General features: G+C 44.5%; 5 protein-coding genes across 8 annotated transcripts; 3 read left to right on the top strand and 2 right to left on the bottom strand.

The window, feature by feature from the left end:
- Positions 1-1,011: 1,011 nt before the first annotated feature.
- Positions 1,012-3,291, bottom strand: LOC308376063 (uncharacterized protein). Of its 2 annotated transcripts, none has more exons than XM_080852316.1 (5): positions 3,175-3,291; positions 2,642-2,763; positions 2,475-2,553; positions 2,007-2,068; positions 1,012-1,789 (listed from the first exon to the last, which is right to left on the bottom strand). In XM_080852316.1, the coding sequence occupies exons 1-5, from the start codon at positions 3,278-3,280 to the stop codon at positions 1,163-1,165; spliced, it is 996 nt and encodes a 331-aa protein (XP_080708442.1). In that variant the 5' UTR covers positions 3,281-3,291; the 3' UTR covers positions 1,012-1,162. The 2 variants fall into 2 exon arrangements, with proteins under 2 accessions (XP_080708442.1, XP_080708443.1); XM_080852317.1 differs by having other exon boundaries at positions 2,475-2,550.
- Positions 3,292-13,053: 9,762 nt separating this feature from the next.
- Positions 13,054-20,973, top strand: yju2 (YJU2 splicing factor homolog). Of its 2 annotated transcripts, none has more exons than XM_080852711.1 (8): positions 13,054-13,172; positions 13,624-13,724; positions 14,433-14,577; positions 14,921-15,055; positions 15,549-15,730; positions 16,703-16,853; positions 17,790-17,882; positions 20,199-20,973. In XM_080852711.1, exons 1-8 carry the CDS (start codon positions 13,149-13,151, stop codon positions 20,265-20,267), a joined length of 900 nt encoding a protein of 299 aa, XP_080708837.1. In that variant the 5' UTR covers positions 13,054-13,148; the 3' UTR covers positions 20,268-20,973. The 2 variants fall into 2 exon arrangements, with proteins under 2 accessions (XP_080708837.1, XP_080708836.1); XM_080852710.1 differs by having other exon boundaries at positions 17,790-17,934.
- Positions 20,974-21,526: 553 nt separating this feature from the next.
- LOC308376027 (SH2 domain-containing adapter protein F-like) lies at positions 21,527-37,317 on the top strand. 2 transcript variants are annotated; one of them, XM_080852273.1, is made up of 8 exons: positions 21,527-21,605; positions 22,402-22,470; positions 23,027-23,396; positions 26,061-26,211; positions 27,863-28,045; positions 28,538-28,700; positions 28,958-29,077; positions 32,747-37,317. In XM_080852273.1, exons 3-8 carry the CDS (start codon positions 23,031-23,033, stop codon positions 32,931-32,933), a joined length of 1,170 nt encoding a protein of 389 aa, XP_080708399.1. In that variant the 5' UTR covers positions 21,527-21,605; positions 22,402-22,470; positions 23,027-23,030; the 3' UTR covers positions 32,934-37,317. The 2 variants fall into 2 exon arrangements, with proteins under 2 accessions (XP_080708399.1, XP_080708400.1); XM_080852274.1 differs by lacking the exon at positions 22,402-22,470 and having other exon boundaries at positions 21,536-21,605.
- A 3,281-nt stretch (positions 37,318-40,598) lies between these two features.
- Positions 40,599-46,430, top strand: LOC308376707 (interferon-induced protein 44-like). The gene is made up of 10 exons (XM_080853150.1): positions 40,599-40,614; positions 40,961-40,993; positions 41,772-42,041; positions 42,455-42,488; positions 42,905-43,100; positions 44,236-44,385; positions 44,608-44,734; positions 44,994-45,059; positions 45,202-45,302; positions 46,154-46,430. Exons 2-10 carry the CDS (start codon positions 40,969-40,971, stop codon positions 46,328-46,330), a joined length of 1,146 nt encoding a protein of 381 aa, XP_080709276.1. The 5' UTR covers positions 40,599-40,614; positions 40,961-40,968; the 3' UTR covers positions 46,331-46,430.
- A 2,927-nt stretch (positions 46,431-49,357) lies between these two features.
- On the bottom strand, positions 49,358-64,568 carry LOC308375724 (uncharacterized protein). Its single transcript, XM_080851903.1, has 7 exons — positions 64,434-64,568; positions 58,388-58,471; positions 57,867-58,142; positions 56,798-56,860; positions 55,037-55,177; positions 50,413-52,058; positions 49,358-49,930 (listed from the first exon to the last, which is right to left on the bottom strand). Exons 5-7 carry the CDS (start codon positions 55,040-55,042, stop codon positions 49,540-49,542), a joined length of 2,043 nt encoding a protein of 680 aa, XP_080708029.1. The 5' UTR covers positions 55,043-55,177; positions 56,798-56,860; positions 57,867-58,142; positions 58,388-58,471; positions 64,434-64,568; the 3' UTR covers positions 49,358-49,539.
- Positions 64,569-70,160: the final 5,592 nt, after the last annotated feature.

The raw sequence follows: 70,160 nt of genomic DNA, 5'->3' as shown, positions 1-70,160 counted from the left end.
CATTCACTTGTAGTTATGACAGCTTTATAAATGTATTGTTCCTATTGAGTAGGACGCTTGAATTAGTTCTTGGCATTTAAAAAAATAAATAGGATATTACGCGTCCTGTCTGTTGTCCTGTTGGTTTACTCACTGCCTGAGAAGACACTTTAATCAAGTTGGGTGACTAAGAGAAATACATGTTTTATTTCAGTATTAAAAAATACAAACAGATTTCACTGAGAAGACCTGAGTCAGTGGTGCACCTTCCCAAAACAGCAGTTACACTCCTATGGCACTCATGATGACACAAGTGTGTGTGTGTGTGTGTGTGTATGAGGAGACGTATAGCCGTGTGTGTGTGTGAGGAGACGTGTAGGTGTGTGTGTGTGTGTGTGTATGAGGAGACGTGTAGCTGTGTGTGTGTGTGTGAGGAGACGTGTAGGTGTGTGTGTGTGTGTGTATGAGGAGACGTGTAGCTGTGTGTGTGTGTGTGAGGAGACGTGTAGGTGTGTGTGTGTGTTTGGTTGTGTAGATATAATCCTTTGGCAATCATGAGGACACAATCTGTGTGTGATTGTGTGTGTGGAGACGTGTAGGTGTGTGTGTGTGTGTGTGTGTGTGTGTGTACAGTAATATTCCTATGGCATTCATGAGGACACAAGTGTGTGTGTGTGTGTGAACATGTGTAGGTGTGTGTGTGTGTGGATGTGTGTGTGTAGATGTGTAGGGGTGTGTGTGTGTGTGTGCAGTAATATTCCTATGGCATTCATGAGGGCACAGTGTGTGTGTGTGTGTGTGTGTGTGTGTGTGTGTGGACATGTGTAGGGGTGTGTGTGTGTGTGTGCAGTAATATTTCTATGGCATTCATGGGGACACAATTATCAGCAGATTAAGACTATACATGCAGGGAATAAATAACAACGAACAGCTGCTGCTAAAAACTGTTTCAACAAAACTTTTACATTCAGAATGTTTATTCATTTCATTCCTTTATCCAAATATGACTTATGACAAAAGACCAAACACTACAAAGGCACTAAAAAACACACCCTCATCAATGAGTACAACATTTCAAAACCTTTGATAAGAAGAACCCCTTTTAGTTCCGTTTTTGACACTCTGACATTGATTTTTAAAACTCCTTGGTTCGTTGAGGTCCGTGCGTGTCCTGTGGCAGCTGCTACTGTGGATGATGCTGCTGCTGCTGCTGCTGGGCCTGGAGCCTGGCACCCTGCTCCCTGAAGTGAGAGTGCATGTGTCTCTTCAGGTGGTGCATGAGGGTGTAGTCCTTGCCGCACTCTGAGCAGCTGTACGGCCGCAGGCCGCTGTGGAGCCTCTCGTGCGTCTTCAGGCTGCTCTTCAGCGTGAAGTGCATGCCACAGATCCCGCATGCGTACGGTCGCTCGCCTGTATGCGTCCGCATGTGCTTGACGAGTTCCGAGGGCGCCTGCAGCTGCTTGTTGCACACTTGGCATATGATGGGCTTCTTCCCTGTGCGCCTCCCCTGAGGCGGTGCAACGTATATATTGGTCCCCAGGAAAGCGCTGTCTGCCTCTGCACTGGTTCCAGGCAGCGGGGGTGGGGTGTGGGACGTGTCCCGAGGAGCATGGAGCTCGGGGCTGATGGGGTTGGAGTGGAAGTAGTCGATGGCCAGCTCGAACCTGGGCAGGAGTGGTGGGAAGCTGTCGTCCATGTCGCCTTCCTCTTCAGGGATGAGGTTCCAGTGTTGGTCCCCTGCACAACTCTGGGTCAGCTCCTCCTCCTGCTGCTCCACCTTCAGCCTGAGCGGACCAAACTCCACAGGCTCCTGCGGGTGGAGGGGGAAACTGTGAGGCCTCTGGTGGTGGATTGGGTCTGAGGTTGTGTGTGTGTTTCTTTGGTGTCTTTGAATTGTGTGTGTGTGTGTGAAAGTTGTATTTTTGAAATTAGTGTTTATGCAAGGTCTGTGTCTATATGACGTGTGTGTGTGTGTGTGTGTGTGTGTGTGTGTGTGTGTGTGTGTCTGTGCAAAGACCTTTCCTCACCTGAGAGAGCTGCTGGCTGACTCTGGAGTTCCCAGCAACAGTGATGTCATACCTCACAGACTCTGCAACAGCATTTCAACAGCTTCAACACTTTAGATCAAAAACAAGATCCTCCAAAGGGATCATCAGTTTGACATTTAAAGATTTCGATCATACGATCTTATGTTTTACTTCAATTCAACGTTAATTTTTTTATGTAAAGATTCATTTATGGGCTTTTTAGCCTTTATTTGGATAGGACAGTTAAGTATTTTGGACAGGAAGTGAGGAGGAGTGAAGAGGTGGGGAGAGGATCGAGAATCGACAGGAGGCCGGAATCAAACCTGTGTCTGCACGGACGAACCTGTAGCCCGTAAAATGCTTATTGGCTCACGCCACAGTGCCCACCAAATATGGATACGTTTAATCAATGAATGTGTGTTCATTGTTTCTAGATGTGTGTGTGTTTGTATGTGTGTGTGTATCTACCTGGTTCTTGGTTCCAAAGATCATCTTCTTGTCTCTCTTCTTTGATGCGCACGAGGCATGGTTCCTCTCTGAAAGACTGCTGGAAGAGAGCAGGGATCTATAATTAACACTATTGCCTCCACAGCCATCACTGGACTAAACCATGGACCTTACACACTTTTACAGACCTGGTGCTCACTGGTGAGCTGCTGTTCGGTGCAGATTCCCTCTGTCACTGCCTCTCCGCCTCTGAATGAACTTGTCCAGTCCTCGTGATTTGTGTGGGGAGGGCAGTGGGAAGGGGGTAGGCCTAAAAGACACATAATGTGAATTCTTACAAGGCTACTACTAATAAATCTGGATTGCCAGACCCAGGCTTCTTTCTTAATAGTAACTCCGACTCCAGCTAACTCTTGTGCCTCAACTTTACACACGCCCACAAACTTGAAGACACGGAAGTCATGAAGTCACAACAAATAAACAATTCGCCTAGGCTGCGGGCTCCTCTGAACTGTCTTGACGTTCCGCTAATTATTTCCCTAACATAATAACATTGATGACTGTTCCTGAGGTTTTGTTTGGGAATCATTAACTTTACAGGAGCCTACAATGGTTTGCTATTGTAACCAAAGGTTTTGTCGTCAAATGACAAGCCAACATGTAACTGTGTTTGCACATCGGTGTGTTTAGTACGTTAAAGGTAGCTTAGCAAAAGGTGTACCTGTTTCAAGTCGCATTCGAACACATGTGAGCTGCTCTTGTACTTCCTGTAATTTCTTTTTCAGTGCCTCTTTTTCGTTTTGATTTTGGGAAATCTCAAGGCGCATTACCGTGTAACTGTCGTCAAAAACTTTGATTATTTCTGAAATAGCTGCCTTTGTCAAGAGCTCCATTATAGAAGCCAACTGCGTCTGTAAATTGCTAACGGTAACGTAAGTCATTTTAGATGCTGGGTACTTTCCAAAACAACCACAAAGTCAAACTACAAAACCCAAGGATTTTTAACGAATAATTCCCCCCAAAAAGAAAAGAAATCGTGCCAGTGATCATGAACAGTAAAACATCCTTTTAACATCACATTGACCGGAATCCGTAAGATACCCTGCTGACGCATGACTCTCGACTGCCATCTACAGGATGGGCGGAGAACTAATGAATCAAAGGAAGATGAAAGTCACGATGAATTACAATTTAAGTCCTTGATACATTTATTTTCAGAAAACATAATTTTGTGGCAGAACAGAGGAGGATTTGCTGCTCACTATTGTTTTGTGAAGAGGATGTATTTCCTCTTGTATTTGTCACATTATTTTGTGACTTGTTTTAGTTTCTCCTCCAACTCCTGGAGTTTTATTCATCTCTCTTGGCCATTGTTCCTATCTGAACATCAAAATCTATTCACATGTGTCAGGTCTACTTGGGTGATCTGTCTGGTGAAGATTGGGGGATCAAGACTGTCCGTCCTCCTAGCTGTCTGTGTCTTGCTTGGTTACCACTCTGTGTCTTGCTTGGTTACCACTCTGTGTCTTGCTTGGTTACCACTCTGTGTCTTGCTTGGTTACCACTCTGTGTCTTGCTTGGTTACCACTCTGTGTCATTCTCTGACCTCTTCTTTCCATTTCTCTTAGACATATATACATTTGTACATACATATACAAATATATGTATACAGGGCTCTCAAGTTTTGAAGATGGGAAAGAGTGACATATCCCTCCCCCCCGCCTGTCCCACCCCCATGCCGCCCGGCCTGCCCCTGCCACAGACTGCCGCCCGGCCTGCCCCTGCCACAGACTACCCCCCCCCCCCCCCCCCCGTAACAATAAAAATACATCACTGAGCAGTATTCTGTCCATGTCATGGATGAATGTCTTTTATATGCCATAGTCATACAATTGGAACATCGTGGTCAACCTTATGCATTTAAATGTTCCTCGACCTCTTGCACACTCATCTCTGCAGTCACTGGAGAGTTAAAGTTTTCCACTGTGCTGGTTGACTTCAGTGCTCGCTGTTTGTCCTGATGCCGCTTACTGCCTATGTGCCTTGTCACATCCCGCACACCTTGATGGGTACAGGAGTTCTCTTGGCGGCAGATAGAGCACCAGTAATATGAGCTGGTGGTTCCTAAAGTAATAAATGGCCATTTAGAGGTCCATTCACCATTAAAAGAGGTCTTGTAGGTGGCTGCTCCTGGGACTCTTCTCCCTTTTGTTCGAGCCGTCTCTTCCTCTTCCACCTGCACTGTCTCTTCCTCTTCCACCATCTCCTCCTCTGATGTGTTGACCACCTTCTCTGGGCCTAATCTGGCCTTTTTGGAGGGCTTTCCTCTTCGGGGGAAGGACGGGATGCTGTGGAGTCTCTCGTGCGTGTTCAGGCGGCTCTTCTGCGTGAAGTGCATGCCACAGATCCCGCAGGTGTACGGCCCCTCGCCCGTGTGCGTCCGCATGTGCTTGACGAGTTCCGAGGGCGCCTGCAGCTGCTTGTTGCACACCGGGCAGATGATGGGCTTCTTCCGTGTGCGCCTCCCCTGAGGCGGCGCAACGCATATATCGGTCCCCAGGAAAGCGTTGCCTGCCTCTGCACTGGTTCCAGGCAGTAGAGGTGGGGTGTGGGACGTGGCCGCAGGGGCATGGTGCTCGGGGCTGATGGGGTTGGAGTGGAAGTAGTCGATGGCCAGCTCGATCCTGGGGAGGAGTGGTGGGAAGCTGTCGTCCGCGTCGCCTTCCTCTCCGGGGATGAGGTTCCATTCCTGGTCCCCTGCACAGCTCTGGCTCTGCTCCTCCTCCTGCTGCTCCACCTTCAGCCTGAGCTGATCGAACTCCACAGGCTCCTGGGGGTCGAGGGGGTAACTGTGAGGACTCTGGTGGTGGATTGGGTCTGAGGTTGTGTGTGTGTTTCTTTGGTGTGTTTCTTTGGTATGTTTGAATTGTGTGTGTGTGTGTGTGTGTGTGTGAAAGTTGTATTTTTGAAATAAGTGTTTATGCAAGGTCTGTGTCTATATGACGTGTGTGTGTGTGTGTGTGTGTGTGTGTGTGTGTGTGTGTGTGTGTGTGTGTGTGTGTGAAGACATGTGCTCACCTGAGAGAGCTGCTGTCTGACTCTGGAGTTCCCAGCTACAGTGATGTCATACCTCACAGACTCTGCAACAGCATTTCAACAGCTTCAGCACTTTAGATCAAAAACCAGATCCTCCAAAGGGATCATCAGTTTGACATTTAAAGATTTCGATAATACGATCTTATGTTTAACTTCAATTTGGATACGTTTTTGTTTTGTTTTTTTATTTAAAGATTCATTTATGGGCTTTTTAGCCTTTATTTGAATAGGACAGTGAAGTATTTTGGACAGGAAGTGAGGAGGAGTGAAGAGGTGGGGAGAGGATCGAGAATCGACAGCAGGCCGGAATCGAACCTGTGTCTCCACGGACGAACCTGTAGCCCGTAAAATGCTTATTGGCTCACGCCACAGTGCCCACCGAATTTGGATACGTTTAATCGATCATTGTGTGTTCATTGTTTCTACATGTGTGTGTGTGTGTGTTTGTATGTGTGTGTGTAATCTACCTGTTTCTTGGTTCCAAAGATCATCTTCAGGTCTTTCTTCTTTGATATGCACAAGGCATGGTTCCTCTCTGAAAGACTGCTGGAAGAGAGCAGGGATCTATAATTATCACTTAATTCCCTCCACAGCCTGAACCATGGACTAAACCATGGACTACTATAGACCTTACACACTTTTACAGACCTGGTGCTCACTGGTGAGCTGCTGTTCGGTGCAGATTCCCTCTGTCACTGCCTCTCCGCCTCTGAATGAACTTGTCCAGTCCTCTTGATTTGTGTGGGGAGGGCAGTTGTTAGGGGGTAGGCCTAAGAGACAAATAATGTGAATTCTTCAGGCCTACTAGGCTACTACTAATAAAAGCAGCACACCTGTATTGCCAGACCCAGACTTCTTTCTTAATAGTAACTCCGACTCCAGTGCCTCAACTTTACACACGCTCCCAAACTTGAAGACACGGAAGTCATGAAGTCACAACAACAAATAAATCATGCGCCTAAAGCTGTGGGCTCCTCTGAACCGTCTTGACGTTGCACTAGGTATAAATAAAATGACCTCACATAATAACATTGTTGACTTTTCCTGAGGTTTTAATTAGGAATCGTTAACTTTACAGGAGTCTACAATGGTTTGCTATTGTAACTAAGGTTTTGTCGTCAAATGACAATCTAACGTAACTATGTTTGCATATCGGTGTTTGGTAACGTTCAAGGTAGGTTAGCCAAAGGTGTACCTGTTTCAAGTCGCATTCGAACACATGTAAGCTGCTCTTGTACTTCCTGTAATTTCCTCTTCAGTGCCTCTTTTTCGTTTTGATTTTGGGAAATCTCAAGGCGCAATACCGTGTAACTGTCGTCAAAAACTTTGATTATTTCTGAAATAGCTGCCTTTGTCAAGAGCTCCATTATAGAAGCCAACTGCGTCTGTAAATTGCTAACGTTAGTCATTTTAGATGCTGGGTACTTCCCAAAACAGCCACAAAGTCACACTACAAAACACCAGGAATTTAACCAAGAATTCGAACAAAAAGAAAATAAATTGTGCCAGTGATCATGGACAGTAAAACATCCTTCACATCCCATTGACCGGAATCCGCAAGATAGTATACCCTGCTGACGCATGACTCTCGACTGCCATCTACAGGATGGGAGGAGAACTATATTTCATTTCTCTTTGATCTCCTTTTTTGTCCTCTTATGTGAACCCTGGCACTGTTTCACCAAGGACTCTGCCCCATAGACATATATAGATGTGTACATACATATACAAATGTATATATGTATACATGTCTATGCTCTGCCCTACATGTTAGGGGTCTACATTCTTCCGCCGCCTGTACAATATTTGCTTTTGAACAACAATCAATTTTGGCCATACATGACAAAAGGAAAGGTGTAGCGGTATGACGTATTGCAGTAGACAATAATTTAATCTTACAAACTTTTTTTCTCTTTATCTGTTTTTGCAACTTTTAAATGTTAACTTTTATACTGGAATGTCACTGTTGTTAGGCACACCTGCATTCTCACTAAACTGTTCCATTGGTTGTTCTCCAAATGCTAGGAAGGAGTCTTGCCAAGCCTCTTAAGGCCTCTACAGGTAAGAACTCGGAAGTGCCTGTCCTACCAAGGAAGCATCCTTGACTTTGAGAAACACCTGATATTTATGACTAATATTTATTTCAAATTATTAAAAACAATTAGCTATTTGTACCATTTCAGTGTTCTACTTAACCTATGTATTATGAATGTAAATGTGGATGAGACTTAAATAAACTGTTCTTAAATGTATGTATGTATTTATCCATGTATGTACAGTATTTAAGTGACAAGACAATTCCTTGAACTTGGCATTTTAAATAAATCTCTAAAATTAAACCTTGAACATTAGATAAATGCAAGGACATTTATTGAACATATAAAATTCATGTGATTTAAGTGTCTGCAAAAGTAAGTGATAGCACATCCTCCGTTGTTGTAGAATGTCTCCAAGTGTCTCATATTTTATATTTACATTTAGCAGACACTTTTGTCCAAAGCGACGTACAAGGGAGAGGCAGTCTAGCTAAGAGTAATACAAAACCTGGTGTAACAATAAATACTATTTTACATAAGAAATAGAAAACCACATAGAAAGAAAAAGAAGTGCGGGACTGTAACTGCTGAAGTGCAAGTTAAGCATTCGTCCAAGTGCTAGTTAGGAAGGGAGGTGCTCTATGAAGAGTTGGGTCTTCAAGAGCTTCTTGAAGGTAGAGAAGGTCGCCCCTGCTCTGGTACATACACACACACACCTCAATGTCTTATATTTTATATATATATATACCTATATCTCAAGACACTTACAGTACAGCGTAGATTTACATTTTGATTTGTATGTCCCTGCCCTGGGTATCCGACCAGGCGTAGGCAATGTCAATAGTTAAAATGTGTTAAAAACTCAGTCCGGTCCAAGAATAATTTCAGAAATGTTGTGGTGTATAAACTGGTATTTCCAGTCTAGTAACGATTCATGTGATCCATCTGCCTGATTGAAATGCAGTTATTGATGTGCAATTCATTCTGACAAAAGGAGTAAAATAATTAAAAGTAAAATGATTACTGAAGCAACAAAGTAAACAGTGATGGCATATAGTCCTTACAAAGGAAACACTCCCTGAACAGAGTGTGAGTGTGAGTGTGTGTGTGAGTATGTGTGTGTGTGTGTGTGTGTGTGTGTGTGTGTGTGTGTGTGTGTGTATGTGTGAGTGTGTTTGTGTGCGTGTCTGTGTGTGTGTGTGTGTGTGTGTGTGTGTGTGTGTGTGTGTGTGTGTGTGTGTGTGTGTGTGTGTGTGTGTGTGTGTGTATGTGTGAGTGTGTTTGTGTGCGTGTCTGTGTATGTGTGTGTGTGTGTGTGTGTGTGTGTGTGTGTGTGTGTGTGTGTGTGTGTGTGTGTGTGTGTGTGTGTGTGTGTGTGTGTGTGTGTGTGTGTGTGTGTGTGTGTGTGTGTGTGTGTGTGCGTGTCTGTGTATGTGTGTGTGTGTGTGTGTGTGTGTGTGTGTGTGTGTGTGTGTGTGTGTGTGCGTGTCTGTGTATGTGTGTGTGTGTGTGTGTGTGTGTGTGTGTGTGCGTGTCTGTGTATGTGTGTGTGTGTGTGTGTGTATGTGTGAGTGTGAGTGTGTTTGTGTGCGTGTCTGTGTATGTGTGTGTGTGTATGTGTGTGTGTGTGTGTGTGTGTGTGTGTGTGTGTATGTGTGTGAGTGTGTGTGTGTGTGTGTGTGTATGCATGTCAGTGTAGTCTTCAGCACTTCTCGTGTGTGCCCATGTGTCTCTTGAGGTGGTGCATGAGGGTGTAGTTCTTGCCGCAGTAGGAGCAGCTGTACGGCCGCAGGCCGCTGTGGACGCTCTGGTGCGTCTTCAGGCTGCTCTGCTGGGTGAACCTCTTCCCGCAGGTGCTGCAGGCGTACGGCCTCTCTCCTGTGTGAGTGCGCAGGTGGATGGTCAGGTGCGAGGAACACAGGAAGTGCTTGTAGCAGATGGAACAGGTGAAGGGCCTCTCCCCCGAGTGGCTGCGCAGGTGTTTGCGCAGGTAAGACAAGCTGGTGAAGTCTCTCTTGCAGATGCTGCAGATGTGGGGGGGAAGCTCGTGCGAGGGCAGGTGTGGGTGGAACCCCGAGCCAGCAGGGGGCGCCATGCGTCTCGCCTGCATGAGTCCCTGATGAGCCGTCCTCTCCAGCGACGGCTGCAGGAGCTGAGACTGCGTCCCGGCCGCGTCGGCCCCCCCGTACCCCTCCACGCCGGGGTCGTGCATGGAAGGAGGCGTCTGCGACGTGTCGAGATGCAGCTCGTCACCATGGACGTGGGAGTACTGCTCCATCCCATAGAGCAGCTCTTCGAAGCTGTGGTTCGTATCGCTGTTGTCTTCCTCTTCCTCCTCCTCCTCCTCTTCTGTGAGGGGACCCCACAGCCGAGTGTCCTCCTGGTCCGCTGGCCGCCCGTCGGTCTGTTTCTCCCGTCCACGCTCGCCTCGCGCCTCCTGGTGGCCTAGAGCTGCCTGCTCCTCCTCTCGCCGCTCAGCCTTCAGCTGCAGCTCGCCGAACGCCACCGCCTCCGGAACGTGTGTGACGGGCGTGTGACAGTCCTGTGCATGCGTTAGGGCCCTGCTGGTGGTCTGTGCATGCGTTAGTGCTCTGCTGGTGGTCTGTGCATGTTTGAGGTCTCCCTGTGGCCCATGCATGCCTGTGAAGTGCGCGGGTGGGTCCGGTGGATACGTGTTTGAACTCTGTGGGTATGCAAGTTGTGTATTTGAGATGCTGGTTTGAGTGAGATGTGAGTTAATGTCGGGTATGCATGAAATGTGTGTAGAGGGGTCCTGGGTGAATGTGAAGGATGGATGCTTTTGTCCAGGGGTTGATTCTGGACTGTGTCGCGATCTTGAGCGGTCTGTGTAGATCCGTCGGTTGAAATGCGAGTTGCCGGGAATAGTAGTCTCATATTTCATGGGCTCTGCAACAACAGGTTAGCAGAGAGCAGGACTAGTTGTTCAGTACACTCAACATATGACAACACAAACATTTTGAGCAGGACGTCAGTGACATGATATGACATGTTTTTCTCATCAATTTGAGCCTGTTTAACTCACAAACATTAGTTCTGTGTGCTTCCAATGTACGTCGCTTTGGACAAAAGTGTCTGCTAAATGACTAAATCTAAATGTAAATGTGTGTGGGTGTGTGTGTGTGTGTGTGTGTGTGTGTGTGTGTGTGTGTGTGAGTGCGTGCGTGCGTGATCACCTTGGTTCCACAGGTCCTCCTCAAGCCTTTCCTCTTTGATCTGCATTAAGTCTGACTCCTCCCCCTGGGTGCTCAAACACTGTTACAAATAAACAAAACATGAACATCATGAGCTCCTGCAACGTTAAGTATGTAATGCACCACTGTTTAAGTATGTAATACACCACTGTTTAAGTATGTAATGGACCTCATTTAAGTATGTAATGCACCACTGTTAAAGTATGTAACGCACCTCTACTTAAGTATGTAATGCACCTCATTTAAGTATGTAATGCACCACTGTTTACGTATGTAATGCAGCACTACTTTAAGTATGTAATGCACCACTGTTTAAGTATGTAAAGCACCACTGCTTAAGTATGTTATGCCCCACTGTTTAAGTATGTAATGCAGCATGATTTAAGTATGTAATGCACCTCGTCATTAGTATGTAATGCAGCAGTGTTTAAGTATGTAATGCACCACTATTTAAGTATGTAATGCAGCACTACTTTAAGTATGCAATGCAGCATGATATCAGTATGTAACCCACCACTACTTAAGTATGTAAAGCAGCACTACTTAAAGAAAAAGCACTGTGAGACCTGCACCCTGTGCAGGAGAATGACCTTGTCTAACAAAACACCCAATATATTTTGTTATCTTGTGTATTTATATTAATTTCACACACACGTGGAATTTAGTTCAGAATCTCTGGATTCGCAATAAAAAGATGAACCATTTTATATTTGGTCTGGCAGTCTGAATCATTGTAGAGATTTTAGTCAACTTGTTATTACCGCCTGAGAGCTAAAATCGTAAGAAATGTTTCTTCAAGAACAGTTTTATACCACTAAGATGCCTCACTCTATGACCTCACTCTATGACCTCACTCTATGCTGTCCACTATAAAGTGTTTCTCTGACTACTACAGACATTATCTAGATGAAACTAAACTCCATCTACACTTCCAGCCCTCTCTGCACCCACCTTGTCCTCAGTCCTCTCTGCACCCACCTTGTCCTCAGTCGTCTCTCCACCCACCTTGTCCTCAGTCTTCTCTCCACCCACCTTGTCCTCAGTCCTCTCTCCACCCACACCCACCTTGTCCTCAGACCTCTCTCTACCCACCTTGTCCTCAGTCCTCTCTCCACCCACACCCACCTTGCCCTCAGTCGTCTCTCCACCCACCTTGTCCTCAGCGCTCTGTGGCTGTTCAGGGCTGCTGCATCTGGCTGCCACCCCCACCCCACCTCTCAGTGGGCTCCAGTCCTGTCCTGCCATGTCTTCTGCAGGCGAAGCAAACACAGAATTGAAGAGAAAATAAAGCATGAACGGCAGAAGAATAACGGTGCACTGCATTCCATACCAGAAAGGTGCCTTGAAATAGTGTCTATTGAACTGTATAAAGCAAATACTAACATCTAACAGTTACTCGGAACAGGGAACAGGATGGCAAACACTGATGTATGGGTACGCACGCCTAGTCCGTGGTCACAGATATTTGAGAATTCAATTCGCCTTTGAACAGGCTATTTATTTTCAAGGAGGTGGGCTATAGTTGTCCAATTCCACTCACCTGCTTCAATTCGTATTTGTACAGTCCTTAGTTCTTCTTTCGCCTCCTGCAATTTCCTTTGAAGCTCCACATTATTGTTCTGGTGTCGGGAAATCTCAAGGCGCAACACTGCATAGCTGTCGTCAAAAAGTTGTATTATTTCTGTAATAGCAGCCTTTGCTAAGACTTCCATTATAGCACCCAACTGGGTCTGTAAAGACCCACAATTAACGTCAGTCATTTTGGTCGCTGGTTAATGTACCAAAAAGTAAATATCACCCTCGTCCAAAAAACACATAAAATTATCCTTGTAATATATATTAAGATTGTTTATTACGCGTAAACCCTACGATGCCATGGCAAAAATCAACAATAAACACGGCTCCTCTCCCTCTGCGGTTGTGAGGCCTGGTGGAAAAGCCGGATGTCTATGGTTCGACTGCCCCCTATCGGATCAGCGCATCGACAGTATAGAATATTATGTCTTTCATGACTTCTATGTACAGTCAATGGATCATAGCAATTTGAAATGTCTAAGCAGTCACAAGCACAACATATCAGAGTCAACACTTTAATACAGAAACAGATACAGTTTCCCTGGTCTGACGAGTTTGCTGTGGTTACATTGATTCGGTTAATGGCAAACATTGTTTCAGAGTGGTTGCATATTCTAACCCAGTTGGTGGCGGTAGTGAGTCAAATTATATAGGTTTTCTGGTCGCCAAATCACTAAAGAAGAAGAACAGTAGCGAACATCATCAGATCATTTTTGTGTTCAGCTTCAGGTCTAAGAATATAGGCACCTAGCCACATTATTTAACACGGGTTAAAAATGTCTGAACGAAAGGTTTTGAACGTAAGTGTACTTCATTTTATATGCTTTATCACAAAAGTGTCCAACCAGTCACCAACGATAGCACTTCATGTTCTGTTCAAATGTTTTTGCTATTAGCTAACCTAGCTAACGTTAGCTGGCTAGCTTAAACAATATCGACCAAGCTGGTCCACAAACGGCATAGTTCAGTATTTCAAACTTTGTTTTATTTAGCGATATGTGACACACTTAAAGGTGCACATCCTTATCAGCTTATGTAGTTGTAGTGTTATGTCAGACTTGCGCCATTAACAACCTTAAATGTTAACGTTACCCACGTTGTTGAGTCTGAATTTTGTTGGCCAAGTTAGCTGGTAATACGATTCGAGACTGTCAATATCAAGTGGACGTTATCAGACGAGCCGATGGCAAATATAAAAACCTGCTTATCTGTCAACCTTAATCGATCGAATTTGACTGTCTCTCCTTGCAGAAATACTATCCCCCCGATTTCGACCCCTCGAAAATCCCCAAGCTAAAACTCCCTAAAGACCGTCAGTATGTTGTGCGGCTGATGGCCCCGTTCAACATGAGGTGAGTGGCACGACCACGACATACTCAACCAGACCACGAGTACCCCATACTTAGCCAGACCACGACTGCCACATACTTAACCAGACCACGACTGTCTGCCACATACTTAACCACACCACGACTGTCTTCCACATACTTAACTAGACCACGACCACCACATACTTAACCAGACCACCACATACTTAACCAGACTACGACTGCCACATACTTAACCAGACCACCACATACTTAACCAGACCACGACTGCCACAGTTTTAACCAGACCACAAACACCACCACATACTTAACCAGAACACAAACACCTCATACTTAACCAGACCACGACTACCACATACTTAACTAGACCACGACTACCACATACTTAACTAGACCACGACCACCACATACTTAACCAGACCACAACTGCCACATACTTAACGAGACCACGAGTACTTAACCAGACCACGACTGCCACAGTTTTAACCAGAACACAAACACCACATACTTAACCAGACCACCACATACTTAACCAGACCACGAGTACCACAAACTTAACCAGACCACGACTGCGACCACGACTGTCACATACTTCACCAGACCACGACCACCACATACTTAACGTTACCAGAATTCCCTGATCCGCTGCACTTTCCAGAGTAATGCGGCTGTAATTCAGGCAACGAATGTAATGATGGAATTGTAAGAAATGCTTTGTGACCATCAACACAGATGCAGGACCTGCGGGGAGTACATCTACAAGGGGAAGAAGTTCAACGCCCGTAAGGAAACGGTGATGAACGAGGACTACATGGGACTGCCCATCTTCCGATTTTACATTAAGTGCACGAGATGCCTGGCCGAGATCACCTTCAAGGTATGGCGCCATCACCTTAAAAAGTGTGTGTGTGTGTGTGTGTGTGTGTGTCTGTGTCTGTCTGTGTCTGTCTGTGTCTGTGTCTGTGTCTGTGTGTGTCTGTGTCTGTGTCTGTGTCTGTGTCTGTGTCTGTGTCTGTGTCTGTGTCTGTGTCTGTGTCTGTGTGTGTGTCTGTGTGTGTGTGTGTGTGTCTGTGTGTGTGTGTGTGTGTGTGCACATGCGCTTCATTTCCTGGGAACAGTGCATGGTCGGTTGAAATATTTGTGCTCTGATTATATCGAATGTGAATAGGAGTAAACCAGGAGTGACTGTTGCTTTAACTGTGTGTCCATTCCCTCTCCAGACCGACCCAGAGAACACAGACTATGCGATGGAGCACGGTGCAACGCGGAACTTCCAAGCAGAGAAACTGCTGGAGGAGGAGGAGAAGAAGATCGTGAGGGATCGAGAGGAAGAGGAGCTGAACAATCCCATGAAGGTGACTGGGAAAGCCATCTATTACCCAACCCACACATGCATGCACTCTAACACTCTACCCTGCAACACACACATGCATGCACTCTACCCTGCAACCCACAAATGCATGCACTCTAACTCCAACACTCTACCCTGCAACCCACACATGCATGCACTCTAACACTTATTGATGCACCTCAATGTTTATATAGTTTTATTTTTTTTATATTTACTCAGGGATATTTATTTATCTATTTATTAACTGTTATTTATTATTATTTAGCAGTGGCAGTTAATGTTTACACTGCACAGCAACTTAATACTTTACTAAATACTTTATTGTCATTGTCACAAAAACAACAAGACAGACGAGTCCGCATCAGACAGCTGACCTTTGAACCCACACATGCATTGGAAATGTGCCATGTCTAAGACTCAGTATAAGATACACATTATCACTGGTGCTAAAACGGAATGGTGACGAGGACATTGGTGCTTTGTTTTGGCTCTGTCAGGTTCTGGAGAACCGGACCCGGGACTCGAAGATGGAGATGGAGGTTCTGGAGAACCTGCAGGAGCTGAAGGAGCTGAACCAGCGCCAGGCCACGGTGGACTTTGAGTCCATGCTGGGTCAGTACCGCGACCTGGAGCAGCTGCAGCGCCAGAGAGAGGTCGACGAGGACGAGCGAGAGACCAAGTGAGTCAGGGTCGTCAGGGGTCATCAGGGGTCACGGAGGGTCATCAGGGGTCACAGAGAGAGAGTGTTGTTGTGTTAATCCCCTGATGATAAAAACTATGTATTATTGTTCCCAGTTCTCCCTTTCCCCTTCTGATGTACCCTATGTATAGATATATGTACTGTTTATGTAATAGTTTGTATATATCCAAACCAAATGCTTTGGTAAAACTTAACAACGCTATGGTCATGCCAATAAAGCTTCTTTTGAATTTGAATTTGAGAGAGAGAGAGAGAGAGAGAGAGAGAGAGAGAGTTTACGGAGGGAGGTGGATAAAAAGATAGAGAGGGAGGGAGGGAGGGAGGGGGAGAGAGAGAGAGAGCATAAGGAGGGAGATGGAGGAGAACGAGAGAAACCAGGCAACAGTTGTGTGTATGAGAAAGGAAGTTGTGTATGTGTGGAGAGAGGCAAATCAAAGACAAGTGGTTAAGTCCTCCTTGGTTGCTGTACTTCTCCCCCTGGTTAAGTCCTCCTTGGTTGCTGTACTTCTCCCCCTGGTTAAGTCCTCCTTGGTTGCTGTACTTCTCCCCCTGGTTAAGTCCTCCTTGGTTGCTGTACTTCTCCCCCTGGTTAAGTCCTCCTTGGTTGCTGTTCTCCCCCTGGTTAAGTCCTCCTTGGTTGCTGTACTTTTCCCCCTGGTTAAGTCCTCCTTGGTTGCTGTACTTTTCCCCCTGGTTAAGTCCTCCTTGGTTGCTGTACTTTTCCCCCTGGTTAAGTCCTCCTTGGTTGCTGTACTTTTCCCCCTGGTTAAGTCCTCCTTGGTTGCTGTACTTTTCCCCCTGGTTAAGTCCTCCTTGGTTGCTGTTCTCCCCCTGGTTAAGTCCTCCTTGGTTGCTGTACTTTTCCCCCTGGTTAAGTCAATCCTTGGTTGCTGTACTTTTCCCCCTGGTTAAGTCATCCTTTAACTCTCCCCCCTCGCCCTCTTCCCTCAGGGAGATGCTAGACAAGGCCCTTGTGAAGAGACTGAGGGACTCAGACTCCGACTCTGACAAGGACGAGGAGATGGCACGGTCAGCAGTGAAGAGGCTTGCACCAGAGAAGGCCACTGACATCCTCACAGTTGAAAAGAGCACAGACGTCCAGGTACAGTACTTTATTAGGAAGACCATAGACGTCCAAATACAGTACTTCATTAGGAAGACCATAGACGCCCAGGTACAGTGCTTCATTAGGAAGACCATAGACGCCCAGGTACAGTGCTTCATTAGGAAGACCATAGACGCCCAGATAGGCGCCTAGGTACAGTACTTCATTAGGAAGACCTTAGACGCCCAGATACAGTACTTCATTAGAAAGACCATAGATGCCCAGGTAGACGCCCAGGTACAGTACTTAATTAGGAAGACCATAGATGCCCAGGTAGACGCCCAGGTACAGTTCTTCATTAGGAAGACCATAGACGCCCAGGTAGACGTCCAGGTACGGTACTTCATTAGAAAGACCATCATACTCCTTCAGCTCTTGCTGTATTAGGTTTATTTTGGCATTTGTGACCACCTTAACTAAAGCATGGATAAAACCATGCAAAAATACTTCGGAGTTGGAGTCTTAATGAGTCGGTGCAGGGTGCTACAGAAGAGTTTGAGGAAGTGTCTGAGGGAGAAGATGGCTGTGTGTTTTACAGTGTCAGTGTGAAACTAGAGCTTCATCTCAACATGAATGCATTCAGTCATGTTCCTCACTCATGTGATTGTGTTTCTCAGGTGATGTTCCTTGGGCTTTCAGTAGTTATGACTCGGGGCAGGAGGAGTGCAGGGTGAATACAACTTGTGCTTAACTCATGTACTTAATCACCCTCTCTCTCTCTCTCTCTCTCTCTCTCTCTCTCTCTCTCTCTCTCTCTCTCTCTCTCTCTTTCTCTTTCCTCCTTTTCCATTCCATCTTAATTTCTCCTATGCTCCCCTGTCTCTCCCTACTCCCTCTCCCCCCCTCCTCTTTATCCTTCCATCTACTTTATCTCTCTCTCTCTCTCTCTCACCCTCTCTCCTTCCTCTCTCTCTCTCCCTCCCTCCCTCCCAGGGGCCTGCTGGGACAGTGAAGCGGGCGCAGCCGGAGAGCTGGGAGAGGAGTGTTGGAGGCCTGGGGACCAAAGCTGCCCTGGGCTCCCTGGTGGTGAGGAAGAAGACCCCTGCCCCTGTCTCCAAGCCCAGCACACAGCAGACAGGTACGCCGTCTGCCCCAGCAGACATAAGACAGGTGGGCAGTATGGCCCCAGCAGACAGCAGACAGGTGGGCAGTCTGGGCCCAGCAGACAGGTGGGCAGTATGGCCCCAGCAGACAGCAGACAGGTGGGCAGTATGGCCCCAGCAGACAGCAGACAGGTGGGCAGTATGGCCCCAGCAGACAGCAGACAGGTGGGCAGTATGGCCCCAGCAGACAGCAGACAGGTGGGCAGTATGGCCCCAGCAGACAGCAGACAGGTGGGCAGTATGGGCCAAGCAGACAGCAGACAGGTGGGCAGTATGGGCCAAGCAGACAGCAGACAGGTGGGCAGTATGGCCCCAGCAGACAGCAGACAGGTGGGCAGTATGGCCCCAGCAGACAGCAGACAGGTGGGCAGTATGGCCCCAGCAGACAGGTGGGCAGTATGGCCCCAGCAGACAGGTGGGCAGTATGGCCCCAGCAGACAGGTGGGCAGTATGGCCCCAGCAGACAGCAGACAGGTGGGCAGTATGGCCCCAGCAGACAGCAGACAGGTGGGCAGTATGGCCCCAGCAGACAGCAGACAGGTGGGCAGTATGGCCCCAGCAGACAGGTGGGCAGTATGGGCCAAGCACACAGCAGACAGGTGGGCAGTATGGGCCAAGCACACAGCAGACAGGTGGGCAGTATGGGCCAAGCAGACAGCAGACAGGCGGCTGCTCTCAGCTCACTACAGAGACCATTTTGATTTCTACAATTACTTTTATTTACATTCATAATTATTTACAATAGGCAGCACTTATACTTATCTATAACTAGGGTTTATTATTATAATTGTTGTTATTATTACATTATAAATGTATTTTACTCCTCACAAAATGTGGTAACATCACTGCAGTGCCGGTAATAGATGCAGCTCGTCACGCCAGCTGCCCACTGCAAGAAGCACAAAGCGCAATTTCACAGTTTGAGTCTGCCTGCCGCTTGCTCTAAAGCACCGTGTCCTTAGCGCTGTGTGCTAACCTTAATCCCACATCTCATTTGTGACGCTCTGATTGGCCACTGATGTGAATGCTAGCGTTATGATGGGCCACTGATGTGAATTCTAGTATGACGATTGGCCACTGATGTGAATGCTAGCGTTACGATTGGCCACTGATGTGAATGCTAGCGTTATGATTGGCCGTCTGTGATGCTCTGGTTCTGGTTTAAAATTCTTTCAACGGCATCCATTCACCCTAGGCCTGCCTTTCAATGTTACACTTCCTGCAGTTCATCTCAAACTGCCCATGTCCAGCCTGAAGGGCTACAAATGCCACTTAACCCCTTCTGTCATAACGTGTTAGATTAAATTCACAACTTGTATTAAAAAAAAAAAGTACTGCTGTACAATCCATAACAAAACATACAATACATAACAAAACATACAATATTTAATAAAACATACAATATATAATAAAATATATTTACAGCTTTCATGTTCTCCTGCACTCAAATCAGTTGATCCCTTCAGTTTTGCAAAGTAAAGTAAAGATGTCTGACATGAGAGGAGCTACGGCGTGCACGTTTGACACCAGAGCAGCTAGGGAAAGCAGTGAACACAACCCTTAAAGGTGCATTAAGGATTAATAGCTATTCGCTAAAGGTATGCTAGCAGCTAAAACTAACGAAATCTCTTGAAATGTGCTGACTTTGACATTATGACAAACTAATTACTCAACGACTGTCCTTACACAGTCAAACACCAATCCTGTGCAACACAAGACTAAGCAAGACGGCAAATAAGCTACTTACTAGATCGGCAGAAGGTAATCAAAGTCAGGTCGGCGGGCATCGGCAGGCAAAACTACAGAAGGCAGTTATGTGCCTATCGACCCTGCTATGCCATTGGCACGGACGCAATTCTCCATATTAAAAGTAATTGTAGCGCCCCAATTTTTTTTAAGCTGTTATTTTAAGGTTAAACTGCTTATCCTAACCCTAATCCTGAAGCATAATTGTTGCATATTGTGCCTTTAAGTTGTTCATATTCATGTTGAGTTAAACCCTAGTTAGACTTTAAACGCTGTTAGCATTGAACATAACCCTTAAGTTGTTCATATTCATGTTGAGTGAAACCCTAATTGGACTTTAAACACTGTTGGCATTGAACATAACTCTTAGTCATCCATATTCATGGCAGGTTAAGCCATGATTAGACTTTAAACGCTGTTAGCATTGCTGGACTCCTGCTGCGGCAGCGTTATCACTCCTGTCAGTCTCATCTTCCTCTGTTTCGCCCCACAGGAACCAAGACTCCAGCCCCTTCTAGCAGCAACGCACAACCTGCCCTCCTGCAGAACGGATCTTCAGTGAGCCAGCCATTGGTTCCACAGAGCAGTTCCTCTCTCAGCCTGTTGGGGGCGTACACGGACAGTGACGACAGCGATTGAGAAGGCCATGTCCTGTGCACTGATCATTTTTTAAACCAGTATTTTGGTTTCAAATGAATACCTTACAGCAGTTCTGCAGAATATCTACTGGAGAATACAAGCAGGTGTTAGGGTTGTACTTTGTTTCCATTTAATTGTAAAACTCTTGTTTGAGTCTCCTGAGACTAGCTTTTATTCCTTTACTCAGAACTGATTTTTAAAACCTGTCAGAAAACATCATGCTCCATCTTTTCCCTACTCGTCTAGAGTCTGCAGGTCCATTACCCAAGACCTGTTACCTCTTTGAGGAGAAGCAGATGCAGAACTCAGGGTTACTTGTGTATTTAGTCCTCAGCTCTCTACCCGTCATGTCATATATCTCTACAGATGTCTAAATAAAATTATCATTGATGCAGATTTCAAGATGTGTGCTTCTAATGTAAAGCCTGTGGGGGAAACTCTATCTTTTTCTATATTTCGTAGAGAATGGATAAGTCATTTCAACATAGCCAGCATCAATGCTGTACAGGTGTTTCATTTCACACTGGCTGAAGTGAAGAGCATTGCTCTATTCAAGGGTAAGAGTTGGAGAAGCTTGTTTAAAACATTTAAAGATTTTCATGTAAATATATTAAACGATGGTTTCTGAATTTTTGGCTGTGTGATTCTGTCATTCTTTGCTGAGGTATTGCAGAAATGCACAATCCTGACTCGAACCGTATAGGGCCTGTCATTGTTAGGCGGAGAATCGTTCTGCACAACGACAATCAAACTGTCATTCCGGATAACGAGTGTGACAGAAGTGACCTATTTACAATCAGGGACACGACTCGCTCAGTCCGCCAGGGAGACAGTTTTCACGTATTTATATTAAGTTATTGATGACCGTTTAAATGAAATACGTCCCGGACACAAACGACTGCTTTCATTATGTGACTGCAAGAAGCGAATTTATATTCTACTTCTTTGTTGGTTCAGGCGACAGTACAGACAATTTAGTTTGAAATGTAACAATGTTTCATCTTAAATTGCATATTTACATGCGTGCGGAGTAGTGCTAAATAAAAGTATGGAACACAACATTGCCACATGCTGATTGTAACATTTCTAAATTAACGGTACTTGAAACAGGTTCAGATCTGCTCAGATCTGAGGTTTTAACCTGTTCAATGCTGGCTCGGATTAGTTGAACACAGCTTGTGTGGGAGTGCAGTCGGTGACATTCTCACTCGAGCGCGCCGGGAATCGGGAATCACGAGAGTGTCCACTGGAGCTGGTTATCGTAAGTAATTGACTGCTAATAAGCCGTGAGTTTATTATTTATACTAAATGGACACCTCAAAAGATACGGTTGAAGATAGCTTTTATTGGTCGTGGGGCTGCTGTCATTTCAAATTCTCAGTCGAACTTAGTGTCAGCTAGCACATTCGTTATTAGCAATCTGGTGCTATAGTTCCATGGCTAGCTGGGTAGATTTGCATACCAGATACAGTTTTGCTTTATTTCCCAAAAGAGGTTGGGTTTCGTATATTATTAACAGCATATTATGCGCTTTACTTTCGTTGGGATTGGCATGTAATATTGACCAGCTACCCTTTCCTGAAAAAAGCTTACGGTCTAGCTAGCCCAGACGAGTAACATTAACGTTACTCCCAGCTTGCACAGTAGTTTGTCAGCCTTTCATAATCGAATGGCACTGAAAGTAACTTTAAATACTCGTTGCGTTTTTTCGAGTAAGCAGCCTGGGCCCTCTCAGAATCGTTACTAATTACTAATTTATTTACTACTAAGAATAGTCAAATGGAAAGGTAGATAGCTGTATAAGTTAGCAAAGCGGCCAGCTACGTGAGCTAACTAAACAGTCTGTATCGACTTGTCGGTGTTGAATACCAATATGTGCCCAATATGCAATCTTGCACGGTGGAAAGCTTTTAAATCGTAGGTCATTCACTGTATTTATTTAATCTATCCGTGTAACTTGATTGGTTTCTAGCCAGCTAGCTTTGTTATGGGGGGCTAGTCTTTCGGAGGCGTTGCCTGTTTCTGGAAAGTAAGTGAAAGTTTATTGTTCACTCTAGGTTCCTCTGTGGTTCAGCCTCTATTGTTCTTGCGAGGCGTCAATGCGTGAATCACACAGAGGGAGAGAGGTATGTTCGGCCAGATTATGTATTTTGACTGGGTTTCTTACTCATGATGTCATCTCGACTAAAGAGGAAAAGTTAAATGTCTTAGTGAGTGTGTGTGTGTGAATTATTTAAATCATACTGCTTTTAACCATCATACGTAAAAAATGATTTGTATAGTTTCTGTTACTTACACAAGTTGGTGTCTAAGCTAGATGACGATGATTATGTACTCTAAATTTCTAATTGGCCTGCTTAGACGTTAATACAATCATGCGCTGAAACAAATGCCAATACTTTGGACTGGAATTAGGATGATTTTTGCCTTTCAATAAACCTGGCTTGGTGATTGAGTGTGTTGTACAGCCCAACGGTCTTTGATGTTCTGTCCGTTTCTGTTGTGGTAGATCTGAAACGAGTTTGCAACTGGCATGCATAAGGGTCAATGACGTGACGCCTTCATTTTCTGTCCGACTGCATGTTTTTCAGTTAAAAAAAGGTTTAAATGCATAAAGAGATACCATATATGTAGTACCTCTCCCATATATGTACTCACTTTAATTTAATTCCCCACCCCCAGACCCATGGCAAAGTGGCTGAGGGACTACCTACACTTTGGCAGCCGGCGCGGTCCCCCCCAGCCCCCCACGCCAGACTACACCGAGAGCGAGATTCTGCGTGCGTACCGGGCACAGAAGGCACTGGACTTCGAGGACCCCTACGAGTGTTCCGAGCGGCGGGATTCGCCCAACAACGACGAGGACACTGACGACGACGGCGGCGGCTTCGAGGCGTTCGGAGCGGTGCTGCCCAACGGGCTTCAGGTGAAGGTGGTGTCGCCCAAACACCGCCTGATCAAGGTGGACTCGCAGGAGTTCGCCCGCTGCGCCCCCATCCTCTCGCCCAGCCTCAACAGCACCCTATCCTTCCAGGATCCCCCGTCTCCCCCGGTGAGCACACACACACACACACACACACACACACACACACACACCCATCCTCACGCCCAGCCTCAACAGCACCCTATCCTTCCAGGATCCCCCGTCTCCCCCGGTTGAGCACACACACACACACACACACACACACACACACCCATCCTCACGCCCAGCCTCAGCAGCACCAACAGTGCTATGGTATGACCGATCATGCAGTGATATTTAACCGGTGCAATAGAATGAGAGATCATGTAGGGGGTGGGATATTTAACCCAGAACAGAACCCTGTAGCCACCCAGAACAGAACCCTGTAGCCACCCAGAACCCTGTAGCAAACCCAGAACAGAACCATGTAGCCACCCAGAACAGAACCCTGTAGCCACCCAGAACAGAACCCTGGAGCCACCCAGAACAGAAGAACAGAACCCTGTAGCAACCAAGAATAGAACCCTGTAGCCACCCAGAACCCTGTAGCCACCCAGAACAGAACCCTATAGCCACCCAGAACAGAACCCTGTAGCCACCCAGAACAGAAGAATAGAACCCTCCCTGATTCCTTGCATGGTTTGCATGTCAGTCATTTCCTGTGGAAAAACATTGCCTATTGTGGCCGTGGTACCACGTGGTCTGGGTGTGTGTGTATGTGTGTTAGTGTGTGTGTGTGTGTGTGAGTGGGTGTGTGTGGTGTGTGGTGTGTGGGTGGGGTACCCCTGAGGACTCCGCTTACCTTAAGTGCCCTTTAGAGAACAGCATGTTGTTCAGATGGCTGTCAGGGTTTTTTATTTTTAGGTCCGTTTATATGCTCAAGCTGTGTGTGTGTGTGTGTGTGTGTGTGTGTGTGTGTGTGTGTGTGTGTGTGTGTGTGTGTGTGTGTGTGTGTGTGTGTGTGTGTGTGTGTGTGTGTGTGTTTGTGTGTGTCTATGCTCAGGCTGTGTGTGTGTGTGTGTGTGTGTGTGTGTGTGTGTGTGTGTGTGTGTGTGTGTGTGTGTCTATGCTCAGGCTGTGTGTTTCACACGGATGAGTGCATTTGAGTGCCTTGCTTTAGCTACCCCTAAAACATCTGTGTTGAAACGGAGCATCATGTGGATCATTCCCCTGCAGTGGTACACACACAACACACACACACACACACACACACACACAAGTGTGTGTGGCGTGCTGAAGCTGGGCTGGTGTGGAGCCCCAGAGCAGTGCGTGTGCAGACGTGGTGCATCACTGAACCGCCAGCCTGTCAGAGACACACACACACACACACGCACACACACACACACACTGCAAGCCTGTCAAAGATGATGAAATATTCAGTTAGGAAGACAGATTGTGCTCTGACTCATTACGCCAAATTAGAATGCATAATCCACAGGAGAGACCCACCCACACTCACACACACACATACACACACACGCACACTGACAGATGTGAGCATATACACATGAACACACACACTGACAGATGTTAGCACACACAGAATACAGAATCACACACAGGTACACACACACACAGGCACACGCACACAGACACTTGCTCACAAACTGTTTTTACATACTCTGCAGTGAGCGTAATAATAATTTCTCAATCTCTTTTAAATACAGTGGACTCAAAAGGCTGTGAACACTCGGCTTTGCACTGTTTGTTTTTCATGCCATGTTCTTTGATGTGTGTGAGTGTGAGTGTGTGTGTGTGTGTGTGTGTTTGTCTGTGTGTGTGTTTGTGTCTCTACCTGAGCCACTGGTGCACAGCTGATTGAGGCTCAGTGATGGTCCAGCGACCCTCTGGCTAAACAGAAAAACTTTCGCCAACATCTGAGGCTCATGACTGTCAGGAGGGGTCGTATTAGGACTCCGCTGAAGTGTGTGTGTGTGTGTGTGGTGTGTGTGTGTGTGTGTGTGTGTGTGTCAGGAGGGGTCGTATTAGGACTCCGCTCAAGTGTGTGTGTGTGTGTGGTGTGTGTGTGTGTGTGTGTGTGTGTGTGTGTGTGTGTGTGTGTGTGTGTGTGTGTGTGTGTGTGTGTGTCAGGAGGGGTCGTATTAGGACTCCGCTGAAGTGTGTGTGTGTGTGTGTGTGTGTGTGTCAGGAGGGGACGTATGAAGCTCTTCTCTCTGCCACGTGCACCTTTGGGGATGTCCAAAACACACCTGTGTGTGTGTTTTACATGTTCCATATTCTCCATTCTATGGCTGTTGATTGTGATAACTGTGTATATCTGTGAGTACAGAACATTTTCCTGCCAGCTAGATCACTGCATGTGCGTATGAAACTGTCCTGTTGGTGTGAAGTGGTCTGGAACACGACCGTATGAAACTGTCGTCCCCCCCCCCCCCCCCAAGATAATTCCATCGGTAAGGAGTGTAACCCCCCTCTGGGGTGATCCCATCTCCCCCTGTGGTCAGTAAAAAAGTGTCCTCTGCAGCGCCGTGCCTGTGGAACAGCCTCCAGACACAGACACTAGACTGTTATAAGACTGGCCTAAAAACCTTTTTATTCAGAAAGGCGTTTCCTACTTTTTAAAAACGTATCATTTTTTTAAGCTATGCTTTTTTAAATGTTTTTTTTTTTTTTTTTTAAACTATGCTTTTGTTATGGGCTGTTTTTAACTATGTAGCACTCTTGAGATTCTGCTTGAATGTAGAGTGCACTACAAATTAAATTAATTAATTATTATTATTATTTATTGATTAGGTGATCCCATCCGCCCCTGTGGTGGGGGACACGGACTACTCGGACCCGTTTGACGCCCGACCCGACCCCCGGTCCAGACCCGTCCAGGAGGTGCCGGCAGTGGAGAGTGGAAGCTACATGGACCCCTTTGAGGCCCAGAGAGTCATCACAGGTCAGCGCCACACACACACATACACACTCACACACTCACACTCACACACACAGGTCAGCGCCATACACACACACACACATTAGGTAAGGGTAGGTGTTATATAGGCTATCTTCATGTAAAATGATTTGTTTTAGGACATAATAAATGAAGATACAACACTGTATGCATGGCGGTGCATGTAAACACACACACAGACACACTAACACACACACACACACACACACACACACAGACACATGCATTGCAACACTTAGGCTGTGGCCATGACTGAGAATGATGGATTATGGGGGATTATCGCTACTGCTAGGCGAGTCCGTCTTCTGAGGAGATTACGGTGTCTATCCCCTTAACACGATTGGTCAAATGGCTTCTGAGAGATTACCGCATCTATCCCCTTAACATGATGGGGCAAATGGCGAGCGAACTGTGAGTGTTCCAGTGCCAGCGTGTTTGTGGGGCTCTCTTCTCATGTGCCTTTCACAGTTCATACCTTCTCTGTCTGTCTGTCTGTCTGTCTGTCTGTCTCTGTCTGTCTGTCTGTCTGTCTGTCTGTCTGTCTGTCTGTCTGTCTGTCTGTCTGTCTGTCTGTCTGTCTGTCTGTCTGTGTGTTTGTCTGTGTGTGTGTGTGTGTGTGTGTGTGTGTGTGTGTGTGTGTGTGTGTAGGTGGGTTTCTGTGTGTGTGCTCTAGTTTAAAGGGGAACTTTATTGATAGTATAACTTCCCTGTATTATTGAACAAGGTCTCTCCTGGGAGACCCCCAGTCAGTGTGGTTGGGCTTATATACATATACCAGTCAAAAGTTTGGACACACCTTTAATTTTTTTGGAAAAGTGTTTTATTAACTTTAATTTATTTCTACATTGTAGATTAATACTGAAGACATTTAGATTACAAAAGAACACGAATGGAATGATGTACTAAACAAAAAAAGTGTTATTTACCATGAAGAAAATAATAAAAGTAAAGAAAAAACTTCTCAAAAAATGAGAAGGTGTGTCCAAACTTTTGACTGGTACTGTATATTAAGTAATGTATGTGTTACGTACAGTGTGTGTGTGTGTGTGTGTTGATTTGGATGATCTTTCAAAAACCATTGTGATTCTGGAAGTGGGTTGTTGCTTTGACATGTATATGGACCTGTGTTTCTCTGATTTTTTTTTTTAAATACCAGCCATTAATTCATGCTCTGACAGTAGGTGGTAATCAATCATACAAAAGTAGTTGTACTCATTTATGTTAGCCTTGGACATGTACATCGACTCTGTGTTAGAGGATTGCAAATTGCTGGACTTAATAATAAGAACACTAAGCAAACAGCCAAATACTGCTCTGTGCCAGCAATCATAGGCAGTCTGCATATATGGAGAAGGCGCTGCCATCTCTCCCCCTGATATGAAAATGTATTCATCTACTGATTCACTTGGCTGTAAATACTTGCACAGTGTTTGTGTTGTTTTGTGAGACATAATAGGCTCTTTACTTATATTTGGATGCTGTGGTGTTTAATCAGTATTGGTCATTCCAAATAAATGAATCAAGTGTGTGTGTGTGTGTGTGTGTGTGTGTGTGTGTGTGTGTGTCTGTGTGTGTGTGTCTGTGTGTCTGTGTGTGTGTCTGTGTGTGTGTGTGTGTGTGTGTGTGTGATTGACAGAGCTGCAGCAGGGCCAGATGCTGTATGACAGCCCGTATGAGGAGCGGAGTGGGTGTCACCTGGGGGCGGAGTCAGAGGAGGAGGAACGAGAGAGCCGCCTCCCACAGGATGACGAGCGGCCTGCGGACGAGTATGACCAGCCCTGGGAGTGGAAGAAGGACAACATCTCAAAAGCACTGGCAGGTGTGTGTGTGAGACGTGTGTGTGTGTGTGTGTGTGTGTGTGTGTGTGTGTGTGTGTGAGAAAGACGAGTGCGTGCGTGAGAGACGTGTGTGTGTGTGTGTGTGTGAGAGACGTGTGTGTGCACGTGTGTGTAAGTGAGTGAGAGACGTGTGTGTGTGCGTGTGTGTAAGTGAGTGAGAGACGTGTGTGTGTGTGTGGGTGTGTGTGTGTGAGAGAGAGAGACGTGTGAGTTGAGTGAGTGAGAGAGAGACGTGTGTGTGCGTGTGTGTGTGTGGGAGTGAGAGACGTGTGTGTGTGTGTGTGAGAGAGATGTGTGTGTGAGTGTGTGTGTGAGAGAGACGTGTGAGAGACGTGTGCGTGCGTGTGTGTGTGTGTGTGCCTCTGTCTAACCTCTCCTCCTGTCTGCAGCGGTGCATGATGGGAGAGAGGTGAGGGAGTGTGTGTGTGTGTGTGTGTGTGTGTGCCTATGTCTAACCTCTCCTCCTCCTGCAGCGGTGCATGATGGGAGAGAGGTGAGGGAGTGGGAGGATCAGGGGCGCCCCCCCCCGCGGTGCAGCCCCCCCTCCAGTGGCAGTGCCAGCCTGCTGCGCCCCGCCGACCCACACGGCCTGCTGGGGGAGAGGGTCGACCCCCATCTGCCTCTGGAGAAGCAAGTGTAGGTGTCTGTTTGTTTGTGTGTCTGTGTGTCTGTGTGTGTGTGTGGGTCCTAGTGTGTGTGTGTGTGTGTGGGTCCTAGTGTGTGTGTGTGTAGGTCCCCAGTGCCTGTGTGTTTGAGAGAGAGAGAGCCAGAAACGTCTGTGTGTTATTAAATGGCTGGTGTGAATTGAATACATTTTTTATGAATATATCTCTACATCTTGTGTGTGTGTGTGTGTGTGTGTGTGTGTGTGTGTGTGTGTGTGTGTGTGTTAGCTGGTACCATGGTGCTTTGGCGCGTTCTGAGGCGGAGTCTCTACTGACGCTGTGTAAGGAGTGCAGTTACCTCGTGAGGAACAGCCAGACCAGCCGAGCGGACTACTCCCTCTCAATCAGGTACACTTCTTTACCGCTTCATCAGATACTCTCCTTTACATCTCCATGGTGACGAGGTGTGAGGGCTAGTGGTCTCCATGGTGACGAGGTGTGAGGGTTAGTCGTCTCCATGGTGACGAGGTGTGAGGGTTAGTCGTCTCCATGGTTACGAGGTGTGAGGGTTAGTCGTCTCCATGGTGACGAGGTGTGAGGGCTAGTCGTCTCCATGGTGACGAGGTGTGAGGGCTAGTCGTCTCCATGGTGACGGGGTGTGAGGGTTAGTCGTCTCCATGGTGACGAGGTGTGAGGGCTAGTCGTCTCCATGGTGACGGGGTGTGAGGGCTAGTCGTCTCCATGGGGACGGGGTGTGAGGGCTAGTCTTCTCCATGGGGACGAGGTGTGAGGGCTAGTCGTCTCCATGGGGACGAGGTGTGAGGGCCCGCTGGCTTGAAGGGAATCTTTACGATTTTTCCACCTGGGCCAGCTGTTGGGTCCAGCTTTTTACTAGGGACAAAACCAGTGCGAAATCGGTCCAGTATAGGTTCAGAACGCGATATCTGGTATTGAGTCAGAGCGCTATATCGGGCAACGGCAGAACGGCTTTACAATGGAATCCTAAGGAGCAAGCATGCACACATATGAGAGTAAAGCTCTTGCTCTTGCTTCAGCCACTGCCAGGCTCCAGCACCTCATGGTAGGCCCATCACTGCAGGCACTGAATGGGGTGCTGCTACGTCAGAGACCTCTCTTAAACATCAGGCACTGAATGGGGTGCTGCTACGTCAGAGACCTCTCTTAAACATCAGGCACTGAATGGGGTGCTGCTACGTCAGAGACCTCTCTTAAACATCAGGCACTGAATGGGGTGCTGCTACGTCAGAGACCTCTCTTAAACATCAGGCACTGAATGGGGTGCTGCTACGTCAGAGACCTCTCTTAAACATCAGGCACTGAATGGGGTGCTGCTACGTCAGAGACCTCTCTTAAACATCAGGCACTGAATGGGGTGCTGCTACGTCAGAGACCTCTCTTAAACATCAAGTGGACCTCTTTTGCCTCTGCACTATGCACACGGACACCATCAGCACTATGCACACAGAAACTCTAAAACCATGATGAAGAAAAGGAATAATGCCTGATTTGATCCCTAATTAAATTTAAGTTAGACCAAACTAAATCTGGACCTTACAAAAAAAATATTTCTTTCTTTAATTGGACAAAGTAAAAGCTCTGTGTCTCTGGACCAGTTTTTCTCCCACCTTATTATCCTTCATCATCTTTCTCCTTCCTCTCCTTCATTCCTCCTCCCTTCATTCCTCTCCTTCATTCCTCCTCTCCTTCATTCCTCCTCCCTTCATTCCTCCTCTCCTTCATTCCTCTTCCCTTCATTCCTCCTCCCTTCATTCCTCTCCTTCATTCCTCTCCTTCATTCCTCCTCCCTTCATTCCTCTCCTTCATTCCTCCTCCCTTCATTCCTCCTCCCTTCATTCCTCTCCTTCATTCCTCCTCCCTTCATTCCTCTCCTTCATTCCTCTCCTTCATTCCTCCTCCCTTCATTCCTCCTCCCTTCATTCCTCTCCTTCATTCCTCCTCCCTTCATTCCTCTCCTTCATTCCTCTCCTTCATTCCTCCTCCCTTCATTCCTCTCCTTCATTCCTCCTCCCTTCATTCCTCTCCTTCATTCCTCCTCCCTTCATTCCTCTCCTTCATTCCTCTCCTTCATTCCTCCTCTCCTTCATTCCTCCTCCCTTCATTCCTCCTCTCCTTCATTCCTCCTCCCTTCATTCCTCCTCTCCTTCATTCCTCCTCCCTTCATTCCTCCTCCCTTCATTCCTCCTCTCCTTCATTCCTCCTCCCTTTATTCCTCCTCTCCTTTATTCCTCCTCTCCTTTATTCCTCCTCCCTTCATTCCTCCTCTCCTTCATTCCTCCTCCCTTCATTCCTCCTCTCCTTCATTCCTCCTCCCTTCATTCCTCCTCCCTTTATTCCTCCTCTCCTTCATTCCTCTCCTTCATTCCTCTCCTTCATTCCTCCTCCCTTCATTCCTCTCCTTCATTCCTCTCCTTCATTCCTCTCCTTCATTCCTCCTCCCTTCATTCCTCCTCTCCTTCATTCCTCCTCCCTTTATTCCTCCTCTCCTTCATTCCTCCTCCCTTCATTCCTCTCCTTCATTCCTCCTCCCTTCATTCCTCCTCTCCTTTATTCCTCTCCTTTATTCCTCCTCTCCTTCATTCCTCCTCTCTTTATTCCTCCTCTCCTCCCTCTCTTCTTTCATCCTTATTTCCCTCCACCCTGTGTCTCTGTCCTACCCCCCCCCCCCCCTCCCCCCCTCGCTCGCTCAGATGGCTCTTCCAGATCGCTGCACCCCTGCATAATCCCACAGAAGGCACGTCCCAGTGAGGGGCTGTTCCAGAACATTCCTTCTCTTCTCTTCTCCTCTTGTTGTCAGTCTTTCTTTCTCTGTCTGTCTTTTGTGTTCTGAATGGTCTCTCGTTCACACACAGAGGCCGCTCTAACGCCCATGCACAGAACAGCATCTCAGAGAGGGTGTGTGTGTGTGTGTGTGTCTGTGTGTGTGTGTGTTTGTTTGGGGGTCGCTCCAGATTTGTCTCTTCGGTGCCTCAGTTTTTAAAACTGAATAGGTAGCTGTGTGTGTGTGTGTGTGTGTGTGTGTGTGTGTGTGTGTGTAACTGTGTGTGTGTGTTTTTTTTTTTTTATTTAAATATTCCTTGGCTCAGTGGGTGATTTTTCATTTTGACATGAACTCTGCAGCGCTCCCCTAGAAACATCACATGGTGTGTGTGTGTGTGTGTGTGTGTGTGTGTGTGTGTGTGTGTGTGTGTTTGACATGAACTCTGCGGTGCTGCCATAGAAACATCACATGGTGTGTTAAATCTTCGGTCAGCAGCTCTAACAGCTCCTGCATTCTTCAGCCAGGCCTGGCTCCTGTGTCAAAGACCTCGACACACACACACACACACTAACACACACACACACACACACACACACACACACACACATACACACACACACACACTAACTGGCAGGGGAGCAGGCCCAGCTCTCAGTTTCCTGATTGCTTAATGCAGCTGCAATAAGTTGTACTTTCTAGCTGGTGATTACTGAGTTCAAAGTACTGCTCCAGACTTTAGGTGTTCTAACAAAGTATTTTAGTAAGTATTCTAGCAAAGTGTTATAATAAGTATTCTAACAAAGTTTGATACAAAGTATTCTACCAAAGTATTATACAAAGTATTCTACCAAAAGTATTTTACGAAGTATTCTAACAAAGTATTCTAGCAAAGTGTTTTACTAAGTATTATACCAAAGTATTATACGAAGTATTATACAAAGTATTATACCAAAGTGTTATACTAAGTATTCTACCAAAGTATTATACGAAGTATTATACAAAGTATTATACCAAAGTGTTATACTAAGTATTCTACCAAAGTATTGCTTAGGGTGGCCTGATACCCTTTCTCCGCTACAAATAGCACTGCTACTGCTGTCTGTTTTATTTGACCTCTGACCCTACGACCCCCATCTCTCTCATGTGTCCACAGGAGCTGCCACGGCTTCATGCACATGAAGTTCAGCCTATCACACACACACACACACACACACACACCTGCCCATCTGCGGCGCTGTTTATTTGACCTCTGACCCCTCTCTGTCATGTGTCCACAGGAGCTGCCATGGCTTCATGCACATGAAGTTCAGCCTATCCAGAGAGGGAAAGTACATCCTGGGGGAGAACAGTCCTCCGTTCGACACCCTCCCCGAGGTCATCCACCACTACACCACCCACAAGCTGCCCATCCGCGGCGCCGAGCACCTCTCCCTGCTCTTCCCCGTGGTGGTGCAGACGCTCTGAGACACACACGCACACACGCACACACGCACACACGCACACACACACACACACACACACACACACACACCCGCGCCGCCGAGCACCTCTCCCTGCTCTTCCCCGTGGTGGTGCAGACGCTCTGAGGCCCGACTAGCACCCCCCACACCCACCCCCGGTGGAGTCTCGCCATGGCAACAACTATCCCCCCCCCCACCCCCACCCCCCCCCCCCCCCGAGCTTTTCTCCACGGCAACTACCCCCACACAAACCAGAGCATTTCAGTCACCAAACAAGCATCACAGTCTTCAGCCTCCATGAACAAACACCTCGATGAACAAACACCTCCACTCCTCTGTGTCTCAGTACAAGCAAGCTCAAGCTTTGCAACCAGCATACGGGATAACTTTGAGTTTCGTTACAAAGTATAACAGGGTCCCTCAAAGCTTGACTTAAAAACAAAGTGGTTTTTTTCTCGGGATCTTCACTATAGATTTTTTTTGGAGCCTCTTTGATGAAAAACCTGAGTATTGACCTTTCGTCCTACACCCATCAGTCACATGGCGTCTGCCAAACTGTTGGAGCTCAAACTGACCGATGTGTCAGGCAAACACCCACTCCCCCTGAGGGGCGGCAACTCAGTATTATTGTTCAGACTGGGGATCAGAAGGGACTCTTGTTCTCACTTTCAACTCCTTTTCAGGGGGAATCATTAAGAACCTCTGGTCTCAAGGCATCAAGACTAGTTCTGAGGAGTAAGGGGCTGTCTTTGTCCTGTGAGACGTGTGAGCCTCTGGTCACAGAACCCTGTCTCGTCTGAGACTCCCTGCTCTGTCTCGTCTGAGACTCCCTGCTCTGGTCACAGAACCCTGTGTCGTCTGAGACTCCCTGCTCTTGCACAGAACCCTGTCTCGTCTGAGACTCCCTGCTCTGGTCACAGAACCCTGTGTCGTCTGAGACTCCCTGCTCTTGCACAGAACCCTGTGTCGTCTGAGACTCCCTGCTCTGGTCACAGAACCCTGTGTCGTCTGAGACTCCCTGCTCTTGCACAGAACCCTGTGTCGTCTGAGACTCCCTGCTCTTGCACAGAACCCTGTGTCGTCTGAGACTCCCTGCTCTTGCACAGAACCCTGTGTCGTCTGAGACTCCCCGCTCTGACACGTCACTACCCTGCCCTGCACTGCACTGGCCTCCTACCCTGCCCTGCCCTGCTGATGGTCAGACCTGTCTGTCTGTCTGTCTGTCTGTCTGTCTGTCTGTCTGCTCCCCTGCCACCAGAGAGCTGCCAACCTCGGTGCCACTAGTCACACACTGGTCCTCGCTAAGCAATACTGTTTTCACTCTGCCCTGGCTCACGTGAACACAGATCCCCCCCCGAAGCAAAGGCATTTCCCCATCATCCTCTTCCACATGAACTTGTGATTAGACTAGAAGATCTAGCCAGCCAATGAGGAGCCCAAGGGTTGGAAGAGATGGGATGCTATTGGTGGGATGTCTATCCAACCCTAGCAGTAGCCTTCCAGCATTACATTTACATTTAGTAATTTAGCAGTAGCCGAGCGCAGTGTCCTGGGTGTAACATTTGCCCTTACAAGAGCATTAAGGTAGGTGGGAGCAGAACCAGCAAGCACTCTGTAGGCAAGCATAAGTGACTTGAACTTAATGCGATCAGCTACCTGCCACCAGCAACTACGCCTATACCCGACCACACCATCTCATGGTGTTACCATACTCACCATGGTACCATAGTAACTCTTCTCCTCTCTCTGTGTGGGGTTGCACCTTCACAGCATTACTCTCTTCCAGTCCCCTTACTCTGGGGATTCAAGGAGGAGAGGACATGACCACCTATTGCCACATTAGATAATGGTGACGCTAACACACCTGGTCATGACGGGTCTGGATTAAGCTAAATTTATGCTACTCCGAGCCCTCTCTCAGAACCCTCTCCTAGCACCTTTGAGAGGCTCTCGTACAGGAAGTCAGAAAGATGAGTAGGTGCATGACAGCCTCTCGAGGTGCTCGGAAAGGGTTCGGAGAGAGCGGTTAAAAATCGGAGAGGCGTTCGCTGTGTCCGACTCCGTGAATCAGAGTAGCATAAATTTCGCTTTAGGCTGATTTTATAATGGTGATGTTCACACACAGGTTCTGGATTTGGCTGATTTAATCTTCGCAAGTAATTAAGAACAAACACTACAGGGTTGCGTACTTTCAGCCCCAAACCAAAGAAGAAGAAATAACTCTCACAATCAGGGTCGCACTGTGAAGAAGCCCACCGGAGGCATTTAAATGATGATGATGACTACAGTCTTGTTCCATTTAAATTATGATGATGATGACTACAGTCTTTCACCATTTAAATGATGATGATGATGATGATGATTAGGGGTGGGAATATCTTGGCACCTCACGATTCTATTCAATTCCGATTCAGAGGTCAATGAATCGATTCTTAACCGATTATCGATTCTTAACAGATTTTCGATTATCAATTCCAAACCGATAAAACGATTATTCGATGCATCTCGATTTTTAAAACATTTGAGTGTGCTAAAAAATCGATAACGAACTTTTCTGAATCGAGACAGAATCGTTCTAGAGAGAATCGAGAGAAATCGAAGAGTACATTTGAGTACATTTTTGTTCCCATCCCTAATGATGATGTGAGAACACTACAGTCTTGTACCATTTAAATGAAGATGATGATGATGTGAGAACACTACAGTCTTGTACCATTTAAATGATGATGATGATGTGAGAACACTACAGTCTTCACACAACCATTTTCCACTCTGTAGTTCTAACCCCATCAGCACAGGATGGAACACTGGAATGAAGCGGAATAGAACACTTTCTGGGTGTTGCCATGGCATTTATTACCAGGTCACTGCATAGCAACACTGTATGAGTAACTCCTAAAACATGCTTGGGATCTCACCTCTGTCACAGACCATCAGTTCATCTGGCCGGCCACTACTGGCCTTAATTTCTGTGAGGATTTTTATCACAGACCTTTTTCTGAGGACCACTCCGGCCCTGGTCGAGCCACAGTGCCCCCCAAAGCTGTCTTGTCCATCATTCCTGGACTTGTTTGCAGCCAGGAAGGACGTGCTGCGGTCACGGAGCAGTCACAGTGACACGTCGGAGTCAAAACAGGAAGTTCGGGGCAACATTCCAGCACGGATAACTTGCCTCAGCCAGGGAGTGAAAAGCCAGCATGGTTGCCTAGCTACGGTGTAACCAGGGCCAACAGAATCACACTGATGTAGCAAATTCCCACTGTGCTTGCAAGAGATGTCCTGAAAATCTCAGAGTGAGTTTAAATACGACAAACAGGATGTGGTAGAGCACACGTCTGAAGGACTTTCATACAGGGGTGTGTGTGTGTGTGTGTGTGTGTGTGTGTGTGTGTGTGTCTACATCTGTGATGTCGAGGACAGGGAAGGGAGAGCTGGAGCAACCAGTCCTGCCTCTCTACTCTAGGCGCGAATCGAAGACTGGATTTGTATTCATCAGTAGAGACCGTATGTTTATTTTCCTTGCCAAATATTCCATTTATTCACCTTTTAGAACTGCTATCTTAATGCCTCTATGACATTAGACATTTCAATATCCCAGTGCAGGTTTACAGCTGTAGTTATTTAGTGTAGTGTAATCTGTAAGAGGCCGGCAAGATCTTAATATTGGAGTGGTCTTGGCTAGTTAGGTGACACTTGTGTCATTGACATGTACATCTTTTAGAAAAGAGTCACAGTTGCTATGTTTTGTAAAAACTAAATATAGGAAGTTGCAATGGTTGCCCTCTTGGATTTAAAGCATACAATAATTACACATCGCCATAAAGGTCTGAAGTGATATAACTGATCGAATATGAAATGGTGTTTACATTTTTAAATGAAGTGTCCATCTGTGTGCTTGAGAGGGCCATTAGCGCTAGGCTAGCTCTGCTAGTCAGCATTCTCTGCTTTCTTTGAAGTCTGGAAACATTCCAGAGGATTACAGTTAAGCTGGCAGTCCAGTAAATGACTAGTAATCCAAACGGGACTAAATCGGCTTCTCGAATGGATCCAAATGTGCCATCTTCTCTAACCTCCTTGGCAGCATCCATGTTACCATGGCGTTATCCATGTTGCCATTGGAGTTGAGATGAGAGATCTTCCTTCTTCCCTAAGGCCAATGACCTGTCCAAAAACTGCTCTAAAACGTCCCGTCTGGAGCATCTCCAGACTGTAATCCCATTAACTGATCTGATCAGTCTGGCAGCCGCAGGCGACAGAAGAGACACTGTTTCCTCATCTTACCTTAGCTACATGCATCCGTCATCAGGCACATATGTTACCTGAAAGTTTAAGTTTGTGCTAAAAACTTTATCTTCATTTTGTTTTTCTGTATTCGAATTAATGATGTTTCTCCGGCCACAATTTCTTCTTTAATGTCGAAAAAAAATAATAAATTGTGAATTTTTCTATAAAAAAAAAAAAGAATTCTATATTGGTTTGGTTGTTTGACACGATGCACATTCACTCACGGAACAGGACACTGATGTCTTTCATCTCACAAGGAAAGGGTAAATCATTGTAAATATTTAACAGCCATTACTACAGGGTTGCATGATCTCATGCCAATCTTAATATTGGAGTGGTCTTGGCTAGTTAGGTGACACTTGAATCATTGACATGTTCATCTTTTAGAGAAGATGAAAAGTTTTATTTTGTTTTAAACACTTAACAGCACTCTCAGTAGCAGCTCTGTTGTGCTAAAAATATCTCACATCTACAGTATGTTTGTTTTTGCAGATATCTCGAGAATCTCTTAAACATTCAAATTACACTACATCCATCTGTAAGACTGATTCATACCTAAAAATGGTTGCCGTGTGGATTCCTAACATCTTCAGGTGATGACTTAATTTGCTACACACAAACCACACACTGCTAAACAGCATGCCTTTCCAGTCCAGTGTTTGGAATACACTATTCACCACATGGAACACGTGCCTGCAGAATGCACAGCAAGCACTTTCAATATATGGGTTCTTCTGCCCCCTTCAGTTTCTTTTGTGTATGACACGGCAGTGCTGATGTGACTACTAGGGTATTTATCAACACATTTGCCTGGAGTTTTAATTATAAACTTTAATAGTGAATTCATTTCTATAATAATACACTCTTTACAAATGGTTAGAATATGCACTTAGTACGGGATACATCTGAATTAGAACATAGAATATATACTTTGGGTTCATAGTTTGTAATAATATGTAAATACTCTAAATACATGTAAGTATGGAGGTACACTGTAACAATGACAGTTAATGCAATAGGAGACCAAGAATTACACAATCTTGCAGACTTTCTCACAAAGCAGCTGTGAAAGAAATGTATCAAACAGCACATTTCTGATAGAATCTTGTAAATGTCCTGGGATATTATTTCTATATATATATATTTTATTTTACCAACTCATTTGCGTAGAGCCAGTAACAATTTTCAACTTTTCCCAAAGCCCGTCCATCAGTTGAGTGAAGACTTAAGTGAGTATATCTGTGAAATGGCAGGTAAGGTCCACTGCCCCATTCTATTTATACTGGTCATGAGGGACTGTGTTTGTGACTGTTCCTCCCTCTGCCCCTGCCTCTCTTCCCTGACTTTGTGGCATACTGATCAGTTACACTGTAGGTATTTTCTAGTATTGCACCGAAACAGCATTCACAGTAAGAAGATGCCTACAGGCGATTCTAGAAAATTTGACATGGGGTGGCAGCAGGGTGGCAAGTTGAAATTCAAGGGTGGCATATCACAAACACATTTTTTTGTAGGGATAGGCGTGCTCTACATCCAAAATAAAGGCGTTTTTGGGTGCGAGTAAAAGATTGTTTACTTACAGTAGAAAAAAACCGCACTCGCAAGCTTTTCTCATTGCTATTTCATTTAGACCAGTTTATTCACAGACACGTTTTGTCACACTGACGATGTATTAGGCCAAAACACGTCTTTGAATAGATGGTCTAAATAGAATAGCTATGAGAAAAGCTTAAGAGTGCGGGTTTTTTCTACTCTAATATCACACACACATGCCTGGTGTCTATATGTATTTATTCATACAATTCCAGATAGTGAAAACAGACAACAGTAATGTCTTGCCAAGAATCTAGATATTGTTACAAAAAGCCAGAACAAATATTTGTCTTTTTTAATAAGACTTAAAACACTGTCAGATATTACATATATTAACATATTCAGCAGCAAAACGTTCATGACATATTTCCCTTCATAATGATAAATGTGTTTCTAAATGGCCAATTTCATTTCTAATGGCTTGTTCTGTATGTATTGGGTTATCACATACAAAATCATTTATAAGTGACAAAACGGTTAGTGGTATCTAAAATCTGATTTCTTAATGATACGTAATGAAAATAAAAACGGCAATAACATTTTCTGTTAGTCCACTTTACTGTAGCCTACTAAAGATATTAGTAAGACGTTGGTTAGCTAAGCTAGCTAACAGTGGTAACTTCAAGGTTAGCTAGCGCTACTGTATGCTACCGATTTTTGCAAGCTAGCAATAAATAAACGATTGAAATTACAACGGAACTGTCTACTACATATGACCACCCATCACATTTTCTTGGTTTCACGATTCAGCTGTGCTGTAGATTCGTTTATCACTGCAAGACTACAGAAGGCTTGTCTCAAGTTTGTTTTTAGCTTCTCAAATGCTTTCAAACTGGTTCTTTCCTTCACTTGAATGTAGCAGGCAAGTTGGGGCAACCACGCACGGAGCAAAGCGAACTCATGGACTCAACCATTTTACAGGGGAGGGGGAACTTAAAGATTTTAGAACAAGTTGCCAAAGAGATCAACAGCTTAAGTAGCAAAAATATAATACCATTCAATAAATTAATAGTATATTATAGGAAACACTTCTGACAACCTGGGTGGCAAGTGGGGTGGCAAGCAAAATGTTTAGGGTGGCAGCTGCCACCCCTTGCCACCCCGGTGGCTTCGCCACTGACTACAGACTCTCCTGCCCCAAGCTGCCCGTCAGGTAGGTCTGAATGAGTTTCAAGTTAGAAAAGGATCACTCGGCTGTTGCCCTGTCACATGTAATGTCAGAAACAATAGCAGGGCAGTGCACACCTCACTGAAGGTGGATGTTACGGAGTAGTAGACTTTGAATTGTCTACTTTTCCAATACAGTAGCCCTAGTATCTAATTCGACAGTAAAATCCCCCCCCCAAATATATATACGCCTAATGGTGTTTGTGTGAGCGTGCGCGTGTGCGTGCGTGTTTTGAGAACGCACAATAATTTCGCAAAGGTACATGTCCCGGACCAGGGGCCTATGGTTTCATAATTTGTCCATGTCCGTGTTAAGTAAAGTTTCCAACTACATACACATTCTCGGTTGTGAGTTCATCATAACTACAAGCGCACGATAGCTAGGCCTACTCTAGAGACACTGGCCGCTGCGTGAACGGGAGACCACATTTAACACAATACATACATCTCAATTTAAATAGTTCGAAGACCAGGTCTGTAAACCTATTCAAAACGTAGCGAATCTGGGACTAGAGCCAACGGAAAAGGTTATCGATGTCAGCGGAACGGGAGGGGACCACACCTAAAGTTTCTTTCACTTTCGATAAAAAGGAGAGAGACATAAAAATACTTGGAGAGAGGAAGTTATCGGACAAAATCAGGTATGTTGTGGATCGCAACTAGAGGATGAGATCATTATAGCTTGCAGTCAAGTATTAACCTTTCCTGCTCTGTCTGTCTCTGACCGTAGTTGGAGATTGCAGGGGAGACTTTGTTCAATGGTCCAGGGCCGAAGTTTTTAACTTTCGTGGTTAACTCCCGTACCTTTCGGTTAACCTTCCTCTGTTGGTAAGTAAATAAATGCCCACTCTATTCTTTTTGAGGATTTATTCTTCACACACTGGTTACACTGTTAGCGATATGCTTATAGGACTTTGCTTTGATTTCATAATTTTACAATTGCAAGTTTTGTGTTAAGATAATAATAACATTCTTCCATCTTCACAGAAACAGTCATGGGATCATATAGTTCAAAACCAGGTATGTAATGAATGAGATATGTATATCTTTTAGTCAAGCTAGTCTGGAAACATTAAAGGCACCCAGTGCAACTTTCGAGGCTTAAAAACAAACATTCAATTTCTAGTTTTTTTTTACACGTCGTTGTGTGGTGAGAACTGATAGAAAATCGATAACAACAACAATCGCCGCCATTTTCTTTATTTTTTGTAACCTACAATAAATAAAGCAGGCTTCCAGTCAATGGAAAAATCGCTTCTCCCCACCGGCGATTGTTGTTGTTGTATTTTCTTTCAGTTCTCACCACACAACGAAGTCTCATCTTTGCTCCTTGAATGTCGATATGTAATGGTATGGAGTTATTGAAACTTACTACGTGTAAAAAAGACTAGAAATTGAATGTCTATTTTTCATTGAATGTTTACATAAAGTTGCACTGGGTGTCTTTAAAGCATTACTAGTTTTCTTAAAAATGAATTATAATCAATGAAAATGTAACTGAACTATCTGAAAATGTAACAAATATACTCTATTTATCTCGTTTTAAGCTAAAATATAGTATAGACAGTACTCTGTCTGGAATAATTAAAGCATCAGTAGTTCTCTTAAACATTAGTGATTAAAAAATGTAACAAATATTAAGATGCTCTTTAATTAAAAAAAAAAAACGTGCCACCAAATCATTCAATTCGTTTGCAAATTCAGATTTTTCAGAAGAAAGAGCTGATTTCTGTCAGAATCTGCTTGAATCTAGAATCTAGAATCTGAATCTTGAATCTAAAATCTTTCTGTTCCGTAGAGTTTACATCACGGATACCGGACAAGAGGAGAGTCAAAAGAGGGGAGGACATCGTGTTCCACTGCGAGGTCAACCTTGAGGACGTAAAGGTCATATGGGAAAAGGATGGACAGAGGTTGGATGATGGAGGCAGGATCAGCATCAGGCAGAGAGGGACAGATTTGAGTCTGAGGATCAGCCGTGCCAATGAGAAAGATGAGGGCCACTACACCGTAAGGATCAGCTGCGGTCCAGACAGCGTTTCACACTCAGCTGAAGTCACAGTTCTTGGTGCGTTGTGACGACAGACTCTCATAATACATAGCTGCAGGGTGCGATTTGTTGGGGGGGATGGAGGGGATTTACCCCCCCTCTGGTTTAAACCCCCCCCAAAAAATCATGTATTTTATATATTTTAGTTTACATTAAATGTTCAACTTATCAAAATGTAACCTAATAGGGCCTACCGTTAATTTGAAAAGAATTAGGCCTGTTTATTGCTTGTTTTTGCATGATAAACCCCCCCCCCCCCCCCCCCCTCTGTTTTTTGGACAAATCGCACCCTGCATAGCTGTATAATAGTACTATATAATAGTGTGATATTTTACCACCTGTTACAATATTTAATCCTCTCTTAAGTTCTTCATGGAGAAATAAGGTAGTAGAGTATATGATCCTACTAGATGTGACTTTATGTGTTACAGAGTATGACCGGGATTGGAGGCAAATCAAATGGGGGTAAATAATATTTTTTTCCAGTTACACATTCCTTTCAGTCACAGTATCCTCTTCTCATTTGTGTTCGCTAGTTTTCCTCACACTTGACATACTAACCTATTAGTACTGAGTGCTTAATACTGATTATTACGGGAGTCTTCAGGAATACTCAACACAAACCAGCTGGCATGACATATTTGACAGAGCAGCGCTCTTGGCTTGGAGAAAAGACAACTTCAGCTCTGTAGTAAAGTTAGAGAGAGGTTTGATAGTACTGATTATGCTGAGTTGACTGGCATCTTTTTAGGACTGTAATGGTCTTCTCGGTTGGCACTTGCACAGTGTATTTGTGTACAAATCCTTCATGGCCCTATTCTGTCATTATAAATACCTGCTTAAACACGGCTTTAAAAGCTATTTTCTGCTTCTTTTTACAGGGAAAATGTGTCCATCAAGCACAGTTTACAGGACCTCACACTCAGGAATCCACAGGTAAAACACCTGAACTTCCTGCTGCATGGCCCTGTGGGAGCTGGGAAGTCCAGCATCATCAACTCCATCCAAAGCATCTTCCAGGAGAGAGTCCAAGTTGGGGCGCTGGCTGGCACAAGTTTCACGAGTTTCACGAAAACTGTGAGTGATTAGCAACAAAGAGGGTGTTGAGCAGGGACGTGCACAGAAATTTTGAAGGGCAGTTGCAAAAAGGGGCAACACAATATTTTTCACCGCCGCTGCCACGCCCCCGTCATGTAATCGCACATTTTCACAATATCATTTTAAACTCTCACTAACCGCCACTGCCACTCCCCCTTCATCTGATCGCAAATATATATATATATATATTTATTTCGGAGGGGAAACTTCAGTCGACGAGGGCAAACGGGCAATTGCCCAAGCAACCTTAGCACACTCCTGTGCACGTCCCTGGTGTTGAGTGGTTATCACATTATGTGGTACTTCCGAATGAAGTGCACATACATCTTGAAATTATGAATTAAATGTTAGACTTTTAAAAGGGTAAACTACTACACTGCAAAAAATGCTTTTCTAACCTAGTGTTATTACTCTTATATTGAGATGAAAAATCTAGTTGGTCTTGTTTCTAGCTTAATTGTACTTACCTAGTGCTTTCTTGGTAAGGTTATTTGTACCTGTTTCAAGCAAATATTACTTATTTTAAGAAACGCACTGGCAGCCAAATTAGCTTGTTTTAAGCAAAATCCTGCTTAAATATGTAATTATTTGTCTTAAATCTAGAGGGGCATTTTTTGCAGTGTATTACTACTATACTATTTCTACATCCCTCTAGTTGTATGTTCAGTGTGTGCTTTCATAAAAGGCTCTGTAAATGCTGAATAAAGTGGCTCAGACCAAGATATACACTTTCACAGCCGATCAACAACGTTGCTTAAGGCGTGCAGAAAGGAGGGGTGTATTGGATTGCTCAAACATCAATCAAACATAAACAGCCTTTTGCTCGGGTGAAGGACTGCGCCATATATTTATTACCTCCGCCAAGGAGGTTATGTTTTCGCCCCTGTATGTTTGTTTGTTTGTTTGTTTGTCAGCAGGATTTCGCAGAAACGCATGGACCGATTTCCATCAAACTTTGTGGGGAGATTGGGAACTATAATGACAATAATTGATTAGATTTTCAGATGTCAAGGTCAAAGGTCAAGGTCACAAGGCGGAGGTTTGCATTCTCTGAATGCTCCCATTCTTGTTTCATCTGTTTTTTTTTTGTTATTTTTGTTCTATTACCTTTTAGTACAGCATCCATCAAATTATAGACAGGCAAACGGGAGCTTTGCCGTTTGTCTTCAGTGACATCATGGGTCTGGAGGACAGAGATATGGAGGGTTTGCATCCTGATGACATCATCAGTATCCTAAAAGGAAATGTCAGAGAGGGCTACGAGGTATGATGATGAAAGCACACACATTAAAACAATTATAAATGATACACATGGTTTTGACTATTTTGCACACATTCAAGTTCAGTGAATGATCAGCATAGCTTTTCCACGTACATGTGGGTGAATACAAACACACTCACACAAACACACAGCACAGCAGTGGAGTGTAGAGCACCAAACACACATTATTAACGGACTGCATGCTGCTTGCTGGTGTTCGTTCAGTTTAATTCTACGTGCCCATTGTCCATAAACGACCCAAGTTACAACTTCAATCCTACTCTGGGTGATGAGATCCATTGCCTGGTCAGTGTGCTCCCAGCTGAGACAATATCTCTGAGGGGGAACTCTGGTAAGATTAACTTCATTGTCTAATAGAACTGTCAAAATGATCATGTTATTGGTGGATGAATTTATGAATTAGTTTTGAGAAATACAGCTATATTTTGTGTGTGTGTGTGTGTGTGTGTGTGTGTGTGTGTGTGTGTGTGTGTGTGTGTGTGTGTGTGTGTGTGTGTGTGTGTGTGCGTGTGCGTGTGCGTGTGCGTGTGCGTGTGCGTGTGCGTGTGCGTGTGCGTGTGCGTGTGCGTGTGTGTGTGTTGGATCTACAGGGTTCCCTCAGGAGACTAATGTTTTTGATAAGATGCGTGCCGTCAGAGAGCATGCCAGTGACTTGGGTAAGATGAACTTAATTGCCAAATAGAACTGTCAAAATTAGCATGTTATTTGTTGATTAAATAATTAGTTTGAGAAAATACAGCTATGTCTGGTTGTGTGTGTGTGTGTGTGTGTGTGTGTGTGTGTGTGTTGGACCTACAGGGATCCCTCAGGTGGTTGTCATGACGCGTGTGGACTTGGCCTGCCCTCTAGTAAAGGATGACCTGCGCTGTATCTATTCAAGCAAATGTATAAAGAGGAAAGTATGTTGTCTTGGTTGAGAATATATATGTGTGTCTGTATTTGCGCATATATACTGTATGTGTATTTGTGCAAATGTGTGTGTGGGTTTGTGTAAACATCCCCTCAATGAACTGAGCTAAGACCTCTATGATCATTTTAAAGGCACCCAGTGCAACTTTATAGGCCTGAGACTCGAAAAATAAACATTCAATTTCTAGTCTTTTTTTACACGTAGTAAGGTTCAATAACACCATACCATTACATATTGACATTCAAGGAGCAAAGATGAGACGTCGTTGTGTGGTGAGAACTGATAGAAAATCGTAAACAACAACAATCGTCGGTGGGGCGAGGCCATTTTTCCATTGACTGGAATCCTGTTTTATTTATTGGTGGCACCAATACATAAAGGGCTACGCTCTTGCGGCTAGTTTTAGCGCTCTTTTTAACGCCCAAAGTATCAAATAATGATGCAAATGTGCTAATATGGTGAAGTAAATGTCAACATCATAGATTGTCTTATCCAGAATATTTCCATTTTGATGCCCTAATGTTGCACTGGGTGCCTTTAATGTACAAGATCATGTCTCACTATGTGCTCTGACTGTATTTGAACCACTTTGGTTGCCGTAGGGTTATTATCTACTTCTTAAATATAATTTTTCAATTAACCGGATAAACAAATATTCAAATATAAAATGTAAGATAATTGTGTGTGTACTGTATGTAGATGAAGGAGTGCTGTACCTTGCTGGGTGTTCCCATGAACTGTATCTTCCCAGTAATTGTGTGTGTGTGTGTGTGTGTGTGTGTGTGTGTGTGTGTGTGTGTGTGTGTGTGTGTGTGTGTGTGTGTGTGTGTGTGTGTTCAGATGAAGGAGTGCAGTACCTTGACGGGTGTTCCCATGAACTGCATCTTCCCAGTGAGGAACTACCATGAAGAGAACAATCTAAACGGGGACATGGACAGCTTGATACTGGATGCTCTGAAGAACGTTGTACACTTTGCTAAAAGCTATGTGGATGGCCTTGGCAGGATTGAGCATTAACACAGAAAACTGCGAAGAAGTTTTCCACAAAATGTTGTCTGTAAGCCTTCCTTTAATTTGTTTTGGGGCTTTTGCCTTGAATCGATAGGACAGTAAAGGTCTGGACAGGAAATGGATTGAAGAGGGGGGGGAGAGCGGGATCGGGAAGTGACACCTGTGTCCCCGTGGGCATTCAAGGCCGTATATATGGTCAGGGCTACTGCTTGCGCCACAGTGCCCACCCTAGCTTCAGCACTATTAACCCGGATAATATCACATGTCATAATATGTTGAACGGGGAAGAAATAAGAAATGGGACATAAGAATTTGGAAGGTAAACTACTGGAATAGTTAATACTTATTAGTATTATTATACTTAATAGTTAATAACTCTGATACAGCCTCCCTTTGTTAATCTTCAATAAAAGCATTACTACTCAATGAATCTCCGTACACTTTTAATAATTAGTTAAATGAATTATCCACAACAGAGTTAAGAGTGGATAAGGACAATGCAATGTGTATAACTTAAAGATGATAATGTCAGGTCAGAGGTCAGTGATGAATGGGTGTAGTTTCTATTAATCAAATCCACAACACCCTCACACCTAGTCTGGAAACACACCGTTGCCTTTGGAAAGTTACTGAGGCCGCTCAATAAGATGTTGAGTTTAACTGAGTGGTAGCGGGGGATTCTTGCAAATGGCATTAGGAGCACTAGGTGGCGCCAGAGGAGCAGGATTTTGTCAGAAATGATCTGTCTCATGAACTGCGTGACAGTTTTAGCAAAATACCACAGTTATTTTAAAACGAGTTAGTTATTTTAATACTTTAAGTTTAAGGTCAAACATATAATAAAAAAAATTGTTTTAGATATTCATTCATACAGGACTGCGCTGTAATGTAAAAGTTATTATTTATTTATTTTGGAGAGGGGGAAACATCAAGTGAAGTACACAGTTGCTTAAATATATAAGATAAGAACATAATATAAGAACCAACGCAAGCTCTGCCTCAATGGTCATGCCAAGATCATAGTCTCCCACCTCTCTCCTGAAACACGATGTTTACTCCCTCTCGCTCGGTCAGGTTATTATTTTTTTTGGAAGATCTGTTTTTGTCAATATTCTTCTTTCTTTTTTTTCCTGGTGTATGCCTTTGCTTTCCCTTCCAGTACAATCTACTCCATATTGCTGGCGATTCGTTTCCTGCAACTAGTGTATGTTCTTCTTCATTGATTCTGTATGTAGATCGAACGGAAGTTTATAAGGAGGGAAAGGAATTGTGTCGTCCCCCTGGTGATGATGTTCCTAGCTTGGCCAACATGAATGTGATTCTCTGTTGAAATGATTTTGCACAAAAAAAAAAGATCTTGGTCCATAATAAAAAGTTTAGGGGAACTGCTTCTATGACATATGCTTTGAGATCATAATAGATTGTGGAGATAATTTACTTAAAACTTCAATTGTTTTGATTTTATTTGTAATCGAGGTGATAGTGAACAATAATGGCTAGGTCGTCGCCATTGTGCGCGCCTCAGCGAGTTGATTAATATGCCGATTCGTATAGCTTGGCTGGTTAAATAGTTTAGTAAACTAAAAAATACCTCGTGGTGATAACCATTATAGCCATGTAGAGCAGTGGTTCTCAAACTGTGGTACACGGCTCCCGTTTGGTGGTACTCAAGACAGTTTCCCATTTTTTAAGACTAGGATATTAATCATTAAATCTATTAAAAAAATCATTAAAACAACTAGATCCCTATATTTTAGGTTTGTTATTTATCTGAGCCATGCTCATTCTCCCGATCAGGCATTAAAGTGAGGTAATAACACTTAGTTCCTATGGCGCGGCATGCTACCGAAGGTCAATGATAGTTACAATGGTGGTACTCACGGTAAAACTGTTGAGGGCCACTGATGTAGAGCATGTCCTGAGCATGTCCACTGATGTAGAGCATGTCCTGAGCATGTCCACTGATGTAGAGCATGTCCTGAGCATGTCCACTGATGTAGAGCATGTCCTGAGCATGTCCACTGATGTAGAGCATGTCCTGCGCATGTCCACTGATGTAGAGCATGTCCTCCAATCACAGGTGGACTGACAAGTGGCATCTAACATGAAGGACAAGGCATATGCTACGCACAGCAGGTAATTGATATCCGGTTTGGGGATATTTTTTGTTTTGAATCCGTTCTGTGGGACTTACTTTACACGTAAACTGCTCTTCATTAGGGGGACGCAACCACTAGGGGCGTATGTTTTTACTTTCACTTTCTATACATCTTAGTGTTACAAGAGCCCGTCGGTCTACCCATTAGAAATTATCTGCTGTTACAATTTTAATACTTCCCGGTTATCAATCTGTCTTTTGTAACAAACTGTTGTCTTGTCTATTAAAAATAAAAGGTATTCCTACCATGCCAAATCAGAAAAAAACGGACTACAGCCATAAAAACCTCCGCCACGTTATCCACATTGGCATTGGAGTTCAGCGGAAACCAACCGTGTAATGGTGTTAAAGCAGCAAATTGTCAAATTGTTGCATAGTGTTACTTTAATGGCTGAAGGATAAAGGTCAAGTCCAGCTGATGAAGAGTTCAAGGCATTGTGTTAAACATTATTAGAAAACATTTATTTTACTGAAAAATTGTGAATACAAAACAAGAAAATATTTAATAGTAACTTTCCAACAGTGGTCTCCCGCTGACCTATTCTGCCAGCCATCTTTTCTGAACACCTTGTACTGGCGTGGTCATCTTTGACTGCCAACCTTCACAGAGTTTCTCCTCACCCTCCGTACAGCATATCTCTTTATCCCTGGCACATCTGGAGCAGGTGTGCAAATCGGAACAAATTGGCCAGTCTTTCCTGCAACGGTTCTGTAGTGTCGTACCAAAAAATACAAAAGACCACAATTGAGTGTGCCGTGTGTGTGTGTGATCAGAGGAGTGTGTGAGAGAGGATGCGAGGTATTCTTAACATCCTGGCATGTCTTAACATCAGTAAACAAATTATCTCTCCAGGTCGGGGGGGGGGGGGGGGGGGGGTCAGTAATTATACGTTAATGCCTTTTCTTGAGGTTGTATAGTCTTGTCCACTCTGGCAGGGGGACTGCCTATGAAAACTAACCTTTGGCTATAATTAGGTGCATTTACATCTTGAATGTTCATGAATGTACACGGTCCCTCTTGATAAAATAAACAAGTCGTATTGTATTGATAAAAATCTCAACAGTTTTTTAGTTTTTTCCCCCTCAACCTCACTTTGCCTCTCTTCCCCTCCGCTCCGGGTCCGTGGTGGCGCTGCATGTGGTTCTTGAGGCTGACGTTGTGGTTGAAGCACTGCCCACAGTCCTGGCACTTGAAGGGTTTCTCCCCTGTGTGGACGCGCATGTGGGACTTGAGGTGCCCCGGCTGGTTGAAGGAGCGGTCGCACTGCTCACAGGCGTAGGGCTTCTGGCCCGTGTGGACCAACTTGTGTCTAATGAGCTTAGCGACGTGGGGGAAGCTCTTATGACAGATCTCGCAGATGCTGTTTCCGTTCGGCCAGTGGCTCTTCCGGTGAGCACACCAACTGGGCCGGTCTGGAAATCGCAGGGTACAGTCGGGGCAGTGGTACCTGTCCGAAGAGAATACCACGAGGTATCAAGAATGGCAAAGTGGCATCAGCAGATTGCAGGATATTTCATCAGAGTTTATTGTATATTCTTAAAAAATACAACAGAGAACTATTTCGAAAGGATTCCAACCTAAAAAACCTGTGCGCTCAATTTTAAACCCAACATGATCCTCCCACTAACACTATGAGTGGCTGTCTATTTCACCAATAAAAAAATCGACCACTCAGTTGACTCCACCAATCAGAAACCTACCATAGTACCTCGTAAACACACCCCTTATTCATTACAAGCCTGTAAAACCCCATCTCCCTTAATTCAAATAATTCTTAACTTTAAACTAAGTTACTTAAACCCGTACAAAATGACCTACTGAATGTAATAAGCGTAATAAGCGTCTTTGAGTGTTAGAAAAGCACTACATAAATTAAAAAATCAAATATGAATTATTATTATTATTATTATTATTAACATTCCCACATACCTCAGCAGCTCTTGCGAGTGACTCTCCTCGTGCGTCTCCTTCGTATGATGGGATTTAAACGCCTTCAGGCAGTAGCGGCAGGAGAGCATGTACTTCTCGTTGTGGATTCGGCTGACGTGCGCCTGGAGCCCGATCTTGGTGGCAAACCTTTTGCCGCAGTTGGGGCAGACGATGGGCTTGGCCTTGTGCTCGCAGACGTGCGGGGGTCCACCCTCAACTGTGTTAACCATGGTGATGAACTTGCCACAGTCCACACAGAGATTGCGAAACCGGCTTATGCCGTGGCATTGTATAGCGTGGACTTTGAAGGTGTGCAGACTTTCGAAAAGAACATATATTGACTGAGCGAGGAGTTCGTCCGGTACTTCTACAGTGTTTCTTCCGGAGGCTTCCTGGCTGTCATTTTTGGTGTTGACACGGTAGCTTTTATAAGGAAGTCCCTGGATGTCAATGTAAACACTCCCTGGAATGCTAACCCCTTCACTATTACTGCTGGAGGCCTCTTGGTTGCTACCGCTAGTAGTTACTCCTTGGCTAGTACCACTAGTAGTTGGTCCTGGGCAGCTACCCCTAGTAGTTACTCCTTGGCTAGTACCGCTAGTAGTTGGTCCTGGGCAACTACCCCTAGTAGTTACTCCTTGTTTGCTACTGCTAGTAGTTAGTCCTTGGCTGCTACTGCTAGTAGTTACTTCTTGGTTGTTACTGCTAGTAGTAAGTCCTTGGCTGCTCAAACCGCCACTTTCTTGGTTGCCACCACTTGCAGTACATTGCTTTGAACCGTGGGTGGTTTGTTGGTTGCCACCTTTAGAGATGTTGTGGTTGTTACAGCTGACGCTTTCCTGTTTACTACAGGTTTCCTCGTTGCCACTGGTTACGTCTCCATCTTCATCATCTAAATGTCCTATTTCTTTTTCCTCTCCTTCTTCCTCCTCCATACTCTCAGACTCTTGATTGCCACCACTGGTGCCCCTCTGACTATGTGTTTCAGTGGCACACTTAACGCAGCCATAGAGCCGTTTGTGCCGCTGTCTGAAGCAGTCGCGCTTAAACCCAGACCTGCAGACACAGCACCACACCAGTGGCAAGAGGACATCGGCGGCCTCTGCAGTTGTGTCGGGGCTAGAGTTGTGCATAGAGTTCATATGGGGTTTAAGGTTGGGTTTAGCAGCGGGACCCCAATCTTCATCGTTTTCATCATCTTCATACGCTGAGAGCTGCTCCAGATCCTCAGAGCTCGGATCCCAGCCATCACCTTCATCGCTGTCCTCCATCTCCAACTCTTCTTCATCTCCATATAGGTCGTCGTCCTCCTCCTCCTCCTCTTCGTCGTCGTCTTCTCCTACTATTACTTTGACTTCATGTTCTATTTCTTTTTCTTCTATTTCATCATCTTCTTCAAACTCTTCCTCTTTAATTGTCTCGACCATCATCATCATCATCTCCTGCCTAGGGGGAGGGGCGATACAGTCTTCTACCACAGTCTTCTTTCCGCAGTGTTCCTCCTCGTGGTCATTCGACCGGCTGTCCAAAGCGTCCAAATTCAGGTTTGAGGTTTTGTGTGTCTCCTCCTCCTCCTCCTCCTTCGATGATGATGATGATGATGATGATGATTCCGATTCCCCAAATGGCAGGACCTCTGTTTTTACCTAGACGATGAGACATACAAAGAGTTGCATTAATTTCTTTTTCGGATGTGTGGATACCTGAATCGCACCCCTGTAGAAGACAAGAGAGCACTTGTTCATAGTCAGCCTCAGGTAAACAGTAGGGCTGTAACGATATGGGATCGAACCGAGAAATCGCGACACTCTGGGCCACGAACCTGCATCGCGATGCGAGGAGGCAGAACCGCGACATGCGCTCAGCGGTCACTTGATACAAAAAGTTGTCTGGACTGATTCTCTTCACACTCCTCCTCCCACTGAGTGGCCACTCAAAACTAGAGAAAGTCTTGAATTATTTTTCTTCAGCTGACGAATTACCAAGAGGAAATGTCTAAGACCACATTCATAATTTAAAGCTGAAGTCTAGAGTAAGCTCCTGAAACTTTACAGAGGACCTTCAAAGGTGTCTGTCTTCTTCCACATGCCTAGGGGGGAAAAAACCTGATGAAACAGAATACAGCTTTGGACAGCCTGAATCTCCATGGTTACCAATACCCTCTTCTGAAAACACATCACACACTGATATAATACAGACTTCATTTCACATTTTCACAGAAATCATTAAGTTAGACTCCACACAGCGTCTCTGTTGCTTGTTAATTGATGAAAGTAGAAAAGCTCATCTCGTGTAGGAAGATGTAATTATCATTTTTGCTCTAGAGATGACAAATGAGTCCAATGTGGAAGACATGGAAACGTTCGATTTAGCGAGGGGATTTTTATATCCTAGGAGCGAGATTAAAATGGGGAGGTAATCGCGTTTTCACTGCAGGTCCAAAGGGGGATGCCAGGGTAGATTATTCCTACGTTGTCTGATCAAATGGAAGCATTATTACACATGCTAATAGAACTGAGAGCACAAGTAATTGCAAGGGTAGCTCAGAGCACTGAACAACCATCTCTCACGACAGCACCACTGAACAAACGCAAAGTCAGAGGCCCAGATAAACCCAATATATTACTGATTATACGTAAGTAATCACATCTCTCAAAATTAGGGCGGATCGAACCGAGAAATCGCGACACTCTGGGCCACGAACCTGCATCGCGATGCGAGGAGGCAGAACCACGACATGCCCTCAGCGGTCACTTGATACAAAAAGTTTGGTTCGCTAGTAAAGGCGGCTGCTTGCTTCAGCGTTGGGGTTAATTGTTGCGCAAAATTTACTCAGTGCAGTTCATGCTCCCAAAGGTTGCACGTGTTGTCATGAGCCTGCCATTTGCTTGGCAGATAGAAAGCTGTTTCCCTAACAGAAAGTCTGAAGCTTGAAGTTCTTTTCAAACCTTCGCTTGGGTAGCACTGCTAAACTGAGCAGACATGCAGACTACATTTTAGTAATCTCATCACGTAACTTTCGTTTTCTAAAAACGATCACATAGTATTGCATGTTTTACTGTGGTAGAAAATACGTTAGCTTAATGCTAACGTATATGGGAAATCCTATAGAGACTGCGCTAGGTATTAGCATCAATTAATTCACGTTAATGTTTTTGTATGAGCCTGACATTTGCTCTGCAGATAGATAACAGGTTCCGAAGTTTGTTGAATGTTTTTCAACAGCATTGCTTTGAGTAATAAAAACCTCAATATTTGGTTAGAAATTGTTTCTTCATTTTTTTATAGCTCATACTTATTCTAATGTGAATTAGAAAATATATTTTAAAAATCGCGAGGTAAAAAAAAAAAAAATAATAATAATATCGTGGGGTGTATCGAACCGTGGGTCAAGAATCGTGATACGAATCGAATCGTGAGGTAGGTGTATCGTTACAGCCCTAGTAAACAGCATTATCAGAAACCAGATATTTCTTTTAGATTAAGGCCTTTGGGATTGCAACTCAATGCATCTGGGATTATTGCACCACGTTTATTATTGTTTATTATTATACGGCCCTTCAGAATGTTCCAAAAAGTACCGTTGATTTAAATGGGCCATCCCAACGTTCTTCCATACATTAATTCCTGCTAACAGACCGCTGCGAAAAGATAATGACCGCTGTCCTTGGCAACGGGTTTTGTGCTTCTAATTCACATCTTTCATATCATTCCGCAAGAAGTCCGGTAATTGTAACGTAACAGACTCATGGTAATTTGAAGTCAGCAAGTAATGGGTTGCTATGCAACACCTGAAACTTCAAAGTTCTATTTGCTTGAAGAACTATTTATTTCTAAACGGGACTCATGAAACGGAAACTAAATCATTAAAAAGAGGTATGTTGGATGAATGTCTTCTATCGTTTTTGGCAAGTAACCGTATAATAAGCGGGATAATGTATTGACCGTCGGTCGGGGTGTTGTTCGCCCCGTCGGGATTTATTTTTGGCTAATAACCTCCGGACAATACATTATCCCTTACTTAGTTTAATCACAAGTCATGCAATAATCTCCAGCTCTGCTTTCAGGCGAGGGCAGTGGTTAACGTGGAGAAAAGCTCAGCGGCAGCACCTGTCGGTGTGACGCCTCATCCATCTAAAGCAGGGGTCTCAAAATCAGGCCCGGGGGCCCCCAATGACCAGACTGGATGCTCATCGGCCCCCGGGTAATTTGAGTTTGAGATCCCTGATCTAAAGAGTCACAGCAGGCAGTGTGTGTGTGTGTGTGTGTGTGTGTTTGGGTAGATCCCTGATCTAAAGAGTCACAGCAGGCAGTGTGTGTGTGTGTGTGTGTGTGTGTGTGTTGGGGTAGATCCCTGATCTAAAGAGTCACAGCAGGCAGTGTGTGTGTGTGTGTGTGTGTGTGTGTTGGGGTAGATCCCTGATCTAAAGAGTCACAGCAGGCAGTCAAGTCCGGAGGCCCCAAAACAATTGGCTCACCTCCATAAAAGTGTTGGTCAGAAGCACCTCAACCTCAGCCAACTGGAGACACACACACACACACACACACACACACACACACACACACACACACACACACACACACACACACACACACACACACACACACACTTAAATTGACTCACCTCCATTAGAGTGTTGGTCAGAAGCACCTCAACCTCAGCCAACTGGGGGCTCAGGTTTGAGGTTTGGTGTGTCTCCTCCTCCTTCTCCTTCAATGATGAGGATGATTCCGATTCCCCAAATTGCAGGAACTCTGTTTCTACCTAGAAGATGAGACATACAAAGAGTTGCATTCATTTCTCTTGCTTCAAAATAAATATGATACATGCTTCGCTGCCTTTCGGGAAAGTTTCAAACCGCATTCAAACAGGCTTCACTAGGCTAGTGACAAACTGTAAAAAAGAGCTTTAGTTTTTGAGACTGTCTTATCCAGAATATTTCCAATCAGTAGCACCCGGACTATGCAAGCCATATATACATATTTAGGATTGCTGGAATCTACACAACCTCACCTTTCCAACAAGCTATCATATGTGTTTCAATGACAATCCCTGACAAAGCAACTACAAAGTAAATGAGAACATCGGGTATCTCCACATTTTGGGGCCATTGTCACTAGCCTACACCCCGCTTCTCAACGAGACAGGTCTGAAAAGGTCTGAATTTCCGTCACAGAACGACCTCCCAAATCAGCTATGCTTCAAGAGGGACCACTGCAGCTGCAGTCTAGTATGTGCTTTTATATCTTGCTGGACCCATCAGCAGCCTTTGACATGGTGACCCACCTGATTCTGTGATTTGTACTCCCTGATATGAGCATCTCCTGTTTTGAATCCTACCTCACAGGGCATTTTTCCAATGCGTTATATCAAGGACCAACAGCAATATCCCATCGCCTCTCCACAGGGGTGCCCCAAGGCTCTGTGCTGGGACCCTTCTCTTTAAATTACACACCCACCTCCTTGTGTCCGACTATCTGCTCTCCTCTTCTAAATACACACCAGCTCCTTGTGTCCGACTATCTGCTCTCCTCTTCTAAATACACACCACCTCCTTGTGTCCGACTATCTGCTCTCCTCTTCTAAATACACACCACCTCCTTGTGTCCGACTATCTGCTCTCCTCTTCTAAATACACACCAGCTCCTTGTGTCCGACTATCTGCTCTCCTCTTCTAAATACACACCAGCTCCTTGTGTCCGACTATCTGCTCTCCTCTTCTAAATACACACCAGCTCCTTGTGTCCGACTATCTGCTCTCCTCTTCTAAATACACACCAGCTCCTTGTGTCAGACTATCTGCTCGCATGGCTTCTCACATCACTGTTACACAGCCGATTGTACTTTATAGTCGCACCAGATGACCCCACAGTCTCTCAGACATTTCTATATGGAGGGAGGACTGCTACCTTCAACTAAACCTCTAGAAGACGCTTGAACTCTTGGTGATCAAAAGCAAATCTATCTAACACATGCCGTTATCCTTAAACTAACACCGGCAAAAATCGTTTATACTCATCTTCTTCTTCTACTACTTCTTCCAGCGTGTGTGCAGTGGAGTTCTGTTGACAACAACTATGCGTTGCTTAACATTCATTCATTCATTCATTCATTCATTCATTCATTCATTCATTCATACATACATTCATTCATTCATACATACATTCATTCATTCATTCATTCATTCATTCATACATACATTCATTCATTCATTCATTCATTCATTCATTCATACATACATACATACATAGTCACATACTACTTTGCTCTGATTGGAGTTATAGGCACCTATGCCATAATAAGGCAATAGGGGATTATACAACAATAACACATGTGATGATGTCATTAGTTAGTAAAGAGACATCACACACTCAAAGCACAAACCTCTTCCTCTGCTGTGTCCGTCTCCGAGTCCCCAAAAGACGTGATCACCGTCTCATCAACAACCTTTACAACACACAGAAACACACACACACACATCCACACCTTTAATCAAGGGCCTAATCTCAACAACCTTTTAGAGATAATTTGATCTTCTACTCATTAAACTTTTCACAGTAACAAAGATGATGTCCAGGTGTGCTTCTGTTGACAGCAGAGGCTCCGGGTTTAGTGCATTTTCACTTATGTGTTTATCCAAAACAATATAAAACAATTGGGTTCTAGCGCGTAATTTAGCTGTTTCTGATTGGACGAGAGACTTTCCATGCTATAGGTTATTCGTCAACATACCTACAGTTACGGGACTTTTCACAGCTAAAAATAAAATCACTCCGCGATGAAACATTCGCATTGATGATAACCGTTAATTCAAAGTTTTTAAAATTTCAAACCAAGACGTTGACAATGGAACTATTTTTTGCTGCGGAGAAACAATGGCAAAATAAACCATTTTTAATCAATAACTTCGTGTTGAAATATGAATTTGTTGACAGTAGGATAGTTTTATAAAAGCAATAAAGCACTCGTGGGAGTGGGGTAGGTAAGGGATAATCCCACGGTAGTTGTTGCCTACGCCACTCGGCCTTCGGCCTCGATGGCTACGGCCGAACATCACCCGTGGGATTATCCCTTACCTACCCAACTCCCACTATATTGCTTAAATATAATACAATTTAAAACACTCTGAAACAGTTTTCCATCACCATCACCATGATTCATCCATAGCTTATTCACGGACACGCCCCATCATTGCGCTGACCCCCCCAATGTTTGTGCTTAGAATCTTGCTCATGCTATTAAATTCGGAAAATGGGCCAAGTTATTAGATTAGCTTTACGTCAGGCAAGACAGACTCTGCTTGTTGCACCTTCAACTGCTGTAAAGTACTTTTCGAACCCTGGTGTAAAGACATGCAATACGTATGAAGCTTATTTAGACGATGGGACTCAATCTTCAGGCCATGCTGCGGGCTCGCTGGTCTAGCTTGTGCCTGTTAGCAGTGGAGCCTCACCTCCTGACTGTCTGCCGGGTCTCTGATGATCTGGTCAGGTGGATGGCTTGTCCAGTTCCTGCTGTAGTGGCACTGCTGACACTTCTGCGTGACGTAGAAGAACCAGCCGTCGCGCTCCGTACTGATGCTGCACTCACTGCAACACGCTAAGCACCTCTGGAACAGCTGCAGCAGGCACTCCAACTTCACGACCACCTCGTCTGCACCAACATGGCTGCAAGAGCACCGGAAAATAGACCACGGTCTGACCACCAGCTTGATAAAATGGGTGAAACACTGGAATAAGCAGGAGTTTAGAGTGAGATTCCAGCATACGTGATGTGCCTACATGTTCACGTTTATCCATCAGACATCCTCACCATGGTGAGGTTGCCACCCAAAGGTAACGGTTATAAAAGTACTGAGTTAGCATGGCTAACTTTAGCAAGTATAAGACGACGCACTGATGCAACAGATGATTATGATGGACGAAAACAGGAGTTTTAAAACAACTCACTTCTTCGAAATAAAAGTGAACTTACTGGTCGGGCTGAAAGTCTCGTAAGGGTTCCGCATCACGGCCCCTCTGTCCCCCTGGCCATGATGGTGTGCCACTTCCATCAAATCTGAAACCAAACACAAACTTAAATAAAGGTTCGATCAGGAAAACCAGCATGACTATGGACTGAAAAAGTTCAGTTATACACACACACAGGTAACGAAAATCCTATCCTATCGAACACTGAATAGACATGCATCACATTTAAATAGACTCACTGATATATTTTCAATTAAAAGTAAAATATTCAAGCTCTAGTCTAGACCATTTAAGCTGTAGCAATTACAACATAGCATGAGTGATCAAGTAGAAGCTACAAATACAACAACACAGGCCATGTTGCTCAACACATAATCCAAATAATAATGTATACAGCGCATCCCATTTAAATCACACTGTTATTTCTTAACCTAGAACAAAGGGCATTTATAGTCCCATGATTCACTACAGTCTGTGTCCTACATGCAACATGAAGTGTTGTGAGGTAAGCATTCTCAATTTTGCACATTTACCAATATCATTACTGAAAAAAAACACGTACGACATCCTTAATCCCAAAAAGTTCAGCCTAGAAGGGTTGGACAGTTCCTACACTATACAGTAATCAGTGAACGGCTAGAAGTGTCACTTCATAGCCTCCACTACTGTAACAAGAGGAAGTGTTTTATGGCCTACAGCTCTCCTACAGCTGACCCTGCCAGGAGGTAAAAGACCAAGGTAATGGATTCAAGAAACAAATGAACCACTCTTAATATGCTGTGTACCTGTGTTATAGGCCTACTGAAAAAGGTATAACCTCAATCCAGCCCTAAAGCTGACCCTGCAGAGAGAGGTACAAGACCAAGGTCATGGATTTAAGAAACAAATGAACCACTCTTAATATGCTGTGTACCTGTGTTATAGGCCTACTGAAAAAGGTATAACCTCAATCCAGCCCTAAAGCTGACCCTGCAGAGAGAGGTACAAGACCAAGGTCATGGATTTAAGAAACAAATGAACCACTCTTAATATGCTGTGTACCTGTGTTATAGGCCTACTGAAAAGGGTATAACCTCAATCCAGCCCTAAAGCTGACCCTGCAGAGAGAGGTACAAGACCAAGGTCATGGATTCAAGAAACAAATGAACCACTCTTAATATGCTGTGTACCTGTGTTATAGGCCTACTGAAAAAGGTATAACCTCAATCCAGCCCTAAAGCTGACCCTGCAGAGAGAGGTACAAGACCAAGGTCATGGATTTAAGAAACAAATGAACCACTCTTAATATGCTGTGTACCTGTGTTATAGGCCTACTGAAAAGGGTATAACCTCAATCCAGCCCTAAAGCTGACCCTGCAGAGAGAGGTACAAGACCAAGGTAATGGATTCAAGAAACAAATGAACCACTCTTAATATGCTGTGTACCTGTGTTATAGGCCTCCTGAATGTAGGTGATTTTATCAAGTATAAGCAGAGAGTAAACTGCAGGTAAGAGTTCAGGTAAGAGTTCATACTTCTCGCACAGCGGGTTGTACGGACTAATGGCAACACTAACCCTTCCTATTGTTCCTAGCACCTCTTCGGCATTACTGGAAACGCAAAGGTACCATAGCGGACAGTTTTTGAACGACGACGATAGCTTTGATAGTGACGCATTTCATTTTTTGTGGGATTGCTACGCCCCTAGACACAAAGGGAAAGGGTTACTACTGTTACCAATGGTAACTATGCCCATGGACATATTTTAGCTAAAGCTATCAAAAAAAGCAGACTGCGTTGAGATTGGTAGGCTAAATTACCTATTCAACAGATAAGAGGTTACTTTGGCGTCACTCTGAAAACATTTGTCGCTCATCAGCGATTTCCATGTCTGAAAGGGTACACCAATGTATCCTTGTTTTATGCCGTCGCGCTTTCGTTTTGCTTCTTCGTGTTCTAGCTTCTTAGACGACGAGGATTCATGCTCCCTTGCTTTTTCTTGAGCTAAATAATAAATATGATCATTCATATGTCGAAATGTGAGTTCTAAATCTTCTCACAACACAATTTTTAGCCAGCACCAGCGAGCTCTGATTTATGTTCTGTTTTTCTTCTTCCTACCGCTGCATCTTAACGCGGACGCCCTCTTTACAGCATGTGGTTGTGGTCGAATAGTACCAACAACAAAAAAACGTCATATGTCTTTTCCAAACCACTTTCATTTTGACCTCATTGGTAAACGTCATTAGGCCAAGGAAATATCCGAATGAGAATGTAGAAACACTTAGGAAAAGATAACAACGATGCTAAGAGAATACGACTATTAGGCTAACGTTACATGGTTATGCGAAGGCTGTTGTTATTGACGTCCTTGAATCTATATATGGGTTCGTACGACTCATCAAAGCTAACAAGGAACTTACGTTGATTCTTTACTTTTTTTTCGCTTACTTAAGTCCAACATGCAGCATGTTAACACAATCCAGGTTAGAAATGATGTCTTCCTTTCGCCAACGCTGAGGAATGTCACCGTGTCACATGACATTAAAACCTCGCGTGAGGTCGCGAACGCGGTTTCTAGTGAGCGGGTCCCAAAATCTCTGAGGTATTTTTTGTTAAAACTGCAAACTGCTAGGCCCTACTTATAATTTTTTTTGTATATATATATTCCGACCACACGCGAACAAGACCGATCGCTTCCGGAGATTCTATCACGTGATCATGTCACTGGTTCTGTTGGCGATTGCGCGAATCGTGTTCTATTTGTTTACATAATTTACGACACGCACTATGTACGATCTCCCAGCATTACTCACGTTATATTACTAAATGTATACCAAAGGCTGTATCGCCATAAATGGTACATACATACATGACCAAAATCACGACATAAACAATGAACGCAACCTCTATGGGCCGGTGTTGTACCCGATTCAGCACCCCCGTCAGAATATGCACCCCCTTGACGCACCACTCGCTTGCCTAAACAAACGCAGGGGAAAATACTATACTACGATTTCATTATTTGTGAAAGAGATCGAAGAGAAGAACACAAGTGATTACAGTCTTTAGAACTGTTCTAAAGAGTACAAACAACCGATGTTTTTCTATGCAACCCTTGACGCACCACTCGCTTGATCGGAAAGGAAAGCAGTTCGCCTAAATAAACGCATGGAAAAATACTATACTACGATTTCATTATTTGTGAAAGAGATGGAAGAGAAGAACACAAGTGATTACAGTCTTTACAACTGTTCTAAGAGTACAAACAACCGATGTTTTTCTTTCAAAAACCTCGGATAATAGCGAACGCAAAAGAACACCTTTTTGTTCTGTGGAAATATATAGCCTACCCAAGCCATGACTACAAAATGAATTAATGTAATTTTGAATTAGCAAGTTGAATGTATTTGACACGGTGTTTCACAAGACTAAATAACGAAATGCAGTTTAGGATCTAACAGGAAGTGCAAATAAGCAGAAAGTGCAGAATATGTGCATATGAATGGCAGTGGTATATACTGGGATAGTATAAGATACAGTATGATACTGTACTCTGCTTACTCATACTAGTCCCATGTCTGTACTCTGAAAAGCATTTGATGATCGGATCAACAGAATTCTTTTAAAGGGGGGGGGGGGGGGGGGGGGGGGGGGGGTGCATATCACGACAGGCCAATTTCATACCATGCAGAATAAGCACCCCCTGTTCAATTCTGCTAGGAAGGTGGCACATGCATGAAACTCACTCTGCCTACTCATACTAGTCCCATGTCTGTACTCTGAAAAGCATTTGATGTTGGGGTCAACAGAATTCTTTTAAAGGGGGGGGGGGGGGGGTGCATATCACGACAGGCCTATTTTCACACCGGTCAGAATAAGCACCCCCCTTAAAATAATTCTGTTGACTCCAACATCAAATGCTTTTCAGAGTACAGCCAAGGGACTAGTATGAGTAAGCAGAGTGAGTTTCATGCATGTGACACCTTCCTAGTAGAATTGAACAGGGGGTGCTTATTCTGACTGGTGTGAAAATAGGCCTGTCGTGATATGCACCCCCTCCTTTAAAATAATTCTGTTGATCCGATCATCAAATGCTTTTCAGAGTACATACATGGGACTAGTATGAGTAAGCACAGTGAGTTTCATGCATGTGACACCTTCCTAGTAGAATTGAACAGGGGGTGCTTATTCTGACTGGTGTGAAAATAGGCCTGTCGTGATATGCACCCCCTCCTTTAAAATAATTCTGTTGATCCGATCATCAAATGCTTTTCAGAGTACATACATGGGACTAGTATGAGTAAGCACAGTGAGTTTCATGCATGTGACACCTTCCTAGTAGAATTGAACAGGGGGTGCTTATTCTGACTGGTGTGAAAATAGGCCTGTCGTGATATGCACCCCCTCCTTTAAAATAATTCTGTTGATCCGATCATCAAATGCTTTTCAGAGTACATACATGGGACTAGTATGAGTAAGCACAGTGAGTTTCATGCATGTGACACCTTCCTAGTAGAATTGAACAGGGGGTGCTTATTCTGACTGGTGTGAAAATAGGCCTGTCGTGATATGCACCCCCTCCTTTAAAATAATTCTGTTGATCCGATCATCAAATGCTTTTCAGAGTACATACATGGGACTAGTATGAGTAAGCACAGTGAGTTTCATGCATGTGACACCTTCCTAGTAGAATTGAACAGGGGGGTGCTTATTCTGACTGGTGTGAAAATAGGCCTGTCGTGATATGCACCCCCCCTTTAAAAGAATTCTGTTGATCCGATCATCAAATGCTTTTCAGAGTACAGACATGGGACTAGTATGAGTAAGCACAGTGAGTTTCATGCATGTGACACCTTCCTAGTAGAATTGAAGAGGGGGGTGCTTATTCTGACTGGTGTGAAAATAGGCCTGTCGTGATATGCACCCCCCCCTTTAAAAGAATTCTGTTGATCCAATCATCAAATGCTTTTCAGAGTACAGACATGGGACTAGTATGAGTAAGCACAGTGAGTTTCATGCATGTGACACCTTCCTAGTAGAATTGAACAGGGGGGTGCTTAGTCTGACTGGTGTGAAAATAGGCCTGTCGTGATATGCACCCCCCCCCTTTAAAAGAATTCTGTTGATCCGATCATCAAATGCTTTTCAGAGTACAGACATGGGACTAGTATGAGTAAACAGAGTACTGTATCATACTGTATCTTATACTATCTCATTATGTATATACCACTGCCATTCATATGCACATATTCTGCACTTTCTGCTTATTTGCACTTCCTGTTAGATACTAAACTGCATTTCGTTATTTAGTCTTGTGAAACACCGTGTCAAAGTCATTCAACTTGCTCATTCAAAATTACATTAATTCATTTTGTAGTCATGGCTGGGGTAGGCTATATATTTCCACAGAACAAAAAGGTGTTCTTTTGCGTTCGCTATTATCCGAGGCTTTTGGAAGAAAAACATCGGTTGTTTGTACTTTTTAGAACAGTTCTAAAGACTGTAATCACTTGTGTTCTTCTCTTCCATCTCTTTCACAAATAATGAAATCGTAGTAGGCTATAGTATTTTTCCATGCGTTTATTTAGGCGAACTGCTTTCCTTTCCGATCAAGCGAGTGGTGCGTCAAGGGGGTGCATAGAAAAACATCGGTTGTTTGTACTCTTTAGAACAGTTCTAAAGACTGTAATCACTTGTGTTCTTCTCTTCCATCTCTTTCACAAATAATGAAATCGTAGTATAGTATTTTCCCCTGCGTTTGTTTAGGCGAACTGCGAGTGGTGCGTCAAGGGGGTGCATATTCTGACGGGGGTGCTGAATCGGGTACAACACCGGAATAGGTTATCTTAGTCGCTGCATGTAACGGTGTCGTACCTCGGCCAGTCCAATCTGTAACGCCGACTAGTTGAGTGAAAAACATACACAAAACCCCAAAACTAGCTATAAAAAGAGTCTATACAACCAACAATTATGACTAACTTTATTCATTTTTGGCGAGAGGTTCACAGGAACCGCAGAGATAGAGACAAGTTTAGACAAGTTACTGTGAGAAAGTGTTGTTTACAAACCTGTCCACCAGCATACGCGCAAGTTCGCTGTCCTTTTGCAGCCCGAGCCTCTCTCTTAGCTTCCTCCAGTCGCCAAATATGTCGCCCAAGAACACACGACTCCCATAATTCTTTTGACGCTTCTGTTTATTCTGTGTTGGCGTGAAAAGACGAGGTCTACCACGCTTTCTCTTCGTCGTCGAACCACCAAGATCCGCCATATTGAAATAGAACTATGCGCTCGCAAGTAGTGACGTCACGTGTTCGCCGACGGGAATTCGTTACTGACTGGAATCCTGTGCCGGTGTTGTACCGGTTTTTTGGTGGCACCAACATATAAAGGGCTACGATCTTGCGGCTAGTTTCAGTGCTCTTTTTAACACCCAAAGTATCCAATAATGATGCAAATGTGCTACTATGGTGAAGTAAATGTCAACATAATAAAGATTATCTTATCAGACTATTTCCAATATTCTTGGGCTCCTTTAAAACTGGTATTTACAAAAATGCTAATCCGCTCATTCAGAAATGTCATAGATACGTGGATTAGATATTTGATTTCGGCTAAAGTGACATTGAAAACATTTTTTAGCAATGAATATACAACAATGCATTTACATGTTGTTAAATTATTCAGATTTTTTTTTTTACTATATGTTATATATTTTTTATACTTAATTTCTGAGTTTTTGTAATGTGTTTTGTTTGTTCATTTTGTCTGTTTTGTTTTGGTTTGTTTATTTATTGTTCTTCTGTATTCTGTAGCCTAAGCCAGGGCATTGGTGCAAAAGGTGCCCTCTGCTCAGTCAATTCTCCCTGAATAAACAATGACATCAAATACTGACTAGTGCTGAGCTGATATAACACCAACCTTTCATGGAGTGATCATGAAGTGGTCATGCAGGTTCAGCCCAGGAGCTTTCAGAGGTGTTCATCATCATCATCTCTGCACTGAGTAAGATGCTAGTGAATCTACATTACAGCACATTGATATTGGGTTGCATGACATATATATTTTTATTTTACGTCATTCACCCAGTATTGCAGCCCACATCGGCAGCTCCAGAGACAGACAAACACACACACTTGGCGTATTTAAATTGCAGACACGTAAATTTAAGCCTCAAACAGATAAACATAACATGGGACAAAGGGGAAGAATGACTACGCTGTTAAAAGGGACAGACAGCCTACTTGCAGGATTAGTTAGTCATAGGTAGCTACCATTATTTGATATTAAATATACGCAAAAAAAGAGCATTTTCTCCACATAGCTTGGTAATGGTTGTGTTGAGTGTAGTTCAGCGTCAGCCTAGATTCCTACTGCTCATTCTGAATGCTGTTGCTCGTGTTTTATCCAGGACCAGGAGAACAGAGCACAAGTGTGTGTGTGTGTGTGTGTGTATACATGTTGCTCAAGTTCTATCCGGGAACAAGAGAACAGAGCCCATGACTCCAGTTCTAAAATCTTCACACTGGCTCCCAGTTACCGGCAGAATAGATTTTAAAGAGCTGTTATTAATTTATAAAATCACTAATTAGTTTAAGCCCACTCATTATTGGTGCAGTGGGGAACATCAAGGCTTTATCAACATGCTCCATTGGTGCAGTTGGGAACATCAAGGCCTGACGCTCAGCAGTATCAACACGCCTCATTGGTGCAGTTGGGAACATCAAGGCCTGACACTCAGCAGTATCAACACGCCTCATTGGTGCAGTTGTGAACATCAAGGCCTGACACTCAGCAGTATCAACACGCCTCATTGGTGCAGTGGGCAACATCAAGGCCTGACACTCAGCAGTATCAACACGCCTCATTGGTGTAGGACAAACCTCTCGCTGCTGCCTGGCAACCAACAGTGTGATGGTGGGGTAATGGCTGGAGGGTACAGGGTCACATGTCGATTTCAGCTGATCAAGAGTTCGAGGCATTGTGTTTAACATTGGAAAACATTCATTTTACTGAAAAATTGTGAATACAAAACAGGAAAATATTTGAAGATAATTTATGATAACAAAAAAATATTGTCAATACAAAACTAGAACATTTTGTCTGATAACATTCAAACAGTGGTCCTCTTCTGGCATTTCCTACAGCCATCCTCTCTGCAGTCTTTGCACTGGCACACATGCCACTCATACAAACACAGCGGCGATCGCCAACCCGATGCATCAACGCATTCCAACGCGTACGTGTGACCGATGTGTTAGGAAATCTCAACAAGTGTCTTTTTGTTGTTTTTCTCCCGTCTTAGTCTTTCTTCTCCTCTGCTCCAGGCCCATGGTGGCGCTGCGTGTGGTTCTTGAGGCTGACGTTGTGGTTGAAGCACTGCCCACAGTCCTGGCACTTGAAGGGTTTCTCCCCTGTGTGGACGCGCATGTGGGACTTGAGGTGCCCCGGCTGGCTGAAGGAGCGTTCGCACTGCTCACAGGCGTAGGGCTTCTGGCCCGTGTGGATCCGCACGTGCCTCCGGAGCCCACCCTCGGATCGGAACCCTTTATGACACACCTCGCAGATGTTCCGTCCGTGGGGCCAGTGGCTCTTCCGGTGGGCACACCAACTGGGCCGGTCTGGGAATCGCAGGGGGCAGTCGGGGCAGTGGTACCTGTAAGATAAATCAGAATCAGATTTTATTGGCCAAGTAAGTTTGAACAAACAAGGAATTTGACCTTGTGAACTGACTCTCATTGTGCTTACACATAATATACATTACAACACAATACAAAACAAACACAACACAATACAACACAACACAACAAAACACAATACAATACAAAAACAAACAGTGCAATGGTCTAAGAAAGTTTGAGAAAGTATATACAGGAGCTGGGAATGCACAATAGTGCAAAGAAGAAGTGGAGAGTGCAAGAAGTGCAGGGATAAAAAATATATGCTACATGGATTAATATACATGTTACTCTGAGTTGTTCAATAGTGAGGCGGTCAGGGGGAAGAAACTGTTTTTGTGTCTGGAGGTTTTTGTGAACAGATATCTGTAGCGCCTACCAGAGGGGAATTCAGTTTAGTATCCAGTTCAGTTATATCCACTCACACGGTTTATGGTTTGTCTGTGTGTGTGTGTGTGTGTGTGTGTGTTTGTGTGTGTGAATATATATATACCTGAAGATAAAGGGATTCATTTTATTTCCCTGCTGGCTACATATGTATTAATGACTGCTGAGAATACTATGCCACATTTGTGAGACAGAGATTGAACAAGCCACTCACTCAAGAAAAAGACAAAGAATATAGTTAATATCTAATGTTATGTTTAAGATAAAAAAGTCTTAAAAAGGGGGAATGAAGGGACCGGTCATTTGAAATTCATAGTTAATAAGGATATGCCATAGTCAATAATTCAATCTTATTTATACCTAGTATAAATGTTACTCTTATTTGTATCTAACTAGCATGTCAGCATCTCCTGGGTGAATATACTTGGTCTTGACCTGGGAGAGAGGTCTGATATTGCTCTCACCTTTAAGCTTAGGTGAAACGCTGTAAGTGAGTGTGTAACTTCAAGATGTGTGGCCATCATTGTTTTGGGATCATGGATCATGACTGACAAATCCCAGACTGAGTTTCCAATATATGGTACGACATGAAATACTATCATACCTCAGTGGCTCTAGAAAGTGACTCTCCTCGTGCTTCTGCTTGGCATGATGGGCTTTAAACGCCTTCAGGCAGTAGCGGCAGGAGAGCATGTACTTCTCGTTGTGGATTCGGCTGATGTGCGTCTCGAGCCCGATCTTAGTGGCAAACCTTTTGCCGCAGTTGGGGCAGACGATGGGCTTGGCCTTGTGCTCGCAGATGTGTGGGGGTCCACCCTTGACCTTGTTCACCATTGTGATGAACTTACCACAGTCCACACAGAGCTTGCGAAACGGGAGTACGCCGTGGCATTGGAGAGCATGGTTTTGGAAGTCGTTTAAAGCTCTGAAGCGGACGGACAGGTCCTTAATGTGGAGCGACTGAGAGAGGGCTTCGTCTGATGCTGCTGCTTCAGTGTTGTTGCTTGTGGTTTCCTGGCTGTCATCTGTGGTTGCCATACGGTAGCCATTAGAGGGAAGTCCCTGGCTGTCATCTGTGGTTGCCATACGGTGGCCATTAGAGGGAAGTCCCTGGCTGTCATCTGTGGTTGCCATACAGTAGCCATTAAAGGGAAGTCCCTGGCTGTCATCTGTGGTTGCCAAACCGTAGCCATTAGAGGGAAGTCCCTGGCTGCCAATGGAAAAACTCCCTGGAATACACACCCCTTCACCATAACTGCTGGAGGCCCTCTGGGCGCCATCTTTGGTGGTGGTGTCCCGGTTGTTACTGCTAGTGGTGGTCGTGTCCTGGTTGCTGCTGCTGCTGGTGTTACTGGTATCCTGGTTGTTACTGCTGCTTATGGTGGTGTCCTGGTTGTTACTGGTGCTGGTGGTTTCCTGGTTGTTACTGGTGTTAGACTCTTGGTTGCCAGGGGCGGAGTCCCTCTGGGCACCATCTTTGGTGCCACACTGAAGGCAGCCGTATATCCGCCTGTGGCGCTGCCTGAAGCAGGTGCGCGTAAACTCCGACCCACAGACCCAGCACCACACCAGAGGCAGCAGGACCTCTGGCTCGGCGTTTGGCTCGGGATTAGATCTGGGTCCCGTCTTTATGGGGGGTTTGAGGTTGTATTGGGTAGTAGAACCTTCATCTTCATCTTCAGAACCCTCATCTTCATCTTCAGAACCCTCATCTTCAGAACCCTCATCTTCATCTTCAGACGGAGAGAGATGCTCCAGATCCTCAGAGCTCGGATCCCAATCATCATCATCATCACCACCATCACCGTGATGCCTGTCCTTCAACTCTTCTCCTTTGTCTTCATGTTCCATTTCATCATCATCTTCAAACTCTTCCTCTTTAATGTTCTCAACCATCATCTCTTGCACAGGCAGAGAGGGAATACAGTCTATTTCGCCTTCTTCCTCCTTATGGACATTTGACCTGCTGTCCAACGAGTCAGATGTGTGGATCACCGTATTATTCACCTGTAAAAGACAATTTCACTTTCACTTTCACTTTCACAATAAGTACCTGTTCAGTAACCCTTTACAAACCAGGCCGTGTTCATATTTGTTGTAGATTCAGGCCTTGGGTATTGTAAGTAAATGCAGTTGCAATTTTTTTCTACTTATTTTTTGTTTGTTAGTTAAGATCACAAGACATGCATTACTTTGCACATTTGCATTCAGGCTAAAGCGGGGTTCACACTAGACTTATTTTTTAAGAAAAAAGCGCAGCCTTCAGCGCCTTTTGAGCGCTTCAGAATTCATGGATATCATGTGACGTCACTGTCTTTTAAGCACCGCCATATTTGTGTCTGATGAAAATACATTACGGTCATAACATACGGTCACAACTCACAGAAAGTTCAAAACGCTAGGGGATATGTTGCGCTGTTGAATGAGGCAACCTAAATATACAATTGCTAAAGATATGACTGACCTGTTAAGTGAAACGCAGCACGTTGATACAGTCGTAGTAATGGCTGTGTATTATCAAAGCTACATCTTCAAAGCTAGCAAGCTATTAAGCCTTCACCCAGGAATTTGGCTACAACTCGTTAGCCAATATTGGCACTCTTGCCTGCTCAGAAGAGCTTCTGTACGCTTGAAATCTCCGGTTTATGGGAAGGGGCCGATCACACAGGACGCGACTTTTAAAAGCGCGTCGCTAGCAAAACCATTGTTTTCCTATGGTACGGCGCGCCTTTC

This window comes from Sprattus sprattus (genome assembly GCF_963457725.1).
Source record: "Sprattus sprattus genome assembly, chromosome: 15".
Classification (NCBI taxonomy): Eukaryota; Metazoa; Chordata; class Actinopteri; order Clupeiformes; family Clupeidae; genus Sprattus; species Sprattus sprattus.
This window is presented reverse-complemented; position numbering and strand designations above follow the sequence as displayed.

Excerpts from the sequence above, each read along its gene's own strand:
- LOC308376063 (XM_080852316.1), bottom strand. The coding sequence starts at position 3,280 with ATGCGCCTTGAGATTTCCCAAAATCAAAACGAAAAAGAGGCACTGAAA. Across the intron at positions 2,764-3,174 it reads TCGAATGCGACTTGAAACAG|GCCTACCCCCTTCCCACTGC; the intron begins GTACACCTTTTG and ends TGTGTCTTTTAG. Across the intron at positions 1,790-2,006 it reads TCAGCCAGCAGCTCTCTCAG|GAGCCTGTGGAGTTTGGTCC; the intron begins GTGAGGAAAGGT and ends CTCCACCCGCAG.
- yju2 (XM_080852710.1), top strand. The coding sequence starts at position 13,149 with ATGTCTGAACGAAAGGTTTTGAAC. Across the intron at positions 14,578-14,920 it reads TGGCCGAGATCACCTTCAAG|ACCGACCCAGAGAACACAGA; the intron begins GTATGGCGCCAT and ends TTCCCTCTCCAG. Across the intron at positions 17,935-20,198 it reads GCCCAGCACACAGCAGACAG|GAACCAAGACTCCAGCCCCT; the intron begins GTACGCCGTCTG and ends TTCGCCCCACAG.
- LOC308376027 (XM_080852273.1), top strand. The coding sequence starts at position 23,031 with ATGGCAAAGTGGCTGAGGGACTACCTACACTTTGGCAGCCGGCGCGGT. Across the intron at positions 28,046-28,537 it reads CATCTCAAAAGCACTGGCAG|CGGTGCATGATGGGAGAGAG; the intron begins GTGTGTGTGTGA and ends CTCCTCCTGCAG. Across the intron at positions 28,701-28,957 it reads CTGCCTCTGGAGAAGCAAGT|CTGGTACCATGGTGCTTTGG; the intron begins GTAGGTGTCTGT and ends TGTGTGTGTTAG.
- LOC308376707 (XM_080853150.1), top strand. The coding sequence starts at position 40,969 with ATGGGATCATATAGTTCAAAACCAG. Across the intron at positions 43,101-44,235 it reads TCACGAGTTTCACGAAAACT|TACAGCATCCATCAAATTAT; the intron begins GTGAGTGATTAG and ends ATTACCTTTTAG. Across the intron at positions 45,303-46,153 it reads GCAAATGTATAAAGAGGAAA|ATGAAGGAGTGCAGTACCTT; the intron begins GTATGTTGTCTT and ends GTGTGTGTTCAG.
- LOC308375724 (XM_080851903.1), bottom strand. Across the intron at positions 49,931-50,412 it reads CACTCGCAAGAGCTGCTGAG|GTACCACTGCCCCGACTGTA; the intron begins GTATGTGGGAAT and ends CTCTTCGGACAG.